We start from the raw sequence: 72,089 nt of genomic DNA on the forward strand, positions 1-72,089 counted from the left end.
AATTAAAAGAGGTTGGGAGGTTTTTTGCTAAGGATGGGTGAAAGAGTGGTGTGCTGCTTAGGTGTGCAAAGCAGTAGCGTGCAGCAGGGGATGTGAACATCCTGCGAATCGTTGAGCAGGCTTGGTGTGGACTCGTAGGGAAGCTGGGCGCTGGTGCGGGACACGGCACTGGTAGTGAAATTTGGAGCAACAAGCGCCAAGGAGCAACTCGATCTTTGGGTGAGACCAGGCTTGCAATGCAGCGTACGATGGATTAAGCGTGAGCGAGGTGGGCATCTGGCGTGCTGCTGACCGATCAGCTGGGCAATACTGTGGCTAGGGAATTGCTAGGAGGTTTTGGCACTTAAGGGTTTTGGTGTTTTTGGAGGGAATGGTGTATGAATTAAAAAAAAAATAAGAATAGATGGGTGGAATTTATATTGAAAGGAGTAGGAACTAGAGTAGAATTCTTAATATAATTTAATAATTAAAAATTCTAAGTTCAAATTCTACTCAAAGTAGATAACAATTAATAAAAATTATTATTTGCTATTAATTTATTTAGATAAAAACTTATCAAATATAATATGATTAAATTAAAACTAATCCTAAATCTATGTAAAGTTGATAATAATTAATATATATTAATAATTATATATTAATAATTATCATATTTTTATTAAGCTAAAAACATTTATTCTAGAAGCCTTTTGAAAATATTTACAAAAAGGGGCATTTAACTTTTAATATTTACAAAAGAGCAACCAAATTTTAAAAATAGTTCAATTAAGTCCCTAGACTTAATGAAAATTTGAAATCGAGTTGAAACTTAAAACATGGATCAAAATTGACCCTTTTATTTGAAAATTTATTTTGCCATTTAAGGGATAATTTCTCGGAAAATTATGTCAAAATCAATTTCCAGGAAAGATTAGAGGGGTCACAGGCGGTCCTGCTTAAGTTCCAATCTCCTAGACAAAATTTATTTAAACATACTAATCCCTAAAATATACCTGAAATAATTTATTCAAAAAGAAGAACAAGAAAAATTAAATATCTGGTAAAATGAACGAGATTTGATTCCGTTCAATTTTATCCCCAGTAATGCTTCAAGCATTGAGCATTAACTCGAAACTTACCTGCGTTACCTTGAAGTTCAATAACTCTATACGGATAGACTCGATGAATCGTAAATGGACCGGACCAACGTGATTTTAACTTACATGGAAAGAACTTTAATCTGGAATTAAATAACAAGACTTGCTGACCTGCTTCAACTTTACGAACTCGAATGAGCTTGTCATGCCATTTTTTAAGTCTTTCCTTGAGCAATTTGGAATTTTCATATGAGAACATTCAGAATTCTTCTAACCCATTGAGCTGGAGCATCCGTTTCTCTTTAGCAAGCTTAAAATCCAAGTTGAGTTGTCGGAAAGCCCAGTAAGCTTTGTGTTCTAACTCCAAGGGTAGATGGCAAGCTTATCCAAAGACTAACCTATAGGGTGACATCCCTAAAGGTGTCTTGTATACTATTTTGTAAGCCCATAAATTATCATCCAGTTTTTTGGACCAATCTCGTCAGTTCGGGCAAACTACCTTTTCAAGTATGCCTTTGATCTCTTCGTTCGCCAGTTCAGCTTGTCCGTTCATCTGCGGATGGTAAGCTGTAGCAACCTTGTGTTTCACTCCATGTTTGTCTAATAACCATTTCAACCACTTGTTCACAAAATGGGACCCTTCATCACTGATGATGGCTCTTGGGGTTTGAAACCTTGTGAACACATGTTTCTGCAAAAACTTCATTACAACCTTAGCATCATTTGTTGGATATGCCTCTACCTCAACCTACTTAGACACATAGTCTACTGCTATTAATATGTACTTGTGACCAAAAGACGGAGGGAAAGGACTGAGAAAGTCAATACCCCAAACATCAAATAATTTTACCTCAATGATGTTTGTTCGAGGCATCTCATTTCTGTTGGTGACATTTCCAACCCTTTGACATCGATCGCAACTCTTTATGTAAGCATATGCGTCTTTGAATAATATTGGCTAAAAGAATCCGGCTTGCAATACTTTAGCTACAGTATGTGTACCTCCAAAGTGTCCCCCACTCAGAGCTGAGTGACAATGGTATAAAATCTTTTGTACTTCATCTTTTTCCATGCATCCCCTAATCATTTGATCTACACACTTTTTAAACAAGTATGGTTCTTCCCAGAAATAATACTTCACATTGTGAAGAAACTTTTTCCTTTGATGATACTTCTTATCAGTTGGCATCAAACCACAAGCTAAATAGTTAGCAATATCAGTAAACCAAGGGGTATTATGGACATGATTTACCTTTAGTATGTGTTCATTTGGAAATTTCTCCTAAACTGGTAGAAGAGGAGAGTTCCCTTCTTGTGGTCCAATCTAGACAAGTGGTCTGCTACTTGGTTTTCCACCCTCTTTCGATCTTGAATTTCTAGATCAAACTCTTGAAGTAAAAGTACCCATCAGATTAGTGTCGGCTTAGCTTTTTTCTTGGGAAGCAAATATTTAATCGCCGAGTGGTCCGTATAGACAGTCACCTTGGTACCTACAAGATAAGATTGAAACTTGTCAAAAGCAAACACAATAGCAAGTAACTCTTTCTCTGTTACTGTATAATTCAGTTGAGCTCTTATCAGAGTTTGACTTGTGTAGTAGATGGGATGAAAAATGATATTCCTTCACTGACCCATGACAGCTCCTATCGTGAAGTCACTTACGTCACAAATCAATTCAAATGGAAAATCCCAGTCTGGTGTGACTATTATGGGTGCCAAAGCTAGTCGAGTCTTCAAATCATTGAAAGCACTTAAGCACTCTTCATCAAATTTGAACGTCGCGTCCTTCTCCAATAATTTGCTTAAGGGTTTAGCAATTTTGGAGAAGTCCTTGATAAATCTTCGATAGAAACCGGTGTGACCCAAAAAGCTCTTAACACCCTTTACAGATGTTGGAGGTGGGAGTTTCTCAATAACATCTACCTTTGTTTTATCAACTTCTATTCCATGTCTTGTTATCCGATTCCCTAGAACAATACCTTCTCGTACCATGAAATAGCACTTTTCCTAGTTGAGTACGAGGTTTGTTTCTTCACATTGCCTTAGTACCTTGGCTAGATTGGCTAGGCAATCATCATATGTATCTCCAAATACTAAAAAATCATCCATAAAGACTTCCAAATATTTCTCAACCATGTCAGCAAAAATAGACATCATACATCTTTGAAATGTAGTAGGTGCATTACATAAAGCAAATGACATACGTCTAAATATGAATGTACCGTACGAGCAGGTGAATGTTGTCTTGTGTTGATCCTTTGGTGCTACTGGAATTTGATTCTACCCTGAGTATCCATTGAGAAAATAGTAATAGTCTCGTCCTGCGAGTCTATCCAGCATCTGGTCCAAAAACGGCAAAGAAAAATGATCTTTCCTAGTCACTTTGTTTAACTTCCGATAATCGATACAAATTCTCCATCCTGTAACTATTCTAGTTGGTATCAACTCGTTATTCTCGTTTTCAATAACTGTGATACCTCTTTTCTTTGGCACGCACTAGATTGGACTTACCCATAAACTATTTGAGATAGGGTAAATTATGCCCGCATCTAACCACTTGATGATTTCTTTCTTGACTACGTCCTTCATGATGGGGTTTAGTCTTCATTGTCCATCAATTGTTCATTTTTTGCCATCTTTAAGATAATCTTGTTCATGCATACAGATGGACTAATTTCGCGAATATCGGCTATGGTCCATCCGATAGCCTTCTTGAATTGTTTTAACACCAAGATGATTTTCTCTTCTTGCTCAGTAGTTAATTTTTCTGAAACAATCACAGGCAGAGTAGAAGAGTTACCTAAATCAACTTATTTCACATGTGAGGGAAGTTCCTTTAGTACTAATTTAGGTGCCTCCTCGATTGATGCTTTTGGTTGGGCATAATCCCTTTTCTCTAGCTCCAAAGATTCAAAGTGGGATTGAGGATTAAATCCCCTTTGATTAGCTTATTCATCTTCCTCTTCATTATTTAGAGGATCTGATGTCAAAATTTGTTCAATGGATCCTCAACATAGTTGAGTTCCTTCTCCACTATTAAATCCTCTAAATTGGACACTGCAGAACAATCATCAATTGTGTCAGGAAATCGCATAGACTTAAAAACATTAAATGTTACCTGATCATCCTGAACACACATAGTAAGCTCGCCCTTCTGCACATCAATAAGGGTCCTTCTGGTTGCTTAGAATGGTCTTCCTAAGATGATTGGCACCTCTTTTTCTACTTCAAATTCTAGAATCACAAAGTCAGCAAGAAAGATAAATTTGTCTAGATGTACCAATACATCCTCGATTTTTCCTTCTGGACATATGTAACACCCCTAACCCGTATCTATCATCGGAATAAGGTTAAAGGCATTACCAGAAATATTGGAACATTCACATATACTTAAGCATTACATAATCGAAACATATAATAATCATACACAATTGTCCCTTCTTAAACTTACTTTAGAAAGGGGTCGGGACTAAACTGAGCTCATACAAAATTTTTCAAAACTTAAACATTTTTCAAAGTTGTACAGGTCACATGCTCATGTGAGCAGGCCGTGTGCCTCACACGGCTTTAGACATGCCCGTGTGTCTAGGCCGTGGCAAAACAGGGTATACATACAGACTTGTCCACATGGCCACAGGACACGCCTGTGTACTGGGCCGTGGTCGAAACTGACTTGGGACACATGGCTAGCCACACGCCTATGTGCCTTGGCAGTGCTCGAGACTGACTTTAAATTTTAGGACTGTGAAAGCCCTAATTTGACCCTAGTCGGAAAGTGGTTTTGGGACCACAAAATCGAGTCCCAAAAATAATAAACCGTTATATTCTATGCTTATTATATGTGTAAATGCATGTGTGAAAGTTTCATGCTTTGATTTTTTTTTCATTTGTATGTGAAAATTATTAAATAGGACTTATGTGAGACATTTTTGAAATGTGATAGGTTAATTTAAAATGGTCTATTAATGCATGTCATAAAAAAAAGTGGACTTGCATGTCAAATTATCCATTTTTGATAGTGGTCGGCCATGATGTTGTTTAATATATATTATATGTATTTTCTATTAGCCTTAATTCTATTAGATGAATTAAAAAGGAATAAAAGAATAAGAGTAATAAAATAATGTGTTAGTGGAAGGAGAAACCAAAGTTAGTTCATCTTTGTTCCTCCATTTCCGTAGCTAGCATAGAGAAAGAAGAAATTTTTGTTAAAATTTTCGGCTAAGGAGATTGCTAGCAAAAGGTATGTACAATGCCACTCTTGGAAATTCATGCATAATTTGAATGGTTAGTTTGAATTCTACCTATCTCATGGTTCAACATTTTATGATTTTGGAAGATTGAAATCCGGCCAAGGAGCTTGAGATTCTTAGTAGATGTTTTGATGTCATTAGTATGGAGATTTAAGTAGGATATGTTGAGTTTGCTAGTTGTTTTGGCTTGAAAATTTAGGTTTGGGATTTGATTATGTGATTGCCGAATTTAAATTTAATGAGAAAAGAAATTAAGTATTCGGTCATGTTATAGATTCATAATGAAAAAAAAATGTTTAATGCTTTATATGTTATATAATTGTACTTGTAAGTGAAATTGAGAATTTCTAAATTGTTGTTGGGAGGTGCCGAATGTGGTTTTGGATGTGTCTTAAGGAATAAAATTATGTGGCTAGAGTTTATTGACATTCGGCTAAAGGTCTTATGTGCTAGCAAATTCGGTATAAATGTTTAAGTGTTATGCATTTTATATTTGATGTCTTGATGAATAAGTAGTGGTTTATTGAAGTGAAAAAAAAAAGTTAAATTTTGAGTTTTAGTTAAGTATGTGCATTCGGCATTACTTAATTAACATTAGAGATAAGTGCATGAAAGGTTAGAATTTCTTTTAAATGAGTTATGACCTTGATTAGAGCAAGATAGGATCGGCCATGAGCATGATTAAATGGTTTGGTCATTGTTTGGCATAGTGACCCTATTGATTTATTTGTTAAAAAATGAAGTCAATTGAAATGGTTTTGATCAACTAGTGATTTGGCAATTAAAATATAAATAACCATACCTGAAGAATTTATTAAATATATATATAATTTGTCTTAACTTATACATGCTTATAATTATAAACTTGATAATGCCTAGTAATGTGTTCGGTTGTGCATGAAGAGGATATATTATATATATGGTGTTTAAATAGCTAGTATTAAGGTTATTTTTACCTTAATTACATGATATGCATGTATTAAATTAAATTGCCTATTTGATAAGTAATTAAATAAATCTATTTGTTTTAAAATAAGCTCAAGAGCAAATAGGGTCGAAGTTGGATAGGGGAAAAGAGAAAGTAATCAAGTAGCCATTCCGCAACCGTTCAAGTATATCCGAGCTAAGTTTTGAGTAATCACCTTTAGTATATAATTGATGATACCTTGATATGTATATATTAGATGAATTGAGACCTTTTGGTTTTACTTGAATTAAGTTGTGTGATAAATAATTTATGTATATGACTTATAGTCGAATGGTCACTATGGGTTAAGTTTGAATGGTGAAATTGATATGTGATATTTATGTATGACTTTTGAACCGAAATGTAAATGATGGTGTTCATATGGAGCTTATATCCGAATGTAGCAAATGACTACTAATGTGATATGTTGAATGAGATGTGTTAATATATGTTTAAATATGCATGATATTTGATGTGTTTCCGGGTTTAAAGACCCGCAGGCGATATGCGGGAAATATATCCGGTTAAATCCCGAGCTTCGTCTTTGGTATTATATCCGGTTAAATCCATGAGCCTAGTGTTGGTATTATATTCGGTTAAATCCATGAGCCTAGTGCCATATATATCTGAGCTTAAAGTCCCGCAGGTTTTGTGCTGGTGACTAGATTCAAGTTTTAAACTTAGCAGGCTTAAAGCCGGTGATTCGAGTAAGATTATGAATTCAAAATTTCGAGGTAAACTACTATTAATTATGTATGATACATTATGATAGTCAGGTACGTATTATGTACTCGTAAGTGAATTGATTTTTTTTTAAAGTGAATTATTAGTATCAAAGAACGATATATGTGTGTGAATGATTATTATATCTACGAATAAGAGTATGACCTATTCGGTCGATGTCTGTCATTACATGAAAGTATGTGACTTAAATTAATCGTATGAGCTATAAAGTAAAGTAAAGTATGTGCTGAAATTTCTTTGTGTATTCATATATTTATATACATATATATTCGGCCAATAGGCTTTTTAATTGGTGTACTTGTGTATATTCGGCCAAGTGATTACTAATTGGAATATTAGTTTTGTGGTACTAAATGCTTGATTTAAATGACAAGTTTTAATTGTTTGTATTGCTTAAAACTTACTAAGCATTGAAAGCTTACTCTGTTCTTTATTTCTCTGTTTTATAGATTATTGATTTTAGCCACCGACTCGGGGATCGTCAGTAGTTCATCACACTATCGATCTTTTTGGGTACAGTTATATTTTGGACTCGTTATGGCATGTATAGGTTAGGCTGATGATAACAATGTTTTGAAATTGTAAATACTCTGGCCATACGAAAATGGCGTATAACTTAAATATCAGTATGTATTTGAGCTCGATCTCTGTTTATGTTTATTTACAATGTGAATGAGATTATTAAATGTTTAGTTCGGTAATACCTCTTAACCTTAATCCGGCGATCTGATTCAGGTTAGGGGTGTTACATTTTAATTGGTACCAGAGCTACAGTTTGGTCGATTCTAGGACTAACGTAGCGTATATAAGTCTAGCCATACATGCCATTATGTGATAATACGATAGTGTGATGATTTTTGACAGTTAAAAATGTGTTTCCGTATAGTAATGGATCCCGATCCTGATCGAGCGGTAGCTGATGATATCGAGAGTGTAGCGCCTGCTCTCATGCACGGGACAGCGCCAGTGGACTCTCAACCTATTGCGAGCAATCAAAATGACGAGGCTAGACAAGCCTTTTATAATGTGATGAATGATTGGTTCAACCAATACATTCGAACTAATACGGCTGCTCCACAACCCCCACTCCCGAATAATACACCCCTGCACCTACGATACCTTCAGTAACTGATCAGATGAGGTTGAATAAACCCCCGGTTGACAGAATTCGAAAGCACGGGGCTACTAAATTTAAATCTACAAACAGTGATGTTGCTGAGCAAGTTGAATTTTGGTTGGACAATATTATCCAAGTGTTCGATGAACCGTCTTGCACACCCGATGAATGCCTAAAATGTGCTATATCTGTGCTACGTGATTCTGCCTACTATTGGTGGAATACATTGGTTTCTGTTGTGCCTAGAGAGCGAGCATCTTGGGAGTTCTTCCAGACCGAGTTCTGAAAAAAGTATATCAGCCAGAGATTTATCGATCAGAAACAGAAGGAATTTCTTGAACTTAAATAGGGTTCCATGTCAGTTACTGATTATGAACGAAAATTTGTGAGACTTAGCCGGTATACTCGAGAATGTGTTTCTTCAAAAGCTATTATGTGTAAATGTTTCAAAGATGGATTGAACGAAGATATAAAACTGTTTGTTGGCATCCTTGAAATCAGAGAGTTTGTAGTACTTGTCGACCGAGCTTGAAAAGCCGAAGAGCTCAGTAAAGAGAAAAGAAAAGCTGAAGATGGAGCTTGAGAGTTCCATAAAAGATCTTCGGAAAAGCCCTTTCAGCAGTCACTGAAGAAATTCTGAGATGATTGGGGCTGATCTAAGAACACTTCGGGCTTTTCCAGATGAGACTGTGATAAACCCCCTGTGAGTACGCGAGCCACTTCAGTTGCTAGTGTTGGAAATGATCGTCGGGATAGGACCGAGTGCAAGTTTTGTGGAAAATGGCATCCGGGGAGTTGTAGATTTCATGACCGCTCCTATTATAAGTGTGGATCAGCTGACCACTTTATCAAGGACTGCCCGAGATTGTCTGAGCAGAATGTGAATCAGAGTGGGAAACCGAGTACTACTACAGCACAAGGTAGACCACCTAGAAATACAGGAAATGCTAGCGGCGGTCAGAGAGGATCTGGAGATGCTACAACCAGATCCGAGGCTCGTACTTCTGCTAGAGCTTACGCTATACACGCACGCGAGGATGCTTCTTCACCTGATGTTATTACCGGTACTTTCACTCTCTTTGATACTGATGTGATTGCATTGATTGACCCTGGTTCTACTCATTCATATGTATGTAAGACTTTAGCATCCAGTAAGACTCTACCTGTTGAGTCTACTGAGTTCGTGATTCAAGTGTCAAATCCCTTGGGTCGATATGTGCTAGTCGACAAAGTGTGCAGGAAATGTCCCCTGATAACCCGAGGTTTCTATTTTTCGACCGATTTGATGCTTTTACCGTTTGATGAATTTGATGTTATTCTCGGTATGGATTGGTTAACCGTACATGATACAGTTGTAAATTGCAAAAGAAAGACTATTGATTTAAGATGTGTTAATGATGAGATAATCTGAGTTGAGTCTACTGAATTGAACGGGTTACTAGCAGTAATATCCACGATGTTGGCTCAGAAATATGTAAAAAAAGGGTGTGAAGCATATCTTGCGTACGTACTTGATAGTAAAGAGTCAGAAAAGAAACTTGAATTAGTGCCAGTGGTTTGTGAGTATTCGGATGTTTTTCCTGAGGAATTACCGGGATTACCACCTGTTCGAGAGGTAGAGTTTGGCATTGAACTTGTACCTGGGACTACACTAATTTCGATAGCTCCGTATCGTAGGGCACCAACTGAATTGAAGGAATTGAAAGCTCAGTTGCTAGAGTTGACGAATAGAGGTTTCGCTCGATCGAGTTTCTCACCTTGAGGTGCACCAGTATTGTTTGTGAAAAAGAAAGACGGAACCATGAGAATGTGCATCGACTATCGTCAATTAAATAAAGTGACAATAAAGAACAAATATCAGTTACCTCGTATTAATGATTTGTTTGATCACCTGAAGGGAGCCTCAGTGTTTTCAAAGATAGATTTGAGATCGGGTTATTATCAGTTGCGAGTTCGAGACTCAGATGTGCGTAAAACTACTTTCAGAATGAGATACGGTCACTACGAGTTCTTAGTGATGCCGTTTGGGCTCACTAATGCCCCTGCGGTATTTATGGACTTGATGAATTGGATCTTCAGACAGTATTTGGACCGGTTTGTAGTTGTGTTTATAGACGACATTTTAATCTATTCGCGAGATGAAACCGAACATGCTGAGCACTTGAGATTAGTGTTGCAATTTTACGGGACAAGCAGTTATATGCTAAGTTCAGTAAATGTGAGTTCTGGTTGAGAGAAGTTAGATTTTTGGGGCATGTGGTATCCGCATCGGGTATTCGTGTTGATGCAAGTAAAATACAGCCATACTTGATTGGAAGCCTCCTAGAAATGTTACTGAAGTTTGGAGCTTTTTGGGACTTGCCAGTTACTACAAACGGTTTGTAAAGGGTTTCTTGATGATAGCCACACCAATGACGAAGCTACTTCAAAAAGATGTTAAGTTCAAATGGTCAGAAAAGTGTCAGAAATGTTTCGACCAAGTGAAAACCTATTTGACTGAAGCTCCAGTGTTAGTGCAGCCTGAATCCGGTAAAGAGTTTGTCATTTACAGTGATGCATCCTTAAATGGGCTGGGTTGTGTATTGATGCAAGAAGGTCGAGTTGTAGCTTACGCTTCGAGGCAATTGAAGCCACATGAGAAAAACTATCCGACCCATGATCTTGAATTCGCTGCCATTGTATTTGCTTTGAAAATATGGTGACACTACTTGTTTGGAGAGAGGTGTCATGTATATTCGGATCACGAAAGCCTCAAATATTAGATGACTCAAAGAGATTTGAATCTGAGACAAAGACGTTGGCTTGAATTGTTGAAAGATTATGAGCTTGTCATGTACTATCACCCGGGAAAGGCTAACGTGGTTGCTAATGCTTTAAGTCGCAAGACACTATTTGCTTTGCAAGCGATGAATGTATACTTGCCTGTTTCATCCGAATTAAAAGCCAAACCATTATTAATTCATCAAATATGTGAAACTCAGAAAGTCGATGATGAATTGGTTGCTAAACGAGCTGAATGTGTTTCGAATGTGGATTCAGAGTTTCTAATTGACGATAATGATTGTTTGAGGTTCAGAAGTCGATTGTGTGTTCCAAGAAATTCGAAACTTATTTCAATGATTTTGAGCGAAGCTCATAATAGCCGAATGTCGGTCCATCCTGGTAGCACGAAAATGTACAACGATCTGAAACGTCAGTATTGATGGCATGGTATGAAACGAGACATTTCTGATTTTGTCTCGAAGTGTTTGATATGTCAACAAGTGAAAGCGGAACATCAAGTGCCTTCGGGATTACTTCAGCCGATCATGATACCCGAATGGAAGTGGGATCGAGTTATGATGGATTTTGTGTCTGGGTTACCTTTGTCACTGAGCAAGAAAGATGCGATATGGGTTGTTGTGGATAGATTGACTAAATCAGCTCATTTCATTCTCGTACGTACGGATTTCTCACTTGATAAGTTACTCGAGTTGTATGTCTCTCAGATTGTCAGATTACATGGGGTACCTATTTCTATTGTGTCGGATAGAGATTCGAGATTCACATCGCGATTTTGGAAGAAATTGCAAGAAGCATTGGGTACCAAGTTGCATTTTAGCACTGCTTTTCATCCCTAGGCCGGTGGCCAATCTGAGCGGATAATTCAGATACTCGAGGATATGTTGAGATGTTGTATCCTTGAATTTAGTGGTTCATGGGAATGGTATTTGCCTTTGATTGAATACGCTTACAACAATAGTTTTCAATCAAGCATTAAGATGGCACCTTACGAGGTTTTGTACGGTTGTAAATGCCGTACACCATTGTTTTGGACCGAGCTCAGTGAAAGTAAAATCTTCGGGGTTGATTTGATTAAAGATGCTGAACAGAAAGTAAAAATGATCCGTGAAAGTCTGAAATCAGCTTTAGATCGTCAGAAGTCATATGCAGATTTAAAACGAAAAGACATTGAGTATCAGGTCAGAGACAAAGTATTTCTTAAAGTTTCACCTTGGAAAAAAGGTGCTTAGATTAGGACGTAAGGGCAAATTCAGTCCGAGGTTCATCAGGCCGTATGAAATATCCGAATGAGTTGGGCCGGTAGCATACAGATTGATTTTGCCCCCTGAACTTGAAAAGATTCACAATGTTTTTCATGTTTCGATGCTTCGACGTTATAGATCCGATCCATCGCATGTAATTAATCCATCAGAGGTTGAGATTTGATCTGATTTGAGTTACGAAGAAGAACCGGTTCGTATTTTGGCTCGTGAAGTAAAAGAACTACGAAATAAGAAAATCTCATTAGTGAAGGTACTGTGGCTTAAACATGGGGTTGAAGAAGCTACTTGGGAGCTTGAGGACTCTATGAAAGAATGATATCCTAACTTATTCACTGGTAAGATTTTCGGGGACGAAAATTTCTTATGTGGGGGAGAGTTGTGACAGCCCTAATTTGACTCTAGTCGGAAAGTGGTTTCGGGACCACAAAATTGAGTCCCAAAAATAATAAACCGTTATATTCTATGCTTATTATATGTGTAAATGCATGTGTGAAAGTTTCATGCTTTGATTTTTTTTTCATTTGTATGTGAAAATTATTAAATAGGACTTATGTGAGACATTTTTGAAATGTGATAGGTTAATTTAAAATGGTCTATTAATGCATGTCATAAAAAAAAGTGGACTTGCATGTCAAATTATCAATTTTTGATAGTGGCCGGCCATGATGTTGTTTAATATATATTATACGTATTTTCTATTAGCCTTAATTCTATTAGATGAATTAAAGAGGAATAAAAGAATAAGAGTAATAAAATAATGTGTTAGTGGGAGGAAAAACCAAAGTTGGTTCATCTTTGTTCCTCCATTGCCGTAGCTAGCATAGAGAAAGAAGAAATTTTTATTAAACTTTTCGGCTAAGGAGATTGCTAGAAAAAGGTATGTACAATGCCACTCTTGGAAATTCATGCATAATTTGAATGGTTAGTTTGAATTCTACCTATCTCATGGTTCAACATTTTGTTATTTTGGAAGATTGAAATCCGGCCAAGGAGCTTGAGATTCTTAGTAGATGTTTTGATGTCATTAGTATGGAGATTTAAGTAGGATATGTTGAGTTTGCTAGTTGTTTTGGCTTGAAAATTTAGGTTTGGGATTTGATTATGTGATTGCCGAATTTAAATTTAATGAGAAAAGAAATTAAGTATTCGGTCATGTTATAGATTCATGATGAAAAAAAAAATGTTTAATGCTTTATATGTTATATAATTGTACTTGTAAGTGAAATTGAGAATTTCTAAATTGTTTTTGGGAGGTGCCGAATGTGGTTTTGGATGTGTCTTAAGGAATAAAATTATGTGGCTAGAGTTTAATGACATTCGGCTAAAGGTCTTATGTGCTAGCAAATTCGATATAAATGTTTAAGTGTTATGCATTTTATATTTGATGTCTTGATGAATAAGTAGTGGTTTATTGAAGTGAAAAAAAAAAGTTAAATTTTGAGTTTTAGTTAAGTATGTGCATTCGGCATTACTTAATTAACATTAGAGATAAGTGCATGAAAGGTTAGAATTTCTTTTAAATGAGTTATGACCTTGATTAGAGCAAGATAGGATCGGCCATGAGCATGATTAAATGGTTCGGTCATTGTTTGGCATAGTGACGTTATTGATTTATTTGTTAAAAATGAAGTCAATTGAAATGGTTTTGATCAACTAGTGATTTGGCAATTAAAATAAATGACCATACCTGAAGAATTTATTAAATATATATATATAAGTTGTCTTAACTTATACATGCTTATAATTATAAACTTGATAATGCCTAGTAATGTGTTCGGTTGTGCATGAAGAGGATATATTATATATATGGTGTTTAAATAGCTAGTTATTAAGGTTATTTGTACCTTAATTATATGATATACATGTATTAAATTAAATTGCCTATTTGATAAGTAATTAAATAAATCTATTTGTTTTAAAATAAGCTCAAGAGCAAAGAGGGTCGAAGTTGGATAGGGGAAAAGAGAAAGCAATTGAGTAGCCATTCCGCAACTGTTCAAGTATATCCGAGCTAAGTTTTGAGTAATCACCTTTAGTATATAATTGATGATACATTGATATGTATATATTAGATGAATTGAGACCTTTTGGTTCTACTTGAATTAAGTTGTGTGATAAATAATTTATGTATATGACTTATTGTAACACCCCAAACCCGGCCCAGACGTTATGGCCGAATCTGACGTGCCATATTGAAGTTAAAAATCCACGCTCCGTTATAGTGTTTTAATAAACTGTCTTTTGTTAAGGCTTAACCAAGTGAATGGAAGCTGTGCACCAGGTAGGTATCCAAAAAACAGAGGAGGTGAGCCATGAAGGCTATTTAAGTACCAAGCTCTTCGATTGGATCCAATCCTAAACATGCCCACAACCATTGCCACAGTTTGTTAACCGAGTTGAAATTCATTTGAGTAGATATCTTTGATAAACCGATTAATCATGTTGCTACGTTATTTTGGAAATGAGTATCATTTTGAAAAGGCACCCTAAGTCTAGCCCCTTTGGATTATTATCAGAAAAATTTAGAGTTATTGAAAATAAAATAATCCCAGAAAGAGAATAAAGTTAAAATGACCTTATTACAACCCAAAAATAAATAGTAATTAAGATAAACTAACGAAAAACCAGTTACTTATTTTAAAGTCCAAAAGTGATCACCGTGGCCACTCTGAATCCCCTCCGGCTCCAAGTCCCCACATCAAGGCTCACCTACAAGGTTAAGGAAGGGGGTGAGTTTGGAAACTCAGTGTGCAACAAGCCCCTTTTAGAGCCCAAACCAATATCAGCATACTGGGCCTAAGCCCAAAATCAGTCTCAACATATACTGGGCCAAAGCCTTTCGTTAAACGGTTATTGGGCCGAAGCCTTTTCATAATTCATATCACTGGGCCGAAGCCTTTACTGTAAATGGTATGGCCCATAGGCCCATTTCAATAACACATGCAATATCAATGAACATATGCAAGCCCATTTGGGGAGACTACTCAACCCACCATCTGCTACTCTCCACCCGTACCAACCAAGTTCTCCATGTGGGGAATAACTCAACCCACCCAACCAAACTCTCCACCAAGATAGCTACTTTATCATATAACTGAGGCCTAGCCTCTTTTAATAACTAGGCGAGCCCTTTTGATAAACAGGGCAAAGCCCTTTTGATGGCCGGGCAAAGCCCTTTTGAATCCGGGGCAAAGCCCTTTTGCACTTCCTCCATTCATATAAAACCCAACCCATGCATATATGAATATATCATGGCATATCATGTATAAAACAGTATCACATGCATCTTAATTATAACACATCCCTAGGGGTATAATGGTCATTTTCACATTATAAGGGTATTTTCATCATTTTATCAATTATTAGGGTTTTCCATGCTCATTATTAATTATCAACAATTTCAAGTGTTTGAACAGTGATTCTAGCCCATTCTAGCAAAACCGAGTCATTAGGCCCAAATACCCCTAATGGGCCCTACATAGCCGATCTAGTCCTCTAGGCCCATTTAGCCTATATTCCATAACAATATTAACTGTCTTAACGCGCAATTTAACAGGATTCCATTTTCTACCAAATTTACCCAAATGGGCCCGGAAGCCCATTGGGCCCCATTTCAGCCCCTCGAGGCCCAACTTACTGTGATGTAGAAAATCGTGCCCTTACCTGTTCCAACGATTCCGATCATCAAACTTAGCGTATCTAACCAACCTATGAGCTTTCGCATGCTCACAAGTCCTCAAAATGCCGAAATTTCAGCATTTCGGCTTTTCGGCATATATCGAGTTAAGCTACGAAAGAGGGTTCGTTACACACCTGTTTGTGACGCTCACTAGCAAAGTCTCCCACGCCAACCTACAATCAACCATCACCATAATTAGTGTACAAATCATGCTTATCGAACCCAAAATCCACCTCACCATATACGGCCAAAGAACCCTTAATGGCCATAGATCAGTTACCTTCACCGAGTCCTATGCTCGATCCAAGTTATCCAAATCAATACCCCAAGCCTTGCTGCTCCTCCAAAGTTATCTACTCTGCTATACAAACCATAAGAATCAAATGAAAAATCCCAATAAGGCTTATATCTCAAATCGGCAACCTCCCTAAACTATAGGGGGTTTCGGCTTTTGTCAACAGTTACTACTGAATCGATTTAAAGTATGAATACTTACCACAGTATTCCTTTGTACCACTTAGAGTTTGACAGAAGAAGGAATTGGCCACCAAAAAGTGAAGAGAAAAAAAGGTTGCTGGTCAACAAGAGATCGGCACCACAAAGCTTCACAGGTTTCGGCTTTTGTGGCTTTCGGCAAAAGTGAAGGTAAGGAAAGGAGTAGTAGATGAAACGAAAGGATATAGTGGACTGGTTTTGGAGAAGAAAAGAAAGGAAGGATGGATGGATGGAAAGGGTGACAGTTTTGGTTAGAGAAGAAAATAAAAAGAAAAGAATGGTTCTATGGTGCTCAAATAGAGGAAAATCAGTACAACTATAGCCTAATGCCGAAATACAACCCTCAAAATCCCCCTAGCCGATTTCTCCTCCCTAATCCCCCCTATTCGACCAACTCTAATCCCTCTTTCAAATCCCTAAAATATCTCCCCTTATCACTCCTTAATCCATGCGTTTGACTGATTCTAACTCTCTCCAACAGAGTTCCATTCGGCTTCAAACTTCTGCATGCTCAAGGCATAAAAATAACATCTCATTTGCCATCACAGAGAATCGAACCTAGGTTTCCCCCAACCACTTACACGCCACCTTTTTAGCTCCTTAGTGGCGTCACTTAGCCACTTTGCCAGGGGCTCCTTTGTGATACATTTCACCCACAACTTTTAATAAGGCCACCTATCCAAAGCCCCTAACTTCTTAAGTCCAAAGTTCAAAAATTCTACCAGGTTTTGGCCATCACATGGGCCTTCCATAGGCCCAATTACATACTCCAATTATGAATTTCACAACCAAATACTAAATTTTAAAAACTTTACCAAATTCTCAGAAATTACGAAAAACCTAAAACAAAATTAGGATGTTACACTTATAGTCGAATGGTCACTATGGGTTAAGTTTGAATGGTGGAATTGATATGTCATATTTATGTATGACTTTTGAACCGAAATGTAAATGATGGTATTCATATGGAGCTTATATTTGAATGTAGCAAATGACTACTAATGTGATATGTTGAATGAGATGTGTTAATATATGATTAAATATGCACGATATTTGATGTGTATCTGTAACACCCTGAACCCGAGACCGTCGCCGGAGTCGAACACGAGGTGTTAACAGACTTCAAACCACTTATTAAGAATTTCCCAGACAAGCTGCCAATCTGCGTACTAGTTGCTTCAAAAATCATAACTTGAGTTCTACAACTCGAAAATCAGTTTCGTGATTTTTCTCTGAAACTAGACTCATATATACATCTACAAATTTTTTTCTATAATTTTTGGTCAGGCCAATTAGTACAGTTTATTAGTTAAAATCCCCCATGTTACAGGGATCGACTACACTGACCTTTGCGCATTACGACTTGGATATCTTCCTGTACAGGGCTTCAATACTGATGTCGTTTCTTTTTATAGAAACTAGACTCAAAGGGGAATCTATACATGTATGGAATGACTCCTAATTATCTCTGGTTAATTTATAATGAATTTCTGAAGTCGGAACAGGGAATCCAGAAACCGTTCTGGCCCTGTTTCACGAAAACCTAAATATTTCTTAACATACAACTCATATGACCGTTTCGTTTCTTCCATATGAAAGTAGTTTCATCAAGGTTAATTTACATAATTTATTCACTATTTAATTCCATTCCTACTATTTTTAGTGATTTTTCAATCTCGCTTCGCTGTTGCTGTCAACATCTGTTACTAAAACAACTATGCCTATTTCATGACTTTTCCTTGATTTAACTAATAATTCATCATGCATGTCCCAATTTATAACCATGACTAGCCATGCCAAAGGCTAATAATCACCGAGCATCTCCCCTCTACACTATTACCAAATCATGAATTTAACACCGAAATAATCAGCCATGACATATGGCATAAAAATCGAGTGGGCCTCTACCAATACTCAACCAAAACCGAATTACCAAGACTTGTGTCCAAACATCATAGAACCAAATCCAACCGAACATTATGCCATTTTCGCATGGCTAAAGTTTACATACCCAATTTCAACAAACATAATAGCCTATACATGCCGAAATGTTCTCCTAGACCGACTAAGAAGAAAATACCAAAAGTTGCTAGCCGATGTGATGACTTCGATGACGGTCCCGAATACACAAAAAGTCGAGTCCAAGAACCTAAAATAAGTGACAAGCAAACACCGAATCAGTATATAACTCAGTAAGTCATAAGCAATGCACTATCATCCATTAATAACATTATTACAAGAGGAAACAAAATGGAACGAGGTTAATTACTCCATCCAAACCGAACTATACCATAGTTCCTTAAACCTTTCGGTTCAATCTCATACCAAGTTACACATTCACATTCCATATACTAATCAATAGGATATTAGAGGCATTTTTATACATCATTTTGTTCTCGTTACAATCATACAACTAAATGACCTTTCGCTTATTCCACGGTAAGTCTTATGTACGTGACTTCAATTAAAATTGTCACATAGGTTCAAAACTTACCGAACTCAACTCCAAATATAAACATAGCGCCTATTAGCCATGAACGCAAGGTACTTACCCGATCCGCTGTCCGTGATCAACTCAATAATGTCGCACACTCAGTGTCAATAGTGATTCAAAAACATATAGTGAGTCCGCACACTTAGTGCTATATAATCAACTCGCACACTTAGTGCTATATAATCAAACTCGCACACTTAGTGCTGTACAAATTTTAAACCCGCACACTTAGTGCCAATTTCATGATCATAAATGTTTATACCCGCACACTTAGTGCCGAAATCAACAACTCAGTACATCTCACCTCTTTTCTTTTCATTCAATACTTTCATCACCACATACATACATGTATATAGATTTATCATTCCTTTCGGCATAGTTACATAGACATCATGTCTATTTAAATCAATACAAAATATATGCTTAGTGACTTACTTTGTGTTGGGTAAAATAGTTCCAAGTCGGCTACTCGATGACCTTCGTCTTTCCCTTGCTTGATTCTCCTCCTTTAACTCCTTGAGCTCAACCTAGATACCATTATGGCCGAATTCCTCCAAAGCTTTTCTCTCCTTCTTTTACTTGGTTTTTCGGCTAAAGGATAGCAAGGATGAAGCTTTTCTTTTTCTTCCTAGTTTTGGCTCAAAGAAAGGATGAACAAATTTTTTTCGTTTTTTTTTTTCTTCAACTCACGGCAATGGGGGGGATCACACCTTCTTTTTTTTTTTTTCTTTTTCACCTTAGTTTAATGTTTCCTCCCATATTGCACCAACGAAACATGTTTTGCCCATCCTCCCTTGTCATGGCCGGCCACCACTTATAAAAAGAGGGGTGTTTGACATGCAAAACCATTGTTTTGCATGCATACTTCAATTAGTCATCACACATTTCCCTATCCTACTTTCAAAGTTTACTACTAGGTCCTTTTTAGTGAAATTCACATTTATAACCCTAAATCAAATCATCAAAAATGTCATACACGAATTAACACATATCATAGGCATCAAAATGAATATTAAATTATTTTTATACCTCGGTTTTGTGGTCCCGAAACCACATTCCGACTAGGGTCGTTTTAAGGCTGTCACAGTATCCGAGCTTAAAGACTCGCAGGCTATAAACTGGAAATATATCCGGGTTAAATCCATGCAGCTTCGTCTTTGGTATTATATCCGGTTAAATCTGCAGCCTAGTCTTTGGTATTATATCTGGGTTAAATCCCGAGCCTAGTGTTGGTATTATATCGAGCTTAAAGTCCCGCAGTTTTGTCTTGGTGACTAGATTCGGGTTTTAAACCTAGCAGGCTTAACGCCGGTGATTCGAGTAAGATTATGAATTCGAAAGTTCAAGGTAAACTACTATTAATTATGTATGATACATTATGATAGTCAGGTACGTATTATGTACTCGTAAGTGAATTGATTTTTTTTTAAAGTGAATTATTAGTATCAAAGAATGATATATGTGTGTGAATGATTATTATATCTACGAATAAGAGTATGACCTATTCGGTCGATGTCTGTCATTACATGAAAGTATGTGACTTAAATTAATTGTATGAGCTATAAAGTAAAGTAAAGTATGTGCTGAAATTTCTTTGTGTATTCATATATTTATATACATATATATTCGGCCAATAGGCTTTTTAATTGGTGTACTTGTGTATATTCGGCCAAGTGATTACTAATTAGAATATTAGTTTTGTGGTACTAAATGCTCGATTTAAATGACAAGTTTTAATTGTTTGTATTGCTTGAAACTTACTAAGCTTTGAAAGCTTACTTTGTTCTTTATTTCTCTATTTTATAGATTGTTGATTTTGGCCGCTGACTCGGGGATCGTCAGCAGTTCATCACACTATCGATCTTTTTGGGTACAGTTATATTTTGGACTCGTTATGGCATGTATAGGTTAGGCTGATGATAACAATGTTTTGAAATTGTAAATACTCTGGCCATACGAAAATGGCGTATAACTTAAATATCAGTATGTATTTGAGCTCGATCTCTGTTTATGTTTATTTACAATGTGAATGAGATTATTAAATGTTTAGTTCAGTAATACCTCTTAACCTTAATCTGGCAATCTGATTCAGGTTAGGGGTGTTACAAGGACTACCCCAAGAGACACACGACCATGTAACATGACCATGCGTCGCACACGGCTGAGACACACGCCCGTGTTTCTACCTGTGTGGATAAAAATAGGCCATTTGAAAAGCCAATTTTCCACCCATTTTGGTTCATGCCTACAAGCATCAAAACCACATCATTTTATACCAAATTCTTAACTATTCCACAACCAAAACATACATCTTTCATGCCATTTCATTATCAACAAATTTCATACATAACATGCATATCAAAACATACTATTCATGAGTCATAATCAAACCAAAACATTTGTGTTGTAACTTCAATTTACCTCATTCATTCACATGCCAAATTCTTACCAAAATGACCATTACTTTTGGCCAACCAAAAGCACCTCATAATACCAAAATTGCATCACATATCATATACTAAAATCAAACCATAAGTTTAACCATAATCTAGCTATATCACATGGCATGATATACAGATTACAAAACATAATCAAAGTACTTCTAGCCTATACATGCCATACTTTAATATTGACATTTTCAAAAGGTACCAAAAAGAAGTTCGATAGTGTGGTGATGATCCTCGACGATCACCAAGCTTTTGGTAGCTTCGATATCTATAACAATAGATGATAAACACACAAAGTAAGCTTTCTAAAGCTTAGTAAGTCATATACAAATAAAGTTAACTTTATAAACATATAAATATCATCAAATTACATATATTCCATAGCCAAATACTATCATCAACCACATGGTTCATATACACAACATATTTCCCAATTCATTTGTACATATATCATATTTTCACATACTTATATCATATGTTCACAAAAGTAGATATACTTACCTTTCATTCTCAAACATAATATAGAATTCAAACGTACCTGAATCAGATACACGTTCACAAAGTCATTCATTTTCTTGGAATACCCATTGAACCATTCGGAATCATAAGGATACGCGGATAACTTGAAAAGCTCATACAATGCCAACATCCTAGATGTGGTCTTACATGTAATCAAATATCGATGCCACTGTCCCAAATAGGTCTTAAACAAAATCAAATACGATGCCAATGTCCCAGGCATGGTCTTACACGTAAATCGTAAGTCGATGCCAGCGTCCCAGACGTGGTCTTACACGAAAACACATATCAGATCCTATGTCATGACATATGTATCCTAACTATTCCTATGGTTTGTACGGGCTTTTTGGACGTCGAAACTTTGTCGATACTTTCTCAGATATCCCATTCTCAACACATATAATCATTCAACATTGTTCAAAAGCATATAATCAATAATAATTCAATTCAAAATACATTTATTTGTATATCGACTTACCTCATACGGATTCAAATAGATAGAACTGGCTATTCAATGACTTTCGACTTTCCCCGATCTAATTTCGTTTTCTTTAGTTCTTGATCTATATAAATTCAAATTTGACTTATTTATTCACCAAATCATTCGATTCAATCTAAAAACACATATTTAGGGCATTTTACAAACTAGCCTTCATATTTTCACATTTTGACACTTTAGTCCCTAATTCACAAAATCACAAAATACAAAAAATTTCCTTACACATATGCTTAGCCGAATTTTATAGTATTCATATAAGTCCATATATTTCATTTATTTCACATTTTAGTCCCTCAAAATTTCATTTTTCAATTTAGCCCAAACTACTCAAATTCATCAAAAATTCAAAGACAAAATATGTTAACCCAAAACATACCTTTTATTTTCCATCAACTAACATTTCAAAGCTCACAAAATCAATAATGACATAACTCAAAATCATCAAAAAAATCATAAATTGAGACATGGGGTTGATAGTACACTAAGCAACGATCACAAAAACGTAGAAATTATCAAAAACGGATCAAAACACATACCCTAATCATCAAAATCAATAGCCGAACCCTAAAGCTCTTATTCTTTCTTTTTATTTTTAATTTTTAGCAGAGCAATGTAAAAATGAATGAAGTTTTGCTTTTGTTTTGATTTAATTAATCTTTACTACACAAATTACCCATTTAGCCTTCTTAAATTCATTTAAAGTCCACTATCACATATCCATATATGTCCATTCATTAAAACCATGGTATAATTGCATCATAAGGACCTCTCCTTTAAAAAGACATAACAATTAAGCACTTTAACAATTAGAAGGCCACTTTTACATTTTACGCGATTAGGTCCTTTTATCAAATTAAGCACACAAATGATAAAATTTTCATACGAAATTTTCACACATACTAATTCACATATAATAAGCACAGAAAATAATATTAAAATATTTTTTAAACTCAAATTTGTGGTCCCGAAACTACTATTCTGACTAAGGTCTGAATCGAGCTATTATAATGTGCTAAGGATCGATCTGCTAATTGAAGTGTAACCGTAGTAGGTCTGACTTCACCTATCCCTAACTTCCTAAATATTGACATGGGCATCAAGTTGATACTCGGACCCAAGTCACATACTGCCTTACCACAATATGTTGCTCCAATGTTGCAAGGTATGGTAAAACATACAGGATCCTTCAACTTTGGGGGTAATTTGTCTTGAAGATATGTGTTGCATTCCTTTATTAGGGCTACCATCTCAAATTATCCAAGCCTTCATTTTTTAGACAGGATATCCTTCATGAATTTGATGTAGTTCGGCATTTGTTCAAGTGCTTCAACCAACGGGATGTTGATATGAAGTTGCTTGAGTATGTCCAGGAACTTCTTGAATTGAATCTCCTACTTCTACTTCTGAAGTCTTTGAGGGTAAGCTGGTGGAGTTTCTTTATTGGAACTGGTTGATTCATTTTCTATGGCAATTCTACATCTAACGAAATTGTTAGTTGATCAGAATTAGCTGGTTCTGGTGAAACTAGAATTTCAACACTCGGTTGATCTTCCTCTAAGTCTTGAGCATCAGCTGGCTCCTTTTGAACTTAAACGGTGTTGGGCTCTAATGTCCTTTCACTCCTCAGTGTCAATGCTTTACAATGTTTATTCCCTGGATTCCTCAGATTCTCTGTATCGCTAAGTAAAGTACCTTGTGGTTGGTTCCTGAGTTCAATTGCAAGTTGACCCATTTGGTTTTCCAGATTTTTCAATATAGCTGCTTGGCTTTGAATTAAAGCATCATTTTTTTCCATGTATGCCTTTAACAAACTTTCTAAGCCATTGGATGGTTCAGCTTAGATTGGTTTCTAAACTTGTTAAGGAAAACTAGGTGGCTGGGTCGATCTAGGTTGGGCGTAAGTGTTGCTGGTTCCAGCCCCTTTGTAACACCCTAAACCCGGCCTAGTCGTTATGACCGAATCTGGTGTGTCCCATTAAAATGATTTTTTGAAAGAACTTTGTCTTATTAATAAATCTCGCTTAAAAGAGAAAAGCCCGTTTGTTTAATTCTAAAGCCAACTTAGTTTGTTAACCATTTTAAACCAGCCTTACTTTTAAAAACATGTTTGTTGCGGAAGCATTTCAACAATGTTACGAAAACGTGAAGTTTTGAAAACAAATATCACTTCGGAAAATCACGTTCTACCATTAACAAAAATAAATCATAATAGTTAAAAAATCCCAAATTAAAAGCTATAAAATTATAGAAAAGGCCTTATTACATCAAAAACCCAAAGAGAAAGTAACTTAAGTAATGTAAAAGTAATACGAAAATTTAAAGTTAATCGTAGTGTGGCCACCTCCTAGTCCTCCCATATGTCGAACTGCCTACTGAGGATTACCTGAAAAATTTAAAAGAGGGGTGAGTTGACAAAAACTTAGTGTGTACAACCTCATTGATCATAAAGCATGCGTCACATCAATTTGGGCCTACGCCCATTACAATAACGGTGGCACTTGGGCCTTAGTCCATAGTAGCCTCAGTTGGGCCTGAGCCGATGTCACAACCAGAATCAGATTATGCAATGCACAAATACCCAACCAACCCTGCACTCCATATCTCACCTAACCCTACACTCTTATGGGGATTTAATCGACCCACCCATCTCTACACTTCTGATGTAGCACTGATTGCGACAATAACCAATTTCGTAGCAGAGCTGCCAATCACATAATGGCTTTAAGCCGTCGGTGGATCCATAGTTGTCAAGCAACCATGCAACCCTAACAAATCATATACTTCCTCCAAATCAATGATCCCGTCCCCCATACAGTATAATATCACATGAATGCAAACATATCATAAATGGCATACAATAACAATCATATAACATGTAAGGGCATTTTAGTCATTTTGCCCTTCGGGGCAAAACAGTCATTATACCCTACAAGGAAATTATGGTCATTTTACCTATTTTAGGGTTTCAGCTTTGATAACAACCTCTCCGAAAGTCTACAGTCGCTTCGAGTGACATAGATAACCTAAACGATCATAACGATGTAAATGGGCCCAAGTGGGCCCACACGCTCGTGTGGCCCATTTAGCCCAAATTTAATTACGACTATGTGATCCACATAACCCAATCCAATATTTATCACTTACCACAAATTTAATTTGTGTGGAACCCACGAGCCCATTAGGCCCACACGGCCCATTTCGGCCCATCGTGGCCCATAACGGCCCAATTCCACGAAAACACTTGTGGCGGTCTTTAAAGTCTATTGCACCTGATTTGTGGGCTCAGTTTACCCCACGTGCGATTGCACGCTCGAAAGGCCTCAAATGCCGAAGTTTTTACTTTTTTGGCTGTTGCTAATCCACAGTAAAGAGGTGTGAGAATACACACCAGATACAATTGGAATTAATCCCCACTCCTAACACTCCTATGCCACAACAGCCTCAATAGCCACACCCTTGATCCTGAAGGAATGGTCAATCGCTTTCAATCGCCACCTATACAAAAAAGATGCCACCATCCTACATCAGACTCGCATTAGAAGTATAATATCAACCCCAACCGAATCTCACTTACCACACAACCGAGTAGAGTATGGATTAATAAAGTGGCGCATATCGAAGCACAAAAAGAATTGATCTAAAAGGTAGATACAGGTGGTAGTCGGCAAAAGAGAAAAGTTAGCAGATGGTTCAACAAAGTAAACAAACCGAAAGCCAAAAGGGGAAACAGTGACATTGAGGGCTTACCTTACAGTATTCGGCCAACACAAAACACCAGAGTGAGAAAAGAGAACTGTGCGCCTTACTCAATTGATCACCACATTCACCAACCAAAAACAAAATAATGAAATAAGATGATATTCGGCCAAGATACAAATATAAGAAGGAAAGGAATAAAAGGAACCAAAATAAGAGAAAAAAGAGAAGTATGAGGCGAAAATACCTTACCAATAATTAGCCACAGTAAACAGTTGAGGAAGAAGAAGAATAGAGCAGAAATTGGTTAATACATAACAACACTCAAAAAGAAGAAAACCAAAAAGGGTGTAAGATGATAGTGTATTCAACCAAGAGGAATAATGCTGAAGAGAGGAAGGGAAAGAAAGGAAATATTCAGCCAAGAACCAAAAGGAATATTGAGAGGAGAAGAAAGGTAATAGAGAAGTAAAGGGGCACACTAAACTGCCTAAATGATCACACTTGGTTTCGGCTACACTTGCAAAAGGAGAAAAGAAAGGTGCCAATACGGCACTAAATGCCCCAACACTGGAATTGCACAAAGAGAACAACTCCCAAAACTCTCCAATTGTTGAAAATGCACGCAAAGGGACCCCTTAGCTGAATTTGCATACACTAGCTTCCCTATTCGGCTACAGCACTCTCTATGTTTGAAATTCCTTGATTTTCTCCCCCCAATTCTCTTCCATGTGCATAACAACCATTATCATATCCCTTGATTTTCTCCCCTTGACCAATTCCACAATCACCTCAGGAGAGTTTTAATCCAACTCTACCTCTCTCACCTCATGGGAATAAAATAAATGCACCTTGCAAATCATGGGATTCGAACTCAAGGTCCCTTTCTACCATAATGACGCCACAACCACTAGACCACATGCTTTCTTGTGATAAATTTTAACCACTAATATTTATAAGGCCTACAAGCTAAAGCCAAGGTTCACTTAAGGTAAAAACTAAAATTTTGCTAAGGCCTAGATTTGAACCCAGGACTTCTTAAACATCCCCAAACACACCCAATTCACTTAACCACCACACCAAACATGTAATTTGTGTCACTTTCTTGCTCAAATAAAATATTTATAAGCTACTTACTAACAGTTCCCACGCTAAAGGCCCAATACTTCTAGGCCCAAAATTTGGGGTTTTACAGCTCTACGCCCTTAAAGAAATTTCGTCCTCAAAATTTCCAACTATCCAATAGTCGCATAAACTAGGTTACACCACTACGCTTCTATTGCGCACTCTAATTCTATTTTCAAAATAGATAAATAGTACATTATGGATAAAGTACATACCAGTACTCGCATCCAGAGCATCTTCGTCCTCTCTACGGCGTGCTGCATAGACCAAAGCTGGCTGCCTCGCCTCAGTATGATCAGCACCTCTTCTTGGTGCTCCCGACCCAAACCGTTTCCACCTCTGGCCTGACCACGGCCTTTAGGCGGCTGCTGTCCACCCCTCGGTGGTTGTACATTACCTCTACCAAAGACTTGCCTCTAATCCGGTCTTCTAGGACACTCTCTTAGACGATGCTCCATGGAACCACAACTCAGACAGGCTCTTTTTCTCCTCCAGTACTCTCTTACATGACCTTTTCCACAAATAGCACAAGGTGGTAACCCAGTAGTTGCAACAGGGGGCCCCACGCCCATTCACTCTGGCCCTTCTCTTAGGCCTCTGATCACTATTGGAGTGCTCAAAATCCCTTTTATTTCTGCCCCTTTCTCTTTGTTGGTTTAGGCGCTCAGTGCACTTTAAATCTTCAGCGATTTTTGCTTTCTCTACCAATGCTTCGAAATCCTGCTCCCTCTGTGGAGCAATCAGTACCTGAAGACTGTCTCTGAGGCCGTCTTCAAATCGAACACAACTTTCATAATCTGTTGCCACTATTCCTTTAGCATACCGACTAAGTAGTAAGAACTCTGCCTCGTACTCCGCCACAGATCGATCTCCTTGAGTCAAGTTCAAGAATTTCTTCCTCCAGGCATCCACGTAGCTTGCGCCATGTATTTCTCTTGAAATGCCAATTTGAAGAACTCCCAAGTTATCCAGTCAACCTGAGTGCCCTCTTTCACTGTAAGCCACCACAGGTAAGCTTCTTTTCACAGTAGCGACACTGCTCCTTTTTATTTTTGCTCGAAAGTGCAATCCAGGTCGTCTGTTATCCTTTCGATGGCCTCCAACCAATATTCAGCCATATTCGATGCTACTCTAGCGATACCATTGAAGATCTCAGCTCTATTTGACCTCTCTCAGAAATCGACCCTCGGCTCCCATTACCAGTGCTAGGCTTAACGACCCTTTCTAGAATCCTTAACATTGCTTGGGACAATGTGTCGTCCCCAGCTGCTCAATCAAATGACCCTATCTTGAGTACCGGTGAAGCCGATGCCTCTCTCGCCTCAATGTTGGGTATGTGACCTGAAGCCGAAGATCCAACCCTAGCACTTCCATGGCCTCTGCCGCGGCCTCTTGCACCCTTTCTAATGCTCATTATCACTTCGCGTATAATCTGGTTAAGAAATTTTATGCAATTTAGCTCATAGTTCTAGTAATTAAGCAGATGTTTTATGACAGTAATAGTTAAGAGTGGTTTTCGTAATCGCAGGCTTGCTACAGTTTTAGTTTCCAATAGTTTTTCAGTTTACTCTAGCTAAAGAGTCTCAATATAGTCTATCATCTAAAGTAAGCCCAGTAACTATCTATAGTATAATGGTTTAAAATAGATTTCAATATCACGAAAACTTCCTTGGTTCGAAGCTGGAGACTCGGTGAACCACACAATAAAAATCCTTCAAAATGCTTCGAAATCGTTTGTAAATAACTTTAAAATCCAAAATTAAGGCCTATTTCTTAGTCGAGTTTTGTAAATTAGCTCTGATACCACTAAATGTAACACCCCAAACCCAGCCTGGACGTTATGGCTGAACCTGGTGTGTCATATTAAAATGCTTTTTCGAAAAAACTGTCTTATTAATAAATATCGCTTGAAAGACAAAAGCCCCTTTGTTTAATTCTAAAGTTAACTTAATTATTTGTTAACCATTTTAAACCAGCCTTACTTTTAAAAACATGTTTGTTGCGGAAGCATTTCAACAATGTTGCAAAAACATGATGTTTTGAAAACAAATATCACTTCGGAAAATCACGCTCTACCATTAACAAAAATAAATCATAATAGTTAAAAAATCCCAAATTAAAAGCTATAAAATTATAGAAAAGGCCTTATTACATCAAAAACCCAAAGAGAAAGTAACTTAAGTAATGTAAAAGTAATACGAAAATTTAAAGTTAATCGTAGTGTGGCCACTTCCGAGTCTTCCCATACTTCAAACCGCCTACCGAGGATTACCTGAAAATTTTAAAAGAGGGGGTGAGTTTACGAGAACTTAGTGTCTACAACCCTCATCGATCATAAAGCATGCGTCACATCAAATTAGGCCTAAGCCCATTACAATAACGGTGGCACTTGGGCCTTAGTCCATAGTAGCCTCAGTTGGGCCTAAGCCCATGTCACAATATGCAATGTACAAATACCCAACCAACCTTGTACTCCATATCTCGTCGAACCCTACACTCTTGTGGGGATTTAATTGACCCACCCATCCCTACACTTCTGATGTAGCACCGATTGTGACAATAACCAATTTCGTAGCAGAGTTGCCAATCACATAATGGCTTTAAGCTGTCGGTGGATCCACAGTTGTCAAGCGACCATGCGACCCTAACAAATCATATACTTCCTCCAAATCAATGATCCCGTCACCCATGCAGCATAATATCACATGAATGCAAACATATCATAAATGACATACAATAACAATCATATAACATGTAGGGCATTTTAGTCATTTTTCCCTTCGAGGCAAAACGGTCATTTCGCCCTACAGGGGTATTACGATCATTATACCCTACAGGGGCATTATGGTTATTTTACCTATATTGAGGTTTCAGCTCAGATAACGACCTCTCCGAAGGTCTACAGTCTCTTTGAGTGACACAGAAAACCTAAATGATCATAACGGTGTAAATGGGCCCAAGGCCCATTACTCGGCCCAAGTGGGCCCACATGCTCGTGTGGCCTATTTAGCCCAAATTTAGTTACGACTATGTGACCCACATAGCCCAGTCCAATATTTATCACTTACCTTAAATTCAATCTGTCTGAGACCCATGAGCCCATTTGGCCTACATGACCCATTTTGGCCCATCGTGGCCCATAACGGCCCAAGTCTATGGAAACGCTCGTGGTGGTCTTTACAGTCTATCGCCCATGATTTGTGGGCTCAGTTTACCCCATGTGTGATCACACGCTCGTGAGGCCTCAATTGCTGAAGTTTCGGCTTTTCGACTTTTGCCAATCCACAGTAAAGTGGGGTGTGAATACATATCTGATACGATTGGAATTAATCCCCATTCCTAACACTCCTATGCCCCAATAGCCTCAACAGCCACACCCCTGATCCTCAAGGAATGGTCAATCGCCTTCGATCCCCAATTATAAAAAAAAAGATGCCACCATCTTACATTAGACTCGCATTAGAAGTATAATATCATCCCCAACCGAATCTCATTTACTACACAATCGAGTAGAGTATGGATTAATGAAGTGGCGCACACTGAAGCACGAAAAGAATTGATCTAAAAGGTAGATAGAGGGGTTAGTCAGCAAGAAGAGAAAAGTTAGCAGATGGTTCAACAAAGTAAGCAAACCAAAAGCCGAAAGGGGAAACAGTGACATTGAGGGCTTACCTTACAGTATTCGGCCAACACAAAACACTAGAGTGAGAAAAGAGAACCGTGCACCTTACTCAACTGATCACCATACTCACCAACCGAAAACAAAACAATGAAATAAGATGATATTCGGCCAACATACAATTATAAGAAGGGAAGGAATACAGAGAACCGAAATAAGAGAAAAGAGAGAAGTATGAGGCAAAAATACCTTACCAATAATCAGCCACAGTAAACAGTTGAGGGAGAAGAAGAATAGAGTAGAAATTAGTTAATACAGAACAACACTCAAAAAGAAGCAAAACGAAAAAGGGTGTAAGATGATAGTGTATTCGGCCAAGAGGAATATTCGGCCAACAACCAAAAGGAATATTGAGAGGAGAAGAAAGGTAACAGAGAAGTAAAAGGTCACACAAAACTGCCCAAATGGTCACACTTGGATTTGACTACACTTGCAAAAGGAGAAAAAAAAAGGTACCAATACGGCACTAAATGCCCCAACACTGAAATTGGACAAAGAGAACAACTCCCAAAACTCTCCAATTGCCGAAAATGCACACAAAGAGACCTCATAGCCGAATTTGCATACACTAGCTTCCCTATTCAGCTACAACACTCTCCAAGTTTGAAATTCCTTCATTTTCTCCCCTTAATTCTCTTCCATGTGCATAGCAACAATTATCATATCCCTTGATTTTCTCCCCTTGACCAATTCCACAACCACCTCAGGAGAGTTTTAATCCTACTCTACCTCTCTCACCTCATGGGAATAAAATAAATGTACCTTGTAAATCATGGGATTCAAACTCAAGATCCCTTTCCACTATAATGATGCCACAACCACTAAACCACATGCTTCCTTGTGATAAATTTTAACCGCTAATATGTATAAGGCCTACAAGTTAAAGCCAAGGTTCACTTAAGGAAAAAACTAAAATTTTGCTAAAGCCTAGATTTGAACCCAGGACTTCCTAGACATCCCCAAACACACCCAATTCAATTAACCACCACACCAAACATGCAATTTGTGTCACTTTCTTGCTCAACTAAAATATTTATAAGCCATGTAGTAACAGTTCTCACGCTTAAGGCCCAATACTTCTAGACCAAAAATTTGGGGCGTTACACCCTTGGTTACTCCAAGAAAAATTCGGGTGGTTTCGCCATGATAGGTTATAGAAATTGGATTGCAGTCCTTGCCTTCCTCGATTTTGGTTCTCGTTACCTATGTAATATACGGATTTTGGGTTCGATGAACATTCTTTGAACAATTGTCCTTCCCCATAATAGACAGGCTATATTTTCAAATTGATTTGGTGGTTGTGCTACAAAACTATTAGGCCCATTAGTAGTAAGATTTTTTAATAATGAGGATATTGATGATACCTGAGATGCGAGTGAAGTAAGAGCATCTACTTCATGTATTCTAGAAACTCGTCTGAATGACGCTGCTCGATTGCTTGGCCATTGATAATTGTTGCTGGAAATTCTCTCAATGATTTCATAAGCCTCATTATAAGACTTAGAAAGGAGAGCACCGTTAGCAGAAGCATCCAGTACCGTCCTTGTGTAAGCATTGAGACCATTATAAAATGTCTCACGTTGGATGCAATATGGGATTCCGTGATGAGGGCACTTCCGTAATAATTCTTTGTACCTTTCTCATGCCTCATACAAGGACTCATCATCCATTTGTTGGAAAGTAGTGATCTCGTTCCTCAACTTAGCATTCTTGCTAGGCGGGAAATACTTCATAAGGAATCTTTCTGCTAACTCTTGCCATATGGAAATTAAATTTGGTGGCAATAAGTTCAACCAGGCTCGAGTTCTATCCCTTAGTGAATATGGGAACAACTTCAATTATAATGCATCTTCGGGTACTTTGACTATCTTGAAAGAATTGCTCACCTCCATGAACAATCTTATGTGTAGGTGAGGATGTTCAGTAGGCATTCCACTGAATTGGCCTACTTTCTGAAGCATCTGGAACATGACTGGCTTCAGCTCGAACTATTGTGCCTCAATTCCGGGTCTCCTAATACCTAGATTAAGATCATGAAATACTAGCACGACATACTGTATTAAAGCTCTATCCCTATTATCTGTAATAAAGATAGGATTTTGAGCAAGGTTTGCTGGGTTTCCTTGATTCGAATTTTCGAAGTTCATTTCTTCGGTCTTTCTCGGACATGTTTGTCTTCTTCACTGTCGAAAAGTTCGTTCAATCTTAGGGTTTATAGGGAGTAAATCAATAATTCAGTCAATACTCATAAACACCTAAAATAATCACAGAAAAATTAATTAAGTTACAATTTAAACAAAAAATTAAATCAAAATGCAAAACTAACAAATTCACAAATAATGACTTTTTAGAACAGTCCCCAGCAACGGCGCCAAAAACCTGGAACAATGGAAATGTGCAAGTGTACACAATCGCAACAAGTAATAAAGTGACAAGTAAATGTCGAGTTATCGTACCCATAGGGACTGTGAAAAGAATTATTTATGAATGATGTTTGAAACACTTTGGTGAAGAAAAATATTTTGTTTGAAGAGGGTGATTAAAAACTAAGATTTTAAACTAAGTAAGTAAATAAATAAATCTCAAATGCATGATTTCAAAATACGATTTTAATCAAGATAACATATCTGTGTTAGATTAATTACATTTCATAACTTAGAATTATTAAACTCATGTAATATTGTTACGAATAAATTCATGGAAACTTGGTAATTTGGTAACTTATGAAGATACTCACCTACCAAAATCCATTCATCTCTTGGACATATCCCTATGTCAATTCAATCGATTAAACAAATCTTAATAGGCAAATATGTTATTGCACATATATACTTACTAAATCGAAATAATCTCTTAAACATATCCCTATGTCAATTCAAACAATTAACTCGATTTAATAAGCACATAAAAGACTATGTGAGGTAACAAAGTATCCTTACCTTGAAACAGTTTAATCACAATAATCTTGCAAGTTATGCAAGGCAAATGTATCATCAGATACTATTGCTAATTTAACCTTCAGCTACCTTAGATGATTAAACATGCACTGATTAAGTACTGTGTCTATTTATTAGAATTTCAATCTGTTTAAATAATCAATTCATTAGTTACCTAACAATTGTAATGCAAGAATAACATAGTCATGATTTTACTTAATCAAGCAATTTACCGAGGCCTATAACAACATAAACACAATTTTAACAATTTAAGCAGGCAAAATGCAGTCAACCTAACATGAATTTAATTCAAGCTAAATTGACTAGATTAGCCATTCCAACAACTTAAATATTCATAGATATGTTCATCATAACAACAAAAAAAAAACTTAAAGAGATAGGGAACAAGAATCAAATCCTGTGTTTCTCCGTGGCTTCACTAGCTTGTTCCGTTCTTCAGTCTCTGTTGTCCTCATTAATCAAAGCTGCTATGAACACTTCAATGTTGCTTCAAAATGGCTAATGAACACCCCTTTTTCGAGGGGAGAAATTGGCAAGTGAGCATGTAACACCCCGTACCCGAGACCGTTGCCGGAGTCGAACACGAGGTGCTAACAGACTTAATTCATTTACTTTCACAGTCCAGTTAAAAATTTCCAGACAAGCTGGCTAACTGCGTCACTGTCGCCTTAAAAATCATATCTTGAGTTCCAAAACTCGAAAACCAGTTTCGTAAATTTTTCCTGAAACTAGACTCATATATCCATCTACAGATTTGTTTCTAGAATTTTTGGTCAAGCCAATTAGTACAGTTTATTAGTTAAAGTCTCTCCTGTTTTAGGGTTCGACTGCTCTGACCTTCATGCATTACGACTTATATATCTCCCTGTAAAGGGCTTCAATACTTATGCAGTTTGTTTCTAATGAAACTAGACTCAAAAAGGAATCTGTACATATATTTCATGACTTCTAATTATCTCTGGTTAATTTATAAGGAATTTCCAAAGTCAGATCAGGGGATCCAGAAATCGTTCTGGCCCTGATCCACGAAAACTTTAACATCTCATACTATACTATTCATATGATCGTTTCGTTACTTCCATATGAATGTAGATTCATCAAGGTTCTATTACATAATTTATTCACTATTTAAATCCATTCCTACTATTTTTAGTGATTTTTTCTAATTTACAACACTGCTGCTGTCAGCATCTGCCTTTAAGGTAGACTTTACCTATTTAATAGTTTCCATGATTCAACTAGCCCTTTAGCATATATAGCACAAAATATGGTCATGATTAACCATTCCCATGGCCCATCATTACCAAGTATATCCACACCTCTCAATAACCGTATACATACAAAATGATTATACCACTATGCTCAAAATACATAAGCCATTTTCGTATGGCTATCCAAATATATACAACACCAAAGTACTTGACTAATAACAAAAAGGGTAGTCCTATACATGCCATTTTCAGAGTTTAACCAAAAGTGTACCAAAAGGGCTTTGATAGTGTGGGCGATTTCGACTTCGACAATCCCGAGTCCCGTAGCTGACGAGCCAAAATCTATAAGACAGAGAATCAAAGAAACGGAGTAAGCATTTAATGCTTAGTAAGTTTTGAGCAAAACAAAGTGTTCTCATTCACTATCATTGGTCATTCATTTCAACTATTCGATGAGGTTAACCTAGAGCTTCATCTCGAACTATAATATCAATAAACGCATCACTTGGCTGTCTCATATATACTTTCGTATAATAATGACCTAGATGGTCAAATATTCCCAAAGCACATTCTTCATCAATTTTCAACTTTCAATAATCCTTTCCACTTGTTCATAATCACATCCATATTTTAAGTATTTCAACAAGACAAGTACTAAATTACCGTAGGTACATAAAGAACCAGACATATTCCTTATCACATATCGTAAACTTACAAGACATAATCCTTACCTTGTCTTTGGCACATCTAGTGAACCCAACCCATACTCAAATCATAAGGCTTTTGGGCAGAATATGCATTAATACATAAGAATATTTCATCACATACTCCATTATACAAGCATACCATTACCAATTAGGTCATTCTCATATTTGGAGTTATAATATTAATCACAGTTACCTACCTCTTTGATATTGATAATTCACCTCGAAATCATTCCGCCGATGAGTAAGTAATACGTACCTAAACATCTTAAATACATAATACTTATTTGATGGTAACTTATTGCAGATACTCAATATCAAAGTCTTACTTGAATCCTAGCATTTGGCCGTCGGGTCTTTAAAGCTCGGATATAGTACGAGCACGAAGTCTACGAACATTAATCAGGATAATATTCTCGCATAAAGCCTGCGGGGTTTTAACCCGGATAAAATCTCCACACGTGGTCATCGGGTCTTACCCGGACAGAATCTCCACACGTAGTCATCGGGTCTTACCCGGAATATATTTCCAAGTTTCATGTACATTTAGTCACATGTTACAACATTCACATCGACTGTCATATTTGTAATTCACTTGCCTCATCAATTATCTAATAATACACACCTTTCACATTTGATGATTCGGCCACAATATACACATCTCCTACGTATTGCACAATAGCCATTCGGCTTTACCAAATATACATCCCTCATACATATTTCATATTAGCCATTTGGCTTTACCACATATACATATCTCATACATGTCTCATATTAGCCATTCGGCTTTACCACACATATATATATTTACCTTGTACATCAATTTCAACAATGGCTTATAAGCAACTCAAACAGTTTCATTAATGTTTACAACAAAATCACATATTCACTACAATCTGTTTTTCCTGAGCAATAGTCACTAAATTATTTATAACTGGAGCTACAAAACTCCAAATCAATTGCCGTTAATTTTCCCTGAATATAGACTCATATATCTTCCATACCTCAATTTTTCAGAATTTTATGTTTGGCCAATCAACACCAGATTTTTCTTAAAGTTTCCCCTGTTTCACTGTTTGACTAATCTGACCACTCTTCACTACGAATCAAATTTCTCATTGTACAAAATTCAAAATGTGTTCTATTTGATTTCATTTGAAACTAGACTCATTAAGGAGTCTAAGAATATAAATTTTGTCTTATAACCATTTTTGTACAAATTATAATGATTTTCTAAAAATAGAACAGGGGATTTCGGAGTCATTCTGACACCGTCTCACACAACTTTAAATATCTCTTTATAGGAAATTTCTTTGCTCACAAGGCCTCTTTTATAAGAAACTAGACTAATTAAGCTTTGATTACATATTTTATTCAGCCTATAATTCTACGCCAATAATTTATGGTGATTTTCTAAAATCACGTTACTGCTGCTGTCCTAAGCAAATTATTACAATTTGCTCTTAAATTTCCAAGTCCAAACACTTATGAACTTACCATTTGAGTTTAAAACATATCATGGCCACACCATATCTTATTAAATCAACCCATTATGTTCTATTATGATTGAATTTACTCAACGTTTAATCACTTAAAACTTACCTCGAAAGTGGTCGACGACTAGATACCCACGGCTATTCGTTTACTTTCTCTTTTCCCTATCCGACTTTGATCCTCTTTAAGCTTAAGCTTAAGTAAAACAATAGATTTGCTTAAGTACTTAACTAATATTATTCACTTAACAATCACATTTGGCAATCACATATTATTTAATCTATATCTAAAACAATAGATTTAAATATGTATCATATTTATGGTCAAACATAGCAAGAAAACTAAATAGGCTTTACTAGCCCTACTTAGTTCTATTATAACATAACTTCACTTACTTATATGCACATTAACTAAGCACTTAACAATTTTAGTTAGCCATTAAACTCATTCGCACAAGCCTACTTCATTTCAATTTTGTCACTCTTGAACTTATCCATAATATCCTAAGTTCATTTAGTAGCTAGGCAACAATTATACAAAACAACAAGCATTTAACAACAATGTACTTAACCAATTCCTTAGGCATACCTTCGGCAATATATATATATGTTAATGACGAAAACACTTAGGCCAATTCTAAAACATCCACGAATCATACTTCCAAAATGAGCTACTTCCATGGCCAATTATATTTCATCATTAACATACCTCATTTTTGAATCATATAATCAACATCACAACACATCTCCAAAACACAAATCATACCTATCATATTTACTCATATGGCCGAATATACATACCCCCATATAATATCATTTTCATTTCATTTAACACTTAATTTCCACCACATAAACACTTGGCCGAATAATCCTAAACTAGCAAAACTCCACATTTGTTCATACCATCTTTTAAATTCATATATATCTATTTAGGTAGCTCATATTTTCCCTTTTCTAATATTTCTATCCAAAACATCAAAACACTATCCTTTTTGCATTTACCCCATAATACCGTATGCACAATTTGTCACCAAAACTAAAGAAAAATCAACATATGGGTTGCAATAAGAGCTTGACTACTAGCTAGATTCTCATAAAATCAATAGAAATAACATGAACTCCTACCTTATTTAACCTCCAAGATAGCCGAATGCCCTAGACAAGTTCCTTCCTCTTTCCTTTTGTTTCGGTGTGCAAGAAGGTAAGGAAGATGAACACACTCTTACCTTTATTTCCTTAAAGGTGACCAAATGCCTTAACTTCAATTTCTTCTCTTTAGGTACGGCAATGGGCAAAAGAAGGATGAACATACCTTGTTTCTATCACTCTTCCATTCTTTTAATTATTCTTTCTTCCATACTATAAAGCCATTAACTATTATCATGCTAAAATAAAATGCATATAATATCTATCAACCATCATTATGGCCGGCCACTAAATTAAAAGTGGTCCATTTGACATGCAAGTCCCTCATGTCAATAACTCATGCATTATTTGGCCACTTTAAATTTCACCTATCACATTTTCAAGTCCTATCACATGGGTCCTTTCTTATAAATTAGCACCTAATTGATAAAATCAAGGCACGAAATATTCACACATACAAATTCCACATACAATAAGCACAGAATATAACATCTAATTATTTTTGTGACTCGGTTTTGTGGTCCCGAAACCACTTTCCGACTAGGGTCACATTAGGGGTGTCACAGAGCAAGAGAATTTAGAACGGAAAAGAAGAGAAAAAGTGAAGACTAGAGAGGAAAGATGTGAATGAATTGAGCTGTGTTGAATGATCAAACAAAGGGGGTTTTATAGCTGAATATGGCTGCTAAAATTAGCTAAAAATAGCAGCCAAAGAGCCATCCCTTGGCTGGCCACACATGTGGCAAGGTTGATGGTTTCAACTTTGCTAAATTTGGCTTGTGGCATATCTACAAAGCCCCCAATTGTGGAGGGGTTTGAATGCAACTTGAACAAGTCTTTGAGGGCCTCTTTGCAAGCTTAAATAATCAGCTAATAAGCTGATTTGGGTCAGCTCTTGGGATGATTTTGGGCTGTCTATTTCTTGGGCGGTTCGATTCACTCGGTTTAGTTCAATTGGACCACTTTTTCATAATTAATTAATAATAATTTATGAAACCAAATTAAATTGGATATAAATTAAAATTAATTATATTATAAATTAATACACATAATTTTGGACCGTCTTAGGCTAAAATTTAGTTCCCCTTGATACTTCAAATTGCTTCTCGATTTTGTGCTTTTAGTAGTGTCTGTCGAGCCATTTTTCGCCCTTTGTGCAAATCTGCCGAAAATAACAAAAATTCATCAAAAATAATTATAAAATTAACTAAAATTCAACATGTTCATATTTTAAGTGCACTTTAATTATCTTATAAAAATTAATTATTTTTTGATAAGAATTTTATCGAAACTATATGATTTTAAGTTAAAAAGGGTATGTAAAATTTATGTGTTTCCAATAGCATATGTCCTTACAGATTCTCGTGCCTCAGATCTAAATGTAGTATTCTTGGTAGTACCTAGACTACCACCAACATTGTCGGGATGACGGGCTGGTCTGCCTCTCGAGACAGGATTACTAGACTTTGGAGCTGGTTCTATCTCTTTTTCAACTCTTTCTAGATAGTCTCTAAGAAAATGGTCAAGTGAACCACTGTAACACCCCGAACCCGAGACCATCGCCGGTGTCGGACACGAGGGGTTAGCAAGCCAAGTTCACTTGTTTTGCCCATCCATTGGACATTTCCAGTCAGGCTGGAAAAACTGCGTCACTGTCGCCTTAAAAATCATATCTCGAGTTTCAAAACTCGGAAACTGGTTTCGTAAATTTTTCCTGAATTTAGACTCATATATCCATCCATGGATTTATTTCTAGAATTTTTTGGTCGGGCCAATTGGTACAGTTTATTAGTTAAAGTCACCCATGTTACAGGGATCGACTGCTCTGACCTTCGTGTGGTATAACTTGAATATCTCTCTGTACAGGGCTTTAATGCTGGTGCCGTTTGTTTCTAATGAAACTAGACTCAAAATGGAATCTGTACATATAAGGTATGTCTCCTAATTCTTTCTGGATAATTTATAGTAAATTTTTAAAGTTGCGACAGGGAACCCAGAAACCGTTCTGGCCCTGTCTCACAATAGCTTTAATATCTCTTAACATGTAACTCCTATGACCATTTCGTTTCTTCCATATGAAAATAGACTCATCAATGTTCATTTACATAGCTGATTCACTATTTAATACCATTCCTACAAATTTTGGTGATTTTTCACATTCACGTTACTGTAGCTGGCAGCATCTGTTTTTAAGGTAGGTCTTACCTATTTTGTAGTCTCCATGAACCAACTAGTCTTGCCTTACATAGGTCCACATATGATCATTTTAACCATGCCAATGGCTGATCATGTGACCAACATTCCCATTTCCAATTCATAGTCACATCATGACACCATATATATATATACAAACCGCAAATAGTTTAAGTTGATACTTCACTATTACGAGCCATTTTCGCATGGCCGTACACATATACATCATAACATATTTAAACCAACAAGGGTAGTCCTATACATGCCATTTCAAGTTCAACCAAGAATTTATACCAAAATGGGGGCTTGATAGTGTGGATGACTTTGACTTCAACGATCCCGAATCCGATTGCTATCGGCGAAATCTAGAAAACCGAGAGCCAAAGCAGGAGTAAGCATTTTATGCTTAGTAAGTCTCAAGGAATATAATCAACTCTAATTACAGCAATACATTCACATAGTTAAATGCATCATTTCATTAATGCACATTCACATAATCATACTTACTTCACCATCCCAACTCTTATGTTCATACACAAATAACGGCTTCATTAAGGCCGATAACTCGTTCCATCATAGGAGCGGATATTCACACGCTCTTACTCCTAGCGCATAAGCACACACCGCACTTACCTTGTCATTGGGAAATTTCACAAGTGCATTAGCTGAAATTTTCCAGCAAGCTTATAATTTTCAAATCACATACCTTCGAGTTTAACCGGATGTCGCTACTCGATCAATCGCCGGGACATAGCCGGTTATGGTAACCCGCACCAAGGCCTACGGACTTAACCCGGATATCACGATTTGCACAAATGCCTTGGTCTTAGCCGGATAGAATGACTTCGCACGAATGCCTTGGTCTTAGCCGGATGTAGCCACTAGCACAATTGCCTTGGTCTTAACCCGTTATAATTTCCAGCATAATTGTCTTGGGCTTAGCCGGATATCATTCAATTTCTCATGCACACATACATCAATAATCATTGGACATACATATTTATTTTCGTTACTAAGGCTCAAACGCAATTATAATCACTAACATAATCGCCTTCGGGACTTAGCCCGGGTATCATTCGAATACTCATACACACATAAATCAATAATCAATACATCCATATTTCATTCCACATAATTCAAGTAAGGTCACTTCTTGAGGACTTACCTCGGATGTTGTCGAACGGCTTTTACGGCTATTCGATTACTTTTTCCTTCCCCTTGTCCAATTGTGGCCCTCTTAGCTCTTGAGCTTAATCTTGATGCAAACTTAGCCAAATCTCCTTCTAGATCTCTTCCAAACCAAGCATGAAGCAAAAATCCTCCTTCTTCCTTAGTTTTTGGCTCAAGAAAGGATGAACAAAATTTTTTCTTTCCTTCTCTACAACTCACGGCAATGGGGGATTACCACACTCACACACATTTTTTTTTCATTTTTTATCACCCATACACCTTTGTTTATTATTTCACCCTAATGCACCAACAAAACATGTTTCATCACATGTTTAGCCCATCCTCCTTGTCATGGCGGCCACCACCTATAAAGGGGAATTTGACATGCAAGTCCATTATTTTGCATGCATGCTTTAATTAGTCATCACACATTTCCTATCATACTTTCAAAGTTCATTACTAAGTCCTTTCTTGTGGAATTCACCCTTATAACACTAAATCAATCATCATAAAATGTCATACATGAGCACACACATATTATAGGCATCAAAATAAATTTTTAATTATTTTTATGCCTCGGTTTTGTGGTCCCGAGACCACCTTCCGACTAGGGTCAATTTTGGGCTGTCACAACCACATCCAAAACAAGCTCCACCTCTAGACCGACATTCCCCATAAAGAAATTTGTTACAATGTTTACATTTCGATTTTGGATTACCAACACTACCCACACTGGTTACAGATGGAGATGAAGACCACGGTTTAGAACGCTGAGAGCCCCGCTCTCTCCCAGAATATCCTGTAGAGGTAGTTACATGATTATAATACTCTTATAATTTCTTAGAAGCAAACGATTGTGACTTATTCGCAGTTATTTTTCTCGAAACTTGAGTTTCTCTTTCAGCCTATTTCTTTTCTTTTCTCAAATTCTTAACTATGTGTGCTCGATCGGCTAACACCGTAAATTCCCTTATTTCGAGTATCCCGATCAATAACTTGATATCTTCATTTAGGCCCTCTTCAAAGTGTTTACACATTTCAACCTCGGTTAAAACCCATTCTCTGGCATACTTGCTCAACCGAACAAGTTCTCATTCATATTCGAATACAGTCATGTTTTCTTGTTTGAGTTTTAAAAATTCTTTCTTTTTCTGGTCCATAAATCTCTGACTAACATATTTCTTCCTGAATTCAGCTTAGAAGAATTCCCATGTAACATTCTCTCTCGGTACCACTAAAGTTATTGTATTCCACCAATGATAAGTTGTATCCTTCAGTAGATATACTGCACATTTTAGAAATTCAGCAGATGTACAGGATAATTCATCAAAAACCCGGATAGTATTTTCTAGCCTAAATCAACCCTTTTCTGAATCATTATCTGTGGTAGCTCTAAATTCTTCTGCCTCATGCTTACAAATTTTATCTATCAGAGGCTTATGAATTCTAACAAGTTTAGCATCCTGTGGTACTTTAGGAATCAGTTGGGGAGCAGGTGGCAGAGGTCGTAGTATAGTAAGGTCTGTTCTCAGATACTTGGTAAACCATTCATTCATCATTTGAAAGAAGGCTTATTTTGCCTCCTCACTTTGGCCCTTAAACACGGGCCTTTCACTACCAGACGCAGATGCAACTCTTTGAACTGAAGTTGAAGCATTGCTCTCAGCTTCCTCGGATTCAGTTCTAACTCAGTTGGATAACATTACTATATGAAAAAACACATTTAAAATGATCAGGAGTCACCACACTATCACGATTCATATAATGGCATGTATAGCTAAACTCATGTTTATTATGTCAAATTCGAGAATCGACTAAACAGTAGCTCTGATACCACAAAATGTAACTGTGACACCCCTAATTTGACCCTAGTCAAAAAGTGGTTTTGGGACCACAAAATCGAGTCATAAAAATAATTAACCGTCATAGTTGATGCTTATTATATGTATATATGCATGTGTAAAAATTTCATGTTTGAATTTTGTTAATTGTAAGTGAATTTTATTAATTAGGACTTATGTGAGAAAATTTAGAAATGTGCTAGGCAAATGTAAAGTGGCCTTTTAATGCATGTTATAGAAGTGAGGGGTTTGCATGTCAAATTGCCCAAAAATTGAACTAGTGGCCAGCCATGCTATGGGACATAGCATATTTTAAGCATGGTGTGCTAATGTTCATGTTGGAAAGAATAAAATAATGAGTTAGTAATAAAATAAGGGGGATGAAGGGTGAAGGAAAGAAAAAAAAAAAGGGTATCACCTTGTTCTTCTTAGCCGTACAAGAAGAAGAAGAAAGAGGAGGGGGGCATTCGGCCTTTTGAATGAAGAGAAGGTTAGAAAATTTCGTTAATCTTTCTTTTGAAATCTTAGTTTGTTCAGGTTAATCATCATGTTTTTCTTACCTAGCCATACTAAAATTTTGAATTTAGAGTGTTGGATGGAACTTTCGGTTATAGTATGTGTGAGAAGAACTTGATTTTTTCTTACCTTTAAATTTTGATGGATAAAGAAACAAAAAGATTGTTGATGGAAGAAATTAATGTGTTAAGTGATTATATGAAACTTATTCATGTTTAGATGTGTTATATGCATTGAAAATGGTTGATGATTTTGGATGTGATTAGATTGAATCAGCCATCGTATATCCATAAGTATGATTTATGCTTGTTATGTTACTCATCGGTAAAATGATTCGGCTATGGTTCATGTAAAAATAAAATATACATGATTTGGTATTAAATGATATTAGGTTATATTCGAACATAGAAAGAGTTTATTTTGGTATGCTTATTACATGGTAGGTAAGATTTGTGTTTTGGATATATGTTTATATTTGATTAATGATTTGTTCTTGTGAAGTATAAATTTGTAACATGAATTGAGTTGGAAGTTATTATAATGTACTTGTGCATTCGGGTATATGATGAAAATATATGAGGTGGTTATAATCAACTTTGTGATTCGGCTCTTGCACATATATATATATATATATTTGCACATGATGTATTGGTATGACATATATATTATCTCAAGGTATATATTTATATATAATGGTGTTTCAGTTATGGAGTAAACGATGGATGCGTATTGAGTTATAATATGTAATGCATTAGTTAGTAAAATGTATGGCATTTATATGTGGTATTAAGTATATAATTGGCCTCAACATAGACTTGCATATTCGGCCACATGAGATGGATTGGTGTTGCATGTATTCGGTTAGAGGCAAGCATATTGATGCTTTTATCTTGGCTTAGATAATCGGCTAAAAGAGAGCGTGGGCTAATATGTTGAGTTTGATTCATGATTTCATACATATGTGACTCTAATGTCTAATGTATATATGGGTTAAGTACCTTGAGTTTCTCTTCTTGATGTTCAAGTGATTAAATCAATTTATTTGTTAAATTAAGCTTAAGAGCAAAGAGGATCAAAGTCGGATAGGGGAAAAGAGAAAGTAAGCGAATAGCCGTGGACATCTAATCGTCGACCACTTCGAGGTAAGTTTTAAGTGATTAAACGTTGAGTAAATTCAATCATAATAGGACATAATGAGTTGATTTAATAAGATATGATGTGGCCATGATATGTCTTAAACTCAAATGGTAAGTTCATAAGTGTTTGGACTTGGAAATTTAAGAGCAAATTGTAATAATTTGCTTTGGACAGCAGCAGTAACGTGATTTTAGAAAATCACTATAAATTTTTGGTGTGGAATTATAGGCTGAATAAAATATGTAATCAAATTTTAGTTAGTCTAGTTTCTTATAAAAGAGACCATGGAAGCAAAGAAATTTCCTAGAAAGATATATTTAAAGTTGTGTGGGACAGTGTCAGAATGACTCCGAAATCCCCTGTTCTGATTGTGGAAAATCATTATAAATTGTAAAAAAATGGTTATAAGATAAGATTTATATGATTAGACTCCTTAATGAGTCTAGTTTCAAATGAAATCAAATAGAACACATTATGAATTCTGTACAATGAAAAATTTGATTCGTAGTGAAGAGTGGTCAGATTAGTCAAACAGTGAAACAGGGGAAACTTTAATAAAAATCTGGTATTGATTGGCAAAACCTAAAATTCCGGAAATTTTATGGATGAAAGATATACGAGTCTATATTCAGGGAAAATTTACGGAAAGTGATTTCGAGTTTGGTAGCTCCAGTTATAAATAATTTAGTGACTATTGCTCAGGAAAACAGCTCGTAGTGAATATGTGATTTTGTTGTAAACATGGATAAAACTTGTTTTAGTTGCTCATAAGCTATTGATTAAACCCATACATGAATTCTAAATCGTGATATTGTAAAACGATATATGAGTGTTAGACGGATCTTTGATATTAAAATTTGTGAAATTTTAAGTTTATGAGTATTCGATTATGAAATGATAGTATGGCGTGAAATTGAATTATTCACTGGAAAATGATTGATGTAGATTCGGCCAAGACAAAGTGTATACATGATAGTATATGTGGTATGTGAAGTATATTTGGATAATTGTGATGTGAATACATGAAAATTTATATTTTGATTTAGGATTTTATGTGATGAATGTGAATGTGTATATATGAGATAAGGCCGAATGGCCAATGTGATGAATGTGAACATGCATATACGTGATAAGGCCGAATGGCCAATGTGATGAATGTGAGCATGCATATGTGTGATAAGGCCAAATGGCCAATGTGGTGAATATGAGATATGTATATGTGGTAAAGCCGAATGGCTAATGTGAGATATGTATGAGATATGCATATGTGGTAAAGCTGAATGGTCAATGTGAAATATATATATGAGATATGTATATGTGGTAAAGCCGAATGGCTAGTGTGAAATATGTAGGCGATGTGCGTATATTGTGGCCGAACGACCAATGTGAAAGGTGTGTATTATTAGATATTTATTTGATGAGGCAAATGAATTACAAATATGACAGTCGATGTGAATGTTGTAACATGTGATTAAATGTACATGAAACTTGGAAATATATTCCGGGTAAGACCCGATGACTACGTGTGGAGATTATGTCCAGGTAAGACCCGATGACTACGTGTGGAGATTTTGTCCGGGTAAGACCCGATGACTACGTGTGGAGATTTTGTCCGGGTAAGACCCGATAACTTCGTGTGGAGACTTCGTCTGAGCTAAAGGTCTCGCCGATAATCCGAGTAGAGGTTAAAGCTATAAGACTTCGTAATAAGACTTGCTTATAAATATATTCAATGCGAAAGGTTAAACAGGTATGTACTCCAAGTTTATATGTGAGCTTGATTTGAACTAAATCATAAGGTAGTTATGTGATGCATACGAGAGCAATCTATGAGACTATTCCTATGATTATGTGACATTGGATCAGTGTGAGAGGTTATGTGAAATCATACAATATATTTATGTCACATGAGCTCACTTTTATGTGAAAGTTTAACTGCCTATTGTATAGGATGAGTTGTGCATATTCGGTAAAAGGGATGGTATGCCTGAAGGGAGAGTGAAATAAAATATACGAACAACTATGTTATAATTTGATTGTTATCTGTTGACACTGCTTAAAACTTACTAAGCATTGTAATGCTTACTCCGTTACTCTGTTTCCTCTGCTTTTATAGATCTCATTGCGAAGCTACTGAGGCTCGAGGATCGTCGACAACTAGTCACACTATCACTATCCACCGCTTGTTACTTGTTATGTTTAGAATTATTTTATGGCATGTATAGAATAGACTAGTGGCGGAAGAATATTTTTGGTTAATGTATATAAGCCATGCGAAAATGGCATCTTTTGAATGTTTACTTAGTGAAGTTTAAATTTTACCTCTGGTTGTGCTTAGTACTTATTTAAATGAACGATCTTTATTTCAAGAAAAGTTCAAAATTTTACTGTTCTGACATGAGTTACAAGTCCAGTAATGCCCCTTACCTATTCTGGCGACGGTTACGGGATAGGGGTGTTACAGTAACACCCCTAACCCATATCTGTCATCGAAACAGAGTTTCGGAGCATTACTAGAACTTTCAAAATATTTTTCAAACAAATTATGTAAATTACTATTCATAAGTCGAGAACATTCAAAACGTCCCTTGATTGGACCCTTGAGGCTTAATACGAGCATTAGAATCGAGTCGGGACTTAATATGGAACTCTAAGAATTTTCCGTGACATTTCAAAATTTTTCCAAGGTGTAGGGCTCATACGCTTGTGTGGTCTAAGGGACACGCCCGTGGTAGAGGCCATGTTCGACCCCGTGTAACTCTCTGACTTGAACACATGGCCATGCCACATGCCTGTGTGCTAGGCCCTGTGGTTAATTAATTTAATTCAAAATTATGTGTAGGTTTCACATGGCCAAGACACATGCCCGTGTTCTAGGCCATATTGCACACACGGCTGAATTATGAGCTCATCATGCAATATTCTTTCAAGTCATTATCATTCCATCTCATAATTCTCATACCATGTCAAGAGTTTTATGTCCGTTGAATTATTGAAATTTCGATGGTTGTTCAAGTAGTACACTCAAGGTGTACGGTTCCATAATCCGTCAATTCTTATTCGAGGGTACCCATTAGGGCACTCCCTCAAGGAATATACTCTCGAACCATATATCATATAACAGGATTACCAGTCCAAACTAAATCCTTTATATAACATATGCTCAGAAGAGCTCAAGTAGGATTACCAGTCCAGGCTAAACCCTAATCGTAACATACACTTAAGAGGTATTATATCAGGATTACACGTCTAGGCTAAATCCTTTCTATGACAAGGTTAATAGAATTACTCGTCTGGCCTAAATCCTGTCCGCAACAAATGCAGGACCTTATTTGTTTCGAGAAAGTGCATATAATCATCAGAAATCTAATATTCAATCGGGACTTAACCCTTTGTTTCACCATTTCAAGCATGCATTATATTTTTCATTATAGCATTCCCATAATGTACATCAATATAAGTCACATTCTATACAACAGAACATTCAATTAAACAAATTTACAAGTGTAATTAAGTTACACAATGTAACTCCCCAAAATATAGGTACTTATTTTCTGTATGTTGTGTAGCCCAAATGTGTGCTTTTCTCAATGATTAAGTGTCCTGGGAAGCACCTGAGAAGTCCTGGGTTCAAGCTTGGGTTTTTGTAAAAACTTTGTTTTTAGGAACTTAACCCTTGTTTTTGGTTTGTAGACTTTTAAATTTAAGTATGTGAATCATGACATAAAGAGCCTATTGGTCTAGGGGTAAGTGACGTGTGGAGTGTTCCTTGGGGTCTGAGGTTCGAGGCATGGTGATGAAAAAGGGGCATTTTATTTTGGTACAAGTATGATGGAAGTGTCCTAGGTTGACTGAAACTCAGGTGTGTGATTGGAGTTTAAATGGGCGGTTGAGGAGATAATGGAGGAGGGATTTTAGGAGGATTTTGTGGGATTTGAAAGTGGGGTTGTGCAAGAGAGTTTCGCCTGAGGTGGGAGTTGTTTAGGGATCTTGCCGAATTAGAAGTCTCTTTTGGAAAAATCAGCATTAGCTTATCTCACTTGTCTTTGGTGCCGAATTTGGATGTTTCTCGATTGGGGCTCTCTTACTTGTTGTGGAAAATAGTGTTTGTTCTTTCGGGTCTTTCTCTCTATTGTGCTTTACTTTTTTGTGCTCCCTTATTGAACTTTTTCCTTTGGGTTGGTGATTTCTTTTTCCCTTTTTCTCATTTGGTTTTTCCTTTTCTTCTTGACCGATTGCTGCTACCTCTTTTTCTCCTCTCAACACTTTCCGTTTTGACTCCACCTTTTTTCTCCCACAATTGGTTGTAGTCTCTAGGCCAATTACCTTGTCACTTCTCCTCACCTTTTCTTTCGTTTCTTTACTCTCTCTCAATTTCTTCCCTATTCACTGGTGGGTGGCCAAATACTGATTGGTAAGTCTCTGTTTGTCTCTACTCTTTCGGCTTTTCTCCTCTTTTCTTTGAATGTCGATTCTCATTTCTTTTCTCTCTTTGTCATGGTGTTCTTTCAGGTTTTAGTACTACTCATGGAGTGAAGGATTTCGCTAGTATTTTAGAAATGATCATAATCTTTCTCACGTCTCTCGTTCGAAGGTAATGCTATTCGTTGGTATTACTTTGAACTGAGGCATTTTGGCTTGGGATTCTTCAGTCTTGGCCGAACGTTTCTTTCATTATTGTGGGTATGCCTTGTTCAACCCTCGTGTATAAGCAACATGAATAATAGATTCAATTATCACGCAGATAATCATCAAGGAGTCTGTTATCATCTTTTGTCAACGATCTAAGTGGGCTAAAACCACGCTCGTTCAAGCAAGGCGATAGTAAGTAATCTTTTGAACAAGTTTTTGCTAGGGTTTCTTTCAACTCGTGTGTTAGCTACTTAACCGAAGCTTCTATTGTAATAGGTTGGAGTGCACGTGGGCTAATTCGCTCTTTTTTGCAACCAGGTGTGTAATCACACTCCTATAAGCATAGATCGACAAAAGCCAAAAAAGTATGATTGTTGACACTATACGAGCGTACACTAGCTCGTGTGGTAATCTGAATGTGTAAAACGGAGGCGTTTGATCGTAGAGGCCACCATGAGCATTTTTATGGGCTTTGGCCAATTAGGCCATGTTGGGCCAAAATGGGCCGTTCGGGCCCCATGGGCTTGTGGGCTCCACACGGGTAAACCACACGGATGTGTGGAGATTATTGGGCCAGGCTGTGTAGGTCATGGCCAAGGCCATTTTTGGGCTTATTGGGCCATACGGGCGTGTGGACCCACATGGGTAGTGTTATTGGCTTTAGGCCTATTTTCACTGTTTGACCATTAAGGTTGCACGGGTAGCTCGAGACAATAGTAGACCTACTGTTGGGTCGGTAAGTACACTTAGACCCCATACTAATGAAATGACTGTTATACCCCTAATAAGTAAAATGACTGATATACCCCTATGATATGTTTAACTTTATTTGAGCATGACATTTTGCATACACGTATGATATTATGACATGACATGTTGCATGGGGGTGGGTTTGATATGTTTGGAGGAAGTGTCTTTGTCTTGGCGACTCTATTGCAAATCTTGTTTAGTGCATAACCTGCTATATTTGGAGTGTAGGGATGGGTGGGTTGATTTGATCCCCACATGGAGTGTAGGGCTGGATGGAGTGGAGTGTAGAGGATGGATGGGTAGAACTCCTGTTTGCATTTCTATTACTGTTACTGTAATGGGCTAAGGCCCACACTGATACTGGACTATCACTAAAACGGGCTTAGGCCCAAACTATTTTTGCCTACGGTTTGACTGATTTTTGTAAAGGGAATACACACTGAGTTTTTATAAACTCACCCTTCTACTCTCCTGTGCAGGTAAACCCTAGGTGGGTCGGTGCTGCAAGGGACTCGATAGAGGCCACACAACTACTTTTGCTACTATTTTAAACTTTTGCTCTTTAAGCTATTTAATTTGGGTATTTGCTATGTAATAAGGCCTCTTTAAATTTTTACTTTAATTTGGGGTTTACTTACTTTGAGTTATATCTGCTAGTAGTAGGATGCGAATTTTCAAAAAGATAAATGTTTTCAAAACACCACACCATTACAATATCTTTCAAAAGCTTCCGCAACAAACAATGTCTTTAAAAGTGTAATAACAACCTAAAATGATTAAACCTACTTGAGTTTTTATTAACAAACAAAATACTTAAAGGTTTTGTAAAAGATCACTACGAGGGTTTGAATATTGACAGACTTTTCGAACAGAATGTTGTTTTTCAAAACACACTTTAATGTGACATCGCAGATTCGGCCATAATGTCTAGGCCGGGTTCGAGGTATTACACACGAACTTACCTTAACACTTGTTCGCGTGAACAATCTACTAATCCGAAATATTTGCTTTTCCTCAATTTAACCTCGAGTTTGTGTTACCTGGATTTATATAAATGAATTTAATCATCAATTTATCTCATTTCATATTTATTTGGACTTAATTTACGTCCTAGGAAAGATTACCATTTTGCCCCTAATATTTCCATAAATTCCAATTTCATTTTGCCCCTAATATTTCCATAAATTCCAATTTTGTCTCTAGGCTTGAAAAATGAAACTTGTGCAATTTACTCCCTATTCTAAGCCTATCCAAAATCCCATTACAAATTTTACAGACATGTATTCAAAAAATTTTAGAATTTTTCATCAAATTTCACAGCTTCACGTTTTAGTTCCTAAATTATGTTTTCATCAAAAATCACTTTGTAAAAGTTGTTTATCTATCAACAACTTTTCATTTTCTACCATAAATTTCTAATTTTTAGCATATTCATCCATGACCCATTTTTCATACCTTGATAACTTTTCAAATTAATCCCTTAAATAGATAGATTAAACTAAAAAACAGGACAAGGAAACTTACCCAATTAAGCCTTGAAACTTCTTTCTCTCTCTCCTAGGGTTTCCATAGAATTCTGGGGTTGAAGATGACAAAATAAGATGATATTTTCTTTTTATCACCTTTTAATTAATTATTTATTTTATTTTCCAATTTAGTACCTACTATTTTCTGATTTTCCATGGATGAGTCTCCAAAAATCTACATACTTTTCTTTAATGGTCTAATTACCATATAAGGACCTCTAGTTCTGAATTCCATAGCTATTTAATCATTTTAGCTACTAGAATTCAACTTTCACATTTTATGTGATTTAGTTCTTCTCGTAATTAAACACTTAATCAATAAAATTTTCGTATCAAAATTTTCACACGACCTGTTTATCATAATACAAACCATATAATAAAATAAAAATAAATTTTATTTTTGGGTCAAATTTATGGTCCCAAAACCACTATTCCGATTTCGCTGAAAAACGAGCTGTTACAATTGATATAGTAATTAAATGTTCAATATTTTTTTATAGTTTTGAAACATAAACCCTGGTAATGCTCCGTGACCCTATTCCAATGACAGATACAGGTTAGGGGTGTTACAAGAACTCCACTTTTACACTTTTTACGATTTAGTCCTTTTTACTAATTAATCATGGAAACATCAAAATTTCTTAATGAAATTTTAATACAACCCTAATATAATCCCATATACATTAAATAATAAAATAATAGTTTACTCATCAGAATTGTGGTCCTAAAACCACTACTCCGATTTTAATGAAAACGGGCCGTTACATCGGATCCCCCATGTTGAGACATAACATCTAGTATTGACCCGAAATGCCCTTTAGTGGTCTTCTGCACACTCACAAAGTATGTTAGCACTCCCTTAGTCTTCATTCGACCCTTAAGGTTAATAAAAGACCCAATGTGCACGTTTTATTGAGTGTAAACAAAACTAAAGAAACTGAATTAAAACATAAGGAAAATGCTTGTATTCAAGCTCTTTAAATGTGAAAACTAGTTTAATCTGTTATATCAAATTATGGCAGATAAATGTGAGGGATAGAACTCGAATCTAGATCTTCAAGGACAAGTCCACCGCTACTTAACCACTAGACTAAATACTTATTGTTTTCTAATGCACAAAGATAACTTTTAAAAATGAAGGCGTGACTAGTCTTGGTTCACTAACCCCAATTTCTACTAACCCAATTTTTGGGACGTGACATTTCTCACTCACAGTGCTTTTGTTATCATTGCTCAAGCACTTTTTATACTTGTTTTGACTTTTTCTAGATTTTTTGTTTGTTTCGCACTTTTTTTGCTAGAATTATAATACTTTATCACACTGATTCTTGCTATTTCACTCTAATTTTTACAAAACCATAATGATGTATCTACCTATCCCTCAATACATATGGCCAAAATGACTAAATTCATACATTTTAGGGACCAAAGAAAAAGGGCAAGTACAAATTTGCATTTTGGCTCGAGTTTTGTATGAAGGTTCATTAAGAAACGTTTTCTGGCTCAAAAATAGATAATAAGGATTAATGAATAATGTTAGTTTTTTGGCTCTAGGTTATACCAAACAATGCCTTAAGTCATCCCTAGGTGTCTCAATTTTCACAAATTTATTTAATCAAGTAATCACAATTTTAACCATTTATCATACAAACTAGATGCTTCTTTCCCTATATTCTCTATGTCATTTTGTATATTCAATTACTTAATGCCTATTCACAATATAATATTAGAACTTATTACTATAATAAATGAAAATTGAAAATCGTTTACTATCATGCCAAATTTATAGTAAATACAATCAACCTAAACACATGCTCTTAACCAATCACTTGTATGTCTACAAGCTCAAGCACACTTTTAACAAGAAAAATAAAATAAAAATAAAAAATAAAAGAAAAATTTCCTATGTTACTGTAACACCCCTTCTCCGTATTCAACATTGGAACAGGATACGAGGCATTATCGGACTCACATCGCAAGCAAACATACAATTCTGAGTCATAAATTTGCATCCAAGTTAAAACCATTTGTATTCAATCATAAAGTCCCTAATACGAGCCTACGAGGCCCAAAATAGGCCCGATTATTCCTCCTACATTCATCGGGATGTCGTCTACCACAATGTTGACATTCAGGTCTATTAGACCTAGCATTACCAATGCTTGCTATTGACGTAGTCTGGGCTTTAAAACCCGAATATTGCTTCTCATAATCTCTGTTGGGATACCCAGCTGAAGCATTTGAACAAGTATACAAATCCCTCAATTTCTTTAACGAAGACTAAAATGACTTATTCATCAGCCTTTTTCTTGAATCTCTAGTCTCAAACTCAGCTTTTCTCTTTTCTTTGCTCAGCTCTTCAGCCTTGCAAGCTCGATCGACTAGTACAACAAATTCCTTCAACTCTAAAATCCCAACTAGCAGTCTGATATCTTCATTCAACCTATCTTCGAATCTCTTGCACATGATAGCCTCGGTGGAAACACATTCCCGAGCATACTTACTGAGCCTAACAACTCTTGATCATATTCAGTCACAGACATACGACCCTATTTCAGCTCTAAACACTCTTTGTGTTTTTGATCAATGAACTGTTGACTAATATATTTCTTTCTCAACTCTTCTTGGAAGAAACCCCAGGTAACTCTTTCTTCTAGTACCACAGATACAAGAGTATTCCACCACTAGTATGTTAGGTCCCTCAGTAGTGATATAGCACATTTCAAACACTCCTCTGGTGTGCAAGATAGGTCATCAAATACCTGGATAGAGTTTTCAAGCCAAAACTTTGCTCCTTCGGGATCATTATCAACATTGGCTCTAAATTCTTTAGCCCCTTGTTTTCGAATCTTATCAACTGGAAGCTTGTTCAGTCTTAATAACTCCACACCTTGGGGAGCTACAGGAACCGGTTGGGGGTTAGGTGGGAGTGGAGGATGTTGGGCAGCTGAATTTGTTTGAACGAACTTGGCAAACCACTCGTTCATCCTTTGGAAGAAGGCTTCCCTAGCCTCTCCTCCCTGACTAACTGTTATGGTCTACTTTCAGATGGAGCTGTCCCTTGAGTAGGAGCTGGCACATTACTTTCAACATCATCAGCTACTTCTTGGTTGGGATCCATTTACTAGATGAAAACACAATTTAAATTGTCAGGAGTCGTCACACTATCACAAATTATATATGGCATGTATAGCTAGACTCCTACACACGCTATGTTAGTCCAAGTATTGACTAAATCGTAGCTCTGATACCACTAAATGTAACATCCCTTATCCGTATTCAACGTCGGAACAGGATAAGAGGCATTATCAGACTCACATCGCAAGCAAACATACAATTTCCAGTCATAAATTTGTATCCAAGTTAAAATTGTTTGTATTCAATCATAAAGTCCCTAATACGAGCCTACGAGGCCCAAAACATGTTTTGAAAGTGGTTCGGGCCTAAACTGAGCACTTAGGAAAGTTTTACGAAACTTAGAAAATTTTGCTATGAACAGGGGCCACACGGTCGTGTGGTTTGGGACACACCCATTTGGGCAGGCCGTGTGGTCACACAAGCTTGTGTCCCTAACCCATGTTACTCTCTGTTTTGCAAAGCATGAACAAATTGAGGACACATAGCCAAGTCACACGCCAGTGTGCTAGGCCGTGTGGTTAATTTAATTTTTATAAAATAGGTGCAGAATTTACACGGTCAGGGCACATGCCTATGCTTGAGGCTGTGTTCCTCATACATCTGAAACACACTCCCATGTCTCTGCCCGTGTTCTAAATTTTGAGCATTCTGTTTCTCAAAATTAAGGTGTAGGAGACACACAACCGAAACACATGGCCATGGGGTAGACTGTATGTCACACACGATCTAGACACATGCCCATATGGACAAAATAAAGGCTATTTACCAAGCCATTTGCCATTCTCATTTGCATATACACACCTAAAATCTTAATGGCGTAAATCATGGCATATTTAGGCAACCAAAACATCTACAAACAAGGCCAAACCATGTCATTTCATTATCCACACTCAACATATTTACAACATCATATTTTGCCAAACCAAATCCTAGCAAACATCACATTTCACAAGTTCTAATATGGCTACCAATAACATGCATAATTTTACTTAGTTTTCTTATCATACCAATGAGACAAATCTTAACCATTCAGCAGCAAAACCATTAAGCCACATTCAACCATTTACCAAGAATTTATAAACCACAACATACAAGAGGTAATTTCACATGCCTATATATATATATATAAGCTTACAATCAATTCAACCAAGATGAGCCAAGTTGCATGGCCAAATACCACATCAAGGCTTTGACAATTACAAGCCAATACATTTGGCCAAATTCATAATGGCACATATAACAAAATGACCAACTCCCTATACATGCCATATTCTCAAAATATTTAAAATTAGCGGTACCCAAAATGACAGTTTGATAGCGTGATGCGAACTCCGATAATCTCCAACCTGAGCTAGCTTGGTGACACTATAAAACATGGAAAATAAAACAGAGTAAGCTATATAGCTCGTAAGCTTGTATGAAAGAAAAAAGCCAACTTTACCATACATTGACATGCAAGTAATATAAGATAAGGCAATGTAATTTTCCATAATCTCATGATAAAAATCACTACCATCACAAACTTTCCTTAAAATCATCATATCATGAATTAATAATCATAAGCTTTGAGTACATACCTGTACCATCTCTATAACACCCCTATCCCGTAATCATCCCCAGAATAGGAAAGGAGCATTACCAGACAGACAGAACATTACAGATCATTATAGAATCACATATATCACATAGTATTAATGCATAAGTGAATCAACAATTCGTCCCTTATGGAGGTCTTTAAAACCTAAAATGTACATTTAGAAAAGGTTGCGACTAAACTGAACCCACCTAGAATTTTTAGAACTTAGCAAAATTTTCAATTCTGTTGAGGTCACACGCCCGTGTGACCAGGCAGTGTGCCTCACACGGGCACCAAACACGCCTATGTGAACTAGTCGTGCTACAACAAGGCATACATACTGACTTTCACCCACGGCCAATAGACACGCGCGTGTAATATGGCTGTATAAGACTTAGCTAGCTACTGGCTTAAGCCCACGACCATATGACACGCCCATGTGTCTTAGCTGTGTGATCTTAAGAGGTTATTACTTTGCATACACGGCCACAAGGCACGCCCATGTTCCCTGACCGTGTGGCACAATGCAGGATTGGTTTAAGCCATCTTACCACCCCTTTTGGGTCATTCCTACAAGCAATATTAAACAACATTTATACTAAAATTTTCAGCCAATCCCGTGCTCATTATAACTAAATCATCACCATTCAATGACCTATTCAAATTCAACCAAAACACATTAAAATTCTTATTACAACAACATGCCAAAATGCTCATTTCATAGCTCACTTATAGCACCTTCTAACTCATGCTTAAACTTACCATTTCCTCAACTCGGCTTATTTCAAAATGACCACCACATACAAGGCTATATAACCATTACAAGCATACACAATTTGGCATCACAAACCATTTACCAAAGCTAAGCACAAACCATTCCATTTGTTAGCCAACTCTCATGGCATAACATATATACATATCAAAGCTTAAATACATAGACATTCTAGCCTATACATGCCATACTTAAAAATATTTACATTTTCAAAAGTACCAAAATGAGTTTGATAGTATGATGATGATCCTTGATGGTCCCCGAGCTTGTGGTAGCTTTGATATCTATAAAACAATTCAAACATACACACAAAGTAAGCTTTCAAAAGCTTAGTAAGCTTGTACTAAAAACATCAACAGTATATAAAACACAAATCATCAACATTTAAGTATTTATAATTTCTCAATTCATATATCCAATCTAGACCAACTCAATCCATGAGTTTTTACCAATTCAATAAGCTTTATAAACATAATGTCATCTACCACATAGGTATCAAACTTACCTGAACATTTTCATATTCATTCATTTTCAATCTCACCTCTTGTTCGGATACTTTAACACTTACCAAAGATCGCCACTGCTTTAAACATTCGTACACTTACTCTTAAAGATTAGCCGACACTAGAACGATTTTCGCACACTTAGTGCTATCTCAATTAACTGAAACTAAGTCAGTATCGCACACTTAGTGCCTTATATAGTCGAACCTATGCCAACTTGCATACTTAGTGCCATTTGTAGCCGAAGCTATATTAAACCGCACACTTAGTGCCAAGCATAGTCAAATATCATTATGCTCAGAATGTAATCAAATACCTATACAATTTATGCATTACCATCGCATTAAAACATAGCTTTAACATCATTTATTACGTACAAACTTACCTCGTACTCGAAGTTGTCTACTTGAACGTTTATTCTACAATCTTCGACTTCCCTCGGTCTATATCTGAATTCCTCTTTTCTTGATCTATATGTATTCAAAATTAACCCTTTTATTCACCAAATCATTCAAAACAATCCATATACACACAATTAGGGCATTTTTCAAACTAGCCCTCACATTTTCACATTCGACACTTTAGTCACTATTTCACAAAATCACAAAATACACATAATTTGCATATACACAAGCTTAGCTGAATTCTCCTAGTACTCATACTAGTCCACACATTTCATCTATTTCATATTTTAGTCCTTCAAAATAATATTTTCACAATTTAGCCCAAATTACTCAATTTCATCAAAAATCCAAAAACAAAACATTTAAACCCAACATCAAGCTTCCATAATTTATCAACTAACAGCAAAAAACTCATAGTTTCATCAATGGCATATTTCAAAATCATCACCAAAATTAAAAATTAAGGCATGGATTCGATAGTATACGAAGCAACGATTACAGAAACGTAGAAATTATCAAAAACCAATAAAAAATCATACCTCAATTAGCCAATATTAGTATCGAACCCTAGCTTGATATTTTCTTTCTTTTTATTTTGATATAATCGGCCAACGAGAAAGAAAATAAGCTAAAATTTAACTTTGATTTTAATTATAATAATATTAATATATAATTTACTAATATAACCTTTTTCATTTCATTTAAATCCACTAAGTAATGTCCAACATTTTCCATTCATAAATCCAAAGGTCTAATTGCATCTTAAGGACCTCACATTTAATAAGACAAATCAATTTGGCACTTAATCAAATAGAAGGCCACTTTTGTATTTTTTGTGATTAAGTCCTTTTATCAAATTGAGCACACAAACAATCAAATTTTCATATGAAACTTCCACACATGCTTGATCACATACTGTAAACACGAAAAATAATATTAAAATATTTTTTTGACTCGGATATGTGGTCCCGAAACCACTATTCCGACTAGGATCAAAACCAGACTGTTACAACCTCGAAGTAATTTCATACACATTCTCATCATTGTCTTACCCAATGAACCACTCAGAATAATGATATCGAATACTCAGGAAAACCTTGCACACAAGGTGCCACATATGTAGCCATTGCTACCTCTATCTCATATCACATATATGCTCGCTCTCGAGCCATTAACAAGCCTGCTCACACAAGCTGTTAGTCAAGACGTAGCTACTCAGTGTTGCACCAACTGTCAAGTAACTGCAACATATGTCGGTATACTCAGGCATCGGTAGCACGTTCAGGACCAGCACCCGGATCACATAACATAAAACCCTAGTGACATGTCACTTGTATCCTAATCTATTCCTAAGGTTCGATTGGGATTTCTCGCTCGTCAAAATGTCATTGAACATATTCATAAAGTCATTTATGCAATTCATGAAGTATTAAAACAATTAAAATATAATTATAATAAAGCTTATTAACATACAAATTTACCTCGGTTTCAAAAACGGCCAAAGAGATTTATTCGTCAATTACTTTGTATTCCCCCGATCTAGACCCAAACTTCATTTTTCTTGATCTATAATACCATATTTAAATTATTTAATCATCACATTATTTAATTCAGCCCAAAAACACATTATGGCAAAATTTACATTTTCCCCTAACTTTTTAACATTTTACAATTTGGTCCCTAAGCTCATAAAATGAATTTCTTTCAATTTCTTTACAACCCAAGCCTAGCCGAATGTTGTTTGTACTCATAACCGCCCACATTTTTCATTTATTCACCCTTTTCTACATACTTTATAGACTTTTACAAATAAGTCCCTATTTGACTTTTTACCGAAAATCACTTTTCAGAAGTCGTTTAACAAACAACAAACATGCATTTTCTACTATCAAAATCAAAATACAAGCATATTCAACATGGGTAAAATTTTAGACTTTAACTTTCTTTCAAATTAGTCCTTGAAATAGCTAAATCAAGTTTCAACGATCTCAAAATTATAAAAATCATTAAAAACAAGATAAGAATGGACTTACAATCAAGCTTGAAAGCTTGGCCAAACCCTAGTTATGGTTCCTCTTCAAATTTTTTGCTAAAGGATGAAATTGAAGAAGATGGAGATGTTTTATTTAGTAAATTTTGTCTTTATTAGCCAATTTATTAAAATACGCTTAATGCATAACTTAAAAAATTTTACCTAGTCATGTCCATTTTTGTCCATCTTAAGGTATAATGGTCTAATTGCAATTTACGGACCTCCAATTTAAAATTCCATAGGAATTAGACAAATTTAACATATAGAAATCAAATTTTGCACCTATTGCAATTTAGTCCTTCTAGCTAAATTTAGCACACAATCGATAAAATTTCTTAACAAAATTTTCACACAATTATTCTATCATGCTATAGACCTTAAAGAAATAATAAAATAAATATTTCTACTTCAAATTTGTGGTCCTGAAACCAGTGTTCTAATTTGACCCAAAAATAGGCTATTACAACTCTCCCCCTGTAGGGATTTTTGCTCCCGAAAATCTTACTAGAAAAGAGGTTTGGGTATTGTTTTCTTATATCTTCCTCGGGTTTCCACATAGCATCTTCGACCTCGTGCCGTTTCCACAAAACTTTCACTAGAGCTATTTTTTATTTCTCAATTGTTTAACCTCTCAAGCTAACACTTTGATTGGTTCTTCAACGTATGTTATATCAGGTCGAATCTCAATCTCTGTTGGAGAAATAACATGTGAAGTATCTGATTGGTATTGTCGCAACATTAACACATGAAACACATTGTGAATTCTTTCCAACTCCGACGACAAATCTAGTCGATATGCCACTGACCCTATTCTTTCAATAATCTCATACGGCCCAATGAAACGCAAACTCAACTTGCCTTTGTGACCAAATATAAGAATTTTCTTCCACGATAATACTTTCAGAAACACTTTATCACCAACCTAAAATTCGACGTCCTTCCGTTTCAAATTCGTATACGATTTCTGTCGATCTGAAGCTACTTTCAAGCAATCACGAATTACTTTCACTTTCTCTTCGATTTGTCTAACCAAATCAACCCTGTGTGTAACACCCCTTACCCGTATCCATCGCCGGAACAGGGTACGAGGTATTCCGAATCATAGTACATACCATTAAATAAACCAAGATAAAAATATTGCATAAAATTAGATCATGAATCACTATAACATATGCCTTTAATAATATTAGCCAATTTCAAAGGCTTCGTACAAAATAATCAGTCAAATACTACACTTAATATTTTAAAACCTAGACAATTATGACACGTAACAAAATAACTAAATCTACTATTTTTGGTGACTTTTCAAATTCACGTCACTGCAACTGTCCAAAACAGTATTATTGCTAATTCACTCTCACACTTTTTTGTATTAACCTCGTTTAGCCTATATATCACAATTCACTTTCACCAAATTTCATACATCACAAGTGTAGATTCATAATTACAATGTCACTATAAAATCATCCCGTTGAACAATTCGGATCAATCCTCGATACTTGGTGGTTTCAGCACACAGCTCCACCATCATATTTCATATAATTCGGCTCTCTTGTACACATGGTGAACACTTAGTACCACCCATGTGACCTACCCAATTTATCTCGTAGCTCTCTTGTCTACATGGTGTCCTTCACTTGGAATCACACATGCGACCTAGCTACATTTATCCTCTCCCGTAGCTCTCTTGTCTACATGGGATACATCCCGTATCACACATGTCACCTAGCTACTACATAGTATCTCGTAGCTCTCTTGTACACATGATGTGCACTCAGCACCATGCATGTGACCTAGCTACATTTCATCTATATTATTCAATCTTTCCGAAAGTTCAACCGGAATTTCTCTCACTATTACTTATTTCTATTCTTCCAATAGTCGATTTATGATTCAAAATCAACTAAAATATATAAAATAGGCTGAAATAAAAAAATTTAAACGAAGTTAATGAAATATTTACATACAAACTTACCTCGGTGCAAAAATATGGAAATTTTGCAATTTAATCCAAAACCTTTTTCTTCCTCCGTTCGAGGTCGATTCCACGCCTTTCTTGATCTATAACAACACATTTAGCTCATTTAACACTCATACTACTTATTTTAATCCAAAAATCACATTATGCAAAAATTACATTTTTGCCCCCTAACTTTTACAAAATTATGATTTTGCCCCTAGGCTCGGAAATTTAACTTCAGCCTTCATTATTATGTTTTATGACATGCTGAACATTTTTCTCTTCTACAACAACATCAAATTCTCACTCTAACATGTACTTATGAGCATTCGGTATTTTTACTGATTATACCGTTTTGCTCGTTTTCGCCAAAAATCGCTTAGAAAAGATCGTTCTCCTAACCTTAAACATTCATATTCTACCATAAAACATCAAAATACATGCATATCATTCATGGGTAAATTTTTAAACATAAACCCTAACTCGAAATAATGGTAGAAATAGGTAAACCGAGCTACGAGGATTTTAAAAATGTAAAGAACATTAAAAACGGGACTTGAATGCACTTACTATTGAGCTTGAAAGCTTGGAAAAAACCCTAGCTATGGTGTCTATGAGAGTTTCGGCCAACTTGATAAAGATAATTGTAATATCCTGATTTTGGGCCTAGTCGGAATAGTGGTTTCGTGACCACAAAATCCGAGATAGAGATAATTATTTTATGATTATTTTAAGGTTTATGATATGATTGCATGATTGTGTGAAAATTTCGTGAAGAAATTTTATGCATAAAATGCTTAAATTGAAATTAGGGACTAAATCGAATAATTTGCAAAACTTGCATTCTAGAAGTTTCTAGTATGAAATTGTTTTGAAATATTAATTAGGAGGTCTTAAATAGCAATTTTACCAATTTCTAAGTCTATGGACAAAAATTGGACATGGATGGAATTTTTGGAAAGTTTAGTAGTAAGGGCATTGTGGTCATTTAGGGGAAAAATGAATTAAAATACAAAATTAAAAGCCAATTTTGCTCATCTTCAACCCCATGGCCGAATATAGCAAGGAGAAACCATGGCTAGGGTTTTTCAAGCTTCCAAGCTCGATTAGCAAGGAAAACTGAAATTCGGGCTAAAATAGGGGAAAATACCAAGTTGTGGATGAAATGGTAAAAGTAGCCATTTTGGCATACGAGTTTTGACAAGCCAGCTCAGAAATCGGGAACGGTCGGAGGCTCGCTCACACTATCCGTATACCATCTTGGCATAATGGCTTGTATATTTTGAGTATGGCATGTATAGCATTATAATCATTTTGTATATATGGTTTTATGATATGGTTATTGAGTGGTATGGAAATGCTTGGTAATGATTAGCCATTGGAATGGCTAATCATGATCATATTTGGTGTTATGTATGTCAAATTGCTAGCTAATCCATGGAAACCATGAAATAGGTAAAATTTACCATAAAATAGATTCAGACAGTAGTAGTGATGTGAATTTGAAAAATCACTAAAAATAGTAGAAATGGAATTAAATAATGAATAAGTTATGGGATTGAAGCTTGATGAGTCTATTTTCATATGGAAGAAGAGAAACAGGTATATGAGCTATATTTTATGAGATATTTAAATTTTTGTGAAACAGGGCTAGAGCAATTTCTGGATCCCCTGTTCTGACTTTGGAAATCCACCATAAATTTTACAAAGATAATTAGAAGTCATGCTTTATATGTACAGATCCCTTATTGAGTCTAGTTTTATTAGAGACAAAAAGAATAGTCATTGAAGCTCTGTACAGGGAGATATCTGATTCGTAATACACAGAGGTCAGAGTAGTCGACCTTGAAACAGGGGATACTTTAACTAATAAACTGTACCAATTGGCCTGACCAAAAATTCTAAAAAAAATTAGTAGATAGATATATGAGTCTAGTTTCACGAAAAAGTTACGGAATTGGATTTCGAGTTTCGAAACTCGAGATATGATTTTTAAAGAGACTGTGATGCTGTTAGCCAGCTTGTCTGGAAATTTTAAAATGAATTGTATGAGCTGTTTAAGTAATGAATTAAGTCTATTAACACCTCGTGTTCAACTCCGGTGACGGTCTCGGGTACGGGGCATTACATTTAGTGGTATCAGAGCAGGTTTAGTCAGTTCTCGGACTAACCTAGCATGTGTAAAAGTTTAGCTATACATGCCACTGACCTGTGATAGTGTGATGTCTTCCGACGCATATGAGTACCGTCTTATTTAGACAGGGTACTCTCTAACCGAGCTGCGCCGACCATGTTCAATGTTATGTGAAGGTATTTGAGTAAAATTATGATTATGATAAGTCTCGGTTCAGAAAAGTATGAATAAAGGTTTATGATACATATGTGATAAATATTCATATTTGCTTAATGCTCATATGATGTAGTGTATGTGGCTTACTTGATAAGATGAACGGAATAAATAGAAAGTAGTAGAGGTATGAATAAAGGTCATAATATTATGATACGAGTGAAAATGTCCTTGTCTTGATTTGGACGTCGAATGTTGATAAATGTTAATGATATATAATTTTTATGAGATAAAAGATTATAATGAAATGAACTTATCTATGTTAAATTGTTGGACTGAATTATATGATTGTAATGATATGTACATGATGATGCACGAAATGAAAGTTGTGATTGTGATGCAAATATCTATGTTTGTTTGGCCTTATATAATGTCATGAGCATGAACTAATTTAATTAAATGAATGGATAAGTAAAGCTATCTAGAAAACATAGAATGTATGCATAAGTATATTGTCTAAATGGGACAATAGGAAAATTGGTGTAAGCCAACATGAATGAATGACATGATTTTGATGATGTTACTATGATGATGGAAGTTGTGTCATATGTGTATGTATAAGAAAGTCGAGTCAGAGGTCCTACAACCCTCCCCTTACCAAGTGGTACTTATAATGGAATTTCACGAGATTTGTATTGAATAAGTTTCCGGTTGAGAACCCAAAGAGTACAGTGATAGAATAATTATAAGTATGATTAGAGATTGAAAATGAGCTGATAAGTAAAGTCAGAGCCAGTAAAGTATCGGATTGACGTAAAGATTATTGGAGTTATGCCTTTGTCCCATTAGAAAAGGAATTCTCCTTGGTAAACCGAATTACTCGGTGCAAGGTCGAGAAAAGTGTAAATCAAAATTTATTCGAATCGGCCTTCTTTAGTGAATGGTTTAATATGAAATTTGTGATGGCGAGAACTAGTTGGGGAAATGATAATTGAAATGTGAACTATCCGAGTGTGACAATTATGACCGGACAGATTTAGTAGTCTCTTTTGAGATGTTCTATGTGTTTACCGTTCTCGAAAATATTTCTATGGCTATTGCTCTTCGAAGAAATTCTTGTTATATGGGAATGTCTTCTAATTCGGTGTTGGATGAAAGTATTGGTAGTCTGATGGTTTATAATTTATATTGCTCTATTTCATCGGGTATTCTATTTCATTTCGTCGATAAGAATTGATGAGAGAATACGTATGATATTATGATTCTGCTTCTTCTACTTGATGCTTCATCCGATATATATGTATGGGAAGATATATTGATCTTGTTATATTTGATTTCAGTGGGATTAAATGATGTTTTCTTTTGGACTTTCTTTCTTTGAAGAATTATCGGGGTATTCTGTATTTTCTCTATGAATTTGGTTTTCGATTCTCTGGCATAGTATCGTATCTTAGGTTTCTTTATCCTGGATCTCTTATTCTGGATTTCTTTATTCTGGGTTTCTCTATCATGGATTTCTTTATTCGGTTTTCTTGTTATCTTTGTCCCATAATTTTTCAATTATGACTCACGTTTGAAGTACATTCTTCAGCTCATGATAATCATACCAAATATGACTATACTTCTAATTTGATCTTGGTAATGTGGTGATTTTAGTATTGGGATTTTTTCTAATTTCTATATAAGGATTTGACATCAGTAAAGGCATAGGTGATAAAAGCGCGAGTTTCAGTCGGTATGGTGAATTATTTATTTGAAAGATTTCATGTGACAATTATGTCAAGATTATTTTTTTTTTCAAGTTTGATAATATAATTTCATTTTTGTACGGATAAAAGAGTAAATAGTCTGAATGAGAAGTGTATATTTATTAGAAAGAGTTGGATATTAGTTAAAATCACTACAAATGATAAGGTTTTCATCTTGTGAAAGCTAAAAAGTTTATTACATGTTGACAAAGTTTGGATAGATGAGAATATTGGTAACCGAAGCGTCTGAACTAGAGTAGTCTACATTGAGTAAAGACTTCTTGACTTTCAGTAATGTATTGTTGTATGAATTGTGATGTGTTTCAAGACAGTGAGGTAATATGATAGTTTAGAGCATCCGATGTTACATAAAATCGGAGTTGTTAAAGGGGTTAAAGCCGAGCATTAGGATCTATCAAAATTATCCTTGTCAGTGTTGATATTGGGATGGAAATGAGAAGGATTATTCTTGAGGCCATATCAGAATTATTTCTATGGCGGAAAGAGGAAAAATGTGATGTACCATATTGTTAAATGTTTGGCGAGATCTATAAATCATATCTGTATTGAATGAATTCCTACTCATCAAATTCATGGAATTTCAGGTCTCTTTGATTGTTGGATTTCTTGGAATTCCGGTCCCCATTAAATCAAGTTGAGATCTGGGTTTTATGTCATGATATCATGGGAAACTAAGAAGGGTTGAAAATTTAAGAACAGTTGGGAGTTGAGACTGTAAGCTTTTAGATCATATGAGAAATTGAAGAGATGTATTGGAGGTACAGTCTAAGTGCAAGTTCTTCGGCACCGAATATGAGATTAGAAGTGAAGACCACTTTTCTGGTAAAATTTTCGAGGACGAAAATCCCTGAAAGGGGGGAGAGTTGTAATATCCTGATTTTGGGCCTAGTCGGAATAGTGGTTTTGTGACCACAAAATCCGAGATAGAAATAATTATTTTATGATTATTTTAAGGTTTATGATATGATTGCATGATTGTGTGAAAATTTCGTGAAGAAATTTTATGCATAAAGTGCTTAAATTGAAATTAGGGACTAAATCAAATAATTTGCAAATCTTGCATTCTAGAAGTTTCTAGTATGAAATTGTTTTGAAATATTAATTAGGAGGTCTTAAATAGCAATTTTACCAATTTCTAAGTCTATGGACAAAAATTGGACATGGATGGAATTTTTGGAAAGTTTAGTAGTAAGGGCATTTTGGTCATTTAGGGGCAAAATGAATTAAAATACAAAATTAAAAGCCAATTTTGCTCATCTTCAACCCCATGGCCTAATATAGCAAGGAAAACTGAAATTCGGGCTAAAATGGGGGAAAATACCAAGTTGTAGACGAAATGGCAAAAGTAGCCATTTTTGCATACGAGTTTTGACAAGCCAACTCGGAAATCGGGAACGGTCGGAGGCTTGCTCACACTATCCGTATACCATCTTGGCATAATGGCTTGTATATTTTGAGTATGGCATGTATAGCATTATAATCATTTTGTATATATGGTCTTATGATATGGTTGGTTATTGAGTGGTATGGAAATGCTTGGTAATGGTTAGCCATTGGAATGGCTAATCATGATCATATTTGGTGTTATGTATGTCAAATTGCTAGCTAATCCATGGAAACCATGAAATAGGTAAAATTTACCATAAAATAGATTCAGACAGCAGTAGTGATGTGAATTTGAAAAATCACTAAAAATAGTAGAAATGGAATTAAATAATGAATAAGTTATGGAATCGAAGCTTGATGAGTCTATTTTCATATGGAAGAAGCGAAACAGGTATATGAGCTATATTTTATGAGATGTTTAAATTTTTGTGAAATAGGGCCAGAGCAATTTCTGGATCCCCTATTCTGACTTTGGAAATTCACCATAAATTTTACAAAGATAATTAGAAGTCATGATTTATATGTACAGATCCCTTATTTAGTCTAGTTTTATTAGAGACAAACGGCATAGTCATTGAAGCTCTGTACAGGGAGATATCTGATTTGTAATACACAGAGGTCAGAGTAGTCGAACCCTAAAATAGGGGATACTTTAACTAATAAAATGTACTAATTAGCCAGACCAAAAATTCTAAAAAAACATTAGTATATAGATATATGAGTCTAGTTTCAGGAAAAATTTACGGAATTGGATTTTGAGTTTCGAAACTTGAGATATGATTTTTAAAGTGACTGTGATGCAGTTAGCTAGCTTGTCTGGAAATTTTAAAATGAATTGTATGAGCTGTTTAAGTAATGAATTAAGTCTATTAACATCTCGTGTTTGACTCCGGCGACAGTCTCGGGTACGGGGTATTACAATGATACTAAATTTTGGCTTTGTTTTCCCATTTTATTATTTTATTTACCAAATGACTTAATTACCCTTCATTAAAAACTATGATGTTTTATCTTCCTTTAGGTATTTTTGTCCAAACCAGTATAATGGTCTAATTACTATACAAGGACCTCCACTTTAAAAACCCATTACTCACAAGTACTTAGTACCTTTTTGAACTAGAACACAGATTTTACAACTTTTTCAATTTAGTCCTAAATATCAAATTGGACCCTTTATCGATAAAATTTCTAAACAAAATTTTCACACAGTCATGAAATCATGCCATAGACCTTAAAATGATAATAAAACTATTATTTCTATCTCGAATTTGTGGTTTCAAAACCACTATTCCATTTTAGCCCTAAATCGGGCTGTTACACAGTGAATCTATTTCTCACTAAGCTCGGTCCAATGCAATAGAGTTCGACACTTGTGGCCATACAATGCTTCATATGGTGCCATCTTTATACTCGATTGATAACTGTTGTTATAACCAAATTCAACCAACAGTAGATATCTCTCCCAACTACCTTTGAACTTTAAAACACAATAGTGAAACATATCTTCGAGAATTTGAATCACTCTCTCAAATTGATCGTCGGTCTGCTAATGGAATGCGGTGCTAAAATTCAACTTAGTACCCAATGGTTCTTGTAATTTCTTCCAAAATCACGATGTAAACCTTGGATCTCTATCTGAAATAATAGAAATAGGTAATCCGTGTAATCTTACAATTTCAACAATGTATAATTCAGCTAGTTTATCAAGTGAATATTCGGTACATACTGGAATAAAATGAGCCGGTTTCGTCAATTTATCAACAATGACCCATACAAAATCTTTCTTCTTTGGAGTCAAAGGTAATCCCAATACGAAATCCATCGTAACTCTATCCTATTTCCACTCGGGTATAGTCATAGGCTAAAGTAAACCTGAAGGCACTTGATGTTCAGCTTTCACTTGTTGACAAATTAAACATCTCGTTAGAAACTCTGAAATGTCTCGTTTCATGCCTAACCGCCAATATAATTCCTTCAAATCATTATACACCTTCGTACTTCCAGGATGAACAGATAGACAACCATTATGTTCCTCGTGAAGAATTTTCTGAATCATTTTAGTATTTTTCGGTACACAAATCCTTCCTCGAAACCTCAAACAATCATTGGATCCAATCTGATATTCTGAATCACTATTCATTTGGCACTGAACTCTTTTAGTTTGCAACTCATTATCGTATTTCTGAGCTTCAAAAATTTGCTGAAGAAATACCGGTCTAGCTTTCAACTCAGCCAAAATCAATCCATCATTAGGTAAGGTTAACCACGTATTCATCACCCTCAAAGCAAACAAAGTCTTTCTACTTAAAGCATATGCGACTACATTCGCTTTCCCTGGGTGATAGTTGATCACTAATTCATAATCTTTCAATAGCTCGAGCCATCTTCGTTGTCACAAATTTAGATCTTTCTGAGCCATCAAATACTTTAAACTCTTGTGATCAGTAAAGATGTGACACTTCTCACCAAATAAGTGGTGTCTCCAAATTTTTAATGCGAACACAATAGTAGCCAATTCCTAGTTATGCGTCAGATAATTCTTTTCGTGCGGTTTCAACTATCTCGAGGCATAAGCTATCACTTTACCCTCTTGCATCAACACACAACCAAGACAGTTCAATGACGCATCGCTGAAAATTATGAACTCTTTTCCAGATTCAGGTTGCACTTGTAACACCCCATAACCCACGCTGGAGTGGAATACGAGGCATTACTTAACTCGGTCTCATGCACACAAACGTTCCTCAAGTTACCGAGACTTGATCCAAATTAGAACTTTTTCAATTTCTACATAAAACTTCTCATTATGGGATTACGAGCCCCAAATCAACCATTGAGAACTATTCAGAATCAACCCAAATCCTAAAACCCTCTATGAAAATTTAACTTTAAAACAGGGCACACACTCGTGTAGAGGGCCAACATGCCCGTGTGGCAATTTCAAAATGGTGGTGTTGATGGCCCGTGTGGCTTACATGGCCTAGGTAATATAGGGACACGCCTGTATCCTCCACCTGTGTGGAATTAATTCTAAATGCATACCAACAGGGGCTTTCACACGACCTGGAACACGCCCATGTCCCTAGCTCGTGTCCTTCACACGACCATGACATGCCATGTCTTATCTCGTGTGCAAAGACAGGGATATTTTGTTTCTGACGTGAGCAAACCCAAAATGTCACATGGCTAAGGCACACTGTAATATCCTGAATTAGGGCTTAATCGGAATAGTGGTTTCGTAACCACAAATCTGAGATAGAAATAATTATTTTATAATTATTTTGATGAATATGATATGATTGCATGATTGTGTGAAAATTTCGTGATGAAATTCTATGCCTAAAGTGTTTAAATTGAAAGTAGGGACTAAATCGAATAAGTTGCAAAATTTGCATTCTAGAAGTTTTTAGTATGAAATTGCATTGAAATATTAATTAGGAGGTCTTAAATAGCAATTTGACCAATTTCTAAGTCTATGGAGAAAAATTGGACATGGATGGAATTTTTGGAAAGTTTAGTAGTAAGGGCATTTTGGTCATTTAGTTATTAAAATGAATTAAAAACAAAATTAAAAGCCAATTTTTGTTCATCTTCTTCATTAGGCCGAAATTTCAAGGGTTCTCCATAGTTAAGGTTTGTTTCAAGCTTCCAAGCTCCATAGTAAGTGATTCCAAGCCCCGTTTTTAATGTTCTTTACGTTTTTGGAATCCCGGTAGCTCGATTAAGCTTATGTTAGCAATAATTCAACCTAGGGTTTATATTTGGAAAAATACCCATAGGTGAAATTTGTGTATTTTGATGTTTTATGATAAAATATGGGGTTTAAAATTATGTCAGACAACTTGTGCTACTCGGTTTTGAGTGAAAACGAGTAAAAGGGCTTAATCGGCAAAAATACCTAATAGTCACAAGTATATGTTAGAGTAAGAATTTGATGTTGCCATAGAAGGGAAAAATGATCAGCATGTTATAAAACATAAGAATAAGGAATAAAGTTTAATTCCCGAGCCTAGGGGCAACAGTGTAATTATGCAAAAGTTTAGGGGCAAAAGTGAAATTTTTCCAAAGTTCGTATTAAATGCTGTTTTGATGAATGTATGTATTGAATAAGATTAATTTGGCATTATAGATCAAGAGAAACAAGATTCAA

The 72,089-nt window shown here is 36.0% G+C and overlaps 1 non-coding gene across 1 annotated transcript; it reads left to right on the forward strand.

Moving 5' to 3' along the window:
• The first annotated feature begins 32,432 nt into the window (after positions 1 to 32,432).
• Positions 32,433 to 32,539, forward strand: LOC128293382 (small nucleolar RNA R71). Its single transcript, XR_008283566.1, has one exon. It is a non-coding gene; the product is annotated as a small nucleolar RNA R71 (small nucleolar RNA).
• The last annotated feature ends 39,550 nt before the right edge of the window (positions 32,540 to 72,089 follow it).

This window comes from Gossypium arboreum, chromosome 5 (genome assembly GCF_025698485.1).
Source record: "Gossypium arboreum isolate Shixiya-1 chromosome 5, ASM2569848v2, whole genome shotgun sequence".
Taxonomy (NCBI): domain Eukaryota; kingdom Viridiplantae; phylum Streptophyta; class Magnoliopsida; order Malvales; family Malvaceae; genus Gossypium; species Gossypium arboreum.